Source organism: Mesocricetus auratus, unplaced genomic scaffold, assembly GCF_017639785.1.
Source record: "Mesocricetus auratus isolate SY011 unplaced genomic scaffold, BCM_Maur_2.0 Super-Scaffold_6730, whole genome shotgun sequence".
NCBI classification, from domain to species: domain Eukaryota; kingdom Metazoa; phylum Chordata; class Mammalia; order Rodentia; family Cricetidae; genus Mesocricetus; species Mesocricetus auratus.
Window position 1 is genome coordinate 16,629,408 of NW_024429184.1, and position 71,861 is coordinate 16,701,268.

General features: G+C 45.5%; 1 protein-coding gene across 7 annotated transcripts; it reads right to left on the reverse strand.

The window, feature by feature from the left end:
* Positions 1-1,961: 1,961 nt before the first annotated feature.
* Positions 1,962-29,295, reverse strand: Phf24 (PHD finger protein 24). Of its 7 annotated transcripts, none has more exons than XR_001196991.3 (9): positions 28,514-28,653; positions 12,633-13,014; positions 11,738-11,923; positions 8,375-8,453; positions 7,873-8,078; positions 7,386-7,546; positions 7,000-7,095; positions 6,070-6,699; positions 1,962-5,973 (listed from the first exon to the last, which is right to left on the reverse strand). XR_001196991.3 is itself a non-coding variant. In XM_040739724.1 (9 exons), the coding sequence occupies exons 2-9, from the start codon at positions 13,008-13,010 to the stop codon at positions 6,603-6,605; spliced, it is 1,092 nt and encodes a 363-aa protein (XP_040595658.1). In that variant the 5' UTR covers positions 13,011-13,014; positions 29,108-29,294; the 3' UTR covers positions 1,962-6,602. The 7 variants fall into 7 exon arrangements, 6 of the variants coding, with proteins under 6 accessions (XP_040595658.1, XP_012975120.1, XP_012975121.1 ...); XM_040739724.1 differs by lacking the exon at positions 28,514-28,653 and adding an exon at positions 29,108-29,294 and having other exon boundaries at positions 1,962-6,699; positions 12,633-12,851; positions 12,963-13,014; XM_013119666.3 differs by having other exon boundaries at positions 1,962-6,699; positions 12,633-12,851; positions 12,963-13,014.
* Between the last annotated feature and the right edge of the window lie 42,566 nt (positions 29,296-71,861).

The window sequence follows — 71,861 nt, forward strand, 5'->3', positions numbered from 1 at the left end:
CTTTGTGGGGTTCACTCCTACACACCCTTAATGTGGACTGTCCCCCTTAATGTGAAATACTCACCCTTAATGTGGACTGTCCCCCGTTAATGTAAAATACTCACCTTTAATGTAGACTGTCCCCTAATGTGGACTGGGACTGTCAAGAGGTCTCAGGACCTTGCTGGGCATCACATTCTCAGACTCAGCACCCTTGTCCTATGTTTTCACCTTTCCTCTATGCCCTGTCTTTGAGCCCCCTCCAGCTGTATATGCCCCATTGCCAAATCAGCCACATGTACCACTCACATCTGCCCCTCCATCTGCACCACTCACATCTGTCCCAAAGAGAAGCATGCTGGGATTAAAGGTGTGTGCTACCATTGTCCCCTTTATGTTTTTTTATTTTTTATCTGCCTTGTTTGATTCCAGCCATTCAAGACTTTCAGTCTGTGCTTGTTCCAGGAGTGCTGAACATACCAAGGCTTGAACAAGATGGCCTGCCTCCCTTTACTGATAGACTTATTTCCACATAGCCCTAGGTTACATTAAGTTTTAAAACATTTTCTTTTTTGGTAGCTAACTCATATAGATCACTCACACCAAGTTAAAACCACAAACTCTTTTTTTTTGCCCCTGAGATGCTGATTCATCTCTGGTCTATTATGGTTTTGAAAAAAATTGAAATAAGTTAAATAAAAGCATTTTGATGATACTTTCTGAATTTGACGGCAATCTTTGATTCTGGAAATCTCTACATTCAGTCTCTAGCTGGCTGACTTCAGCACTGTGGACAGAGACCACTGGCGGGACCTCAGCTATGCCTGGGATTGCCGGAGGGTGGACAATGGATGACTCACAGCTTCAAAGGGAACCAAAATCTAGCTGCTCACTCAGCGCCTTCCCTCTCTGGCCTCGTTCTGCTTTTTCTATCAGCTTAGAAGACAGACATGACAGGGACTGTTCTCTAGATTTTTACAGATAGGGAAATAGGTTCACGAAATCAGGTCCACAGAACTCGGGGGAAAAAGTGGAGTTGGGGTGAACACTGGGTTTAACTTGATGTTTAGAGAATTGAATAGCATGTTTCTCTTTGGGGAATGACTTTCTTGGGAAACAGAGGGAATATACAGAGCAGGACAGGCAAAAGTTTGTGTGGGGTGGAGTTCCAGCAAGCCCTGGGAGCAAGTGGCAGCTGGTGCGAGTCCAGGGTTCTATCAGGGATTAAACCTCAAGCTAGGAATGGAGGGAAGGGAAACTTCACAGAGATACAGGGTTTTAATTTTTTTAAATCGCATATTTATTTATTTTGTGTGTGCATGCATTCCATGACACGCGGAGGTCAGAAGACAATCTGGGAGTTAGTTCTCTCCATTTGCCATGGGGATCAAACTCAGGTCATTAGGCTAGGCAGCAAGTGCCTTTGCTCTCGGAAGCAATCTTATCAGCCAAAAGTCTAGTTTTTATGCCTTTTGCTATCCTGATGCTCGATTTCCCTGAGTCTGGAGATAAGAACTCCTGTGATGTCAGCAAACCTCCCAAGTCGGGCGGACATTCCTTGCCCTATGGGAAAAGCCTAGAGCGGAGAGGTGTGGAAGAGTTGCACTGGTGGTGAAACTTCTGCAGTGTGGTTACAAGCCAGCTCCCGTCTGTGCATCCTGAGGAGTGGGGAGGGGAGGTGCTAGACCACACTGCAATAGGTCTCTCTTTCTCTCTCTCTCTCTCTCTCTCTCTCTCTCTCTCTCTCTCTCTCTCTCTCTCTCTCTCTCTCTCTCTCTCTCTCTCTCTCTCTCTCTCTCTCTGTCTCTCTCTGTCTCTCTCATGCACACACGCACGCACGCACGCACGTTGCTAAGAATATGGCCACTGAAGACAGACTGAAGGCTACAGTGTCCTGTTTTATACTCAGACCAGGAATTGGTCAGTGACGGGAAATGACAGAGAAACGGGAGGACCCTAAACAACAGGAAACACGCAGCAAAAGCATGACAATCTCTTTATTATGGTTTCTGCAGTGCCCAGCCTCTGGGAGCTCCTGCTTGGAGTACTGTGAAGACTGAGTCACAGGGAGGAGCATGCAGCGGTAGATAGGAAGACAGGGCTTGGGGTTGGTCCCCTCTAATTACTGTCAAGTTACCTTCAGCAGAAAAGTGCATGGAAGGGCATGAGGAACCAGAGGGCCTTGGGTCCTCAGTCACTGAAGGGTCTCGGGGCCTCCCTCCCAACCTGTTTGGCTGGAAACAGATCACAATATTCCTTAATGGTTGGAGGCTAAACTTGATGGCCTTTGCTGATTATGGATATGGAGAGGCCAACCCTTTTCACTCCAAACTGGACTGGAACTGGGCTTCTTACTCAATGGTCCAGATAAGACCTGACCCTCTTCCCTGTGCTCTGGGTTATTAGTGCATGCAGCCCAGAGGGAACAGCTTTTCTTTAGTGTTGGTCTAGTGGGAATTCTGTAACCTATTGTTTTTTTTCAAGGTTGCCAAAAACAGTGGCAAAAAGCAACACCAGGAGGAATGCTCGGCTCCACCGGATTCCAGGGCTGATCCGTGGGAACAGCCTTACACTAATCATGTTCACCTAAGATCTCCATTGTCTGGGATATAGCCAGGGCCAGGGGAGACACAGTGAGCAAATTAAACCCAAAATGGCAAGGGGGATGTGGTGATTTGACACCACTGTAAATGGCAGGTTAATAGGGGGCCATGGTTACAGGTGCTGCCAGGGTGTTCTGAAATTCTGGCATCAAGGTTGTTTCGCCTTTTAGTGCCAAGTACAGAATAGTCATGTGCCACATAGTGACATTTCGACCAACAACAGATGGCATGGACAATGGTGGTCCCTTAGATTATATTGCCTGGTGATAGCTGTCGTGGTTTGTGTAAGAGCACTATTGGATGCTTGCACTAAGGAGCTGCCTAATGACAGTTCTCAGGATGGATTTCCAGAATGGAATTGGGCTTCTTTATCACTGTTCCAGACAAGACCTGGCCTTGTTCTCCATGCTCTGAGCCATGAACAACCCTATATGCTATGCTTGTGTCTCTCTATATATGTAGTGCATGATTGCATATGTGCCTTTACTCTGCTGGTTGGAAGGAGTCTTGGAATACCAATACCAGAGCCTGTTTCCAGTTCAAGCTTTGTTTCTCTTGGGTAGTCATGGCTGGAGGGGCAGAGCCTTTTCGTAACTGAGAGCTCTCTGCACTGTAGGAAGCTGTGATGCCTACAGTAATTGTGCTTTTGGTTAAGGCATGGGGCAGCCTTGGTATTCATTTCCCTGTGAAGTGCCCGCTTTTCAGGCAGTTGAATCCTGTGTTTTCTGTTTTGGTGATAGGAATGGGGAACTCCAAGACTTGGCCACTTAAATAAGGTCCAGGTGATCTCCCATAGGGAGCACTAGGGCCAGAAAGGCAAGTGTCTACCCTCCCAGCCCATTGCTTGGGCTGGGGGTAGAAAGAGGCAATGTATTCATGGCTTCTGCTGCAGCTATCCTTGGAGGAAGAGCACTTGAGTTGGATCAGTACCTAAGAATAAGGACACTGCTCCATCCCTGGGATACCATAGGGGCCACTGCCTCAGGGGAGGAGGCCAAGGAACAGACCTGGAGAGGTTGTGCAGAGCTAAGCCACTCTCTGGAACTCTGGCCCTGCAGTTCTGCTGGGTCATCCCTATGGCCCTTCATTTAATTCTGAATACATGGATGAGACCTACTGGAGGAAAACCAGGCTTGGGGCAAGCAATCTTTGGAGAGGCATATGTGTAACTCAAGCCTCTCTTGGTTGGAGCTCAGGATGGATGGTGTTTGGGAAAAGCATCGATCTTAATTGTTGGCAGCCAAGACAGAAAAGACTGAAACATTTTCTCATACCCTCATCAGAGCCAGACATTACTTTTTGCACTTGGCAGAATTTCAGACAGTCACAGTGATAGGAAGGCTTGAAAAGGGCTGAGTCCTACTAGGTATGGAAGTGCACTCTGTATACACTGCACGGGGCTCTGGGAGGCCACCCCATAGGGAGATTGTGGACACTGGAGTGGATGCTGGGGTGGCTTCTGTAGCAACGGACTAGGGAGCAGTAACCCTCCCTTTGGTGCAACACTAGATGCTTGTGGGAAAGGCCAGTAGCCGTGTGGGCTCCTCTGCTTCTCAGGGTTGTCATGGATTGGGACCTCCATTCTTTGCTGGGGCCTTCTGCACCAGGCCCCCACCCAGGGAAACTACTCTCCTGAATAGGGAGGTGATCCCAAGTAGGTCTGGTCCTACTGTGGATGAGCTGTGGGTCTGGCTTTGCAAGTTTTGGGAGTCAGGCATCTTGATGTGGCCTGTGGTCTTCTGCCGTTCAACTGTAGGGGCAAGAAACTCAAAACAAACAAACAAACACCCCCCAGCTCCAAAGTGGCAAGCATCATCTTTATCTGTAGAGGACCATGGAGCAAGATGGATTCCCAGTATCCATGGCTGGGGAGTGGTAGCCAAGCGCTGTTCAGTTCCCAAAGCCCAGGGATGAGCTCTGCTCAAAATGTCTTGTGAGGTGCAGCAGCCACAGGGACAGATGGTGACTCACCAGGAGAGTGAGCAAGAGATCTTGTGTTTAACATGCTTTAATCTTCTCAACGGAAAACAGGCCTGGCTGCTACAGACATAGTCCTCAAGCCTAGTAGCTTTGTGCTTTGTTTTTTGTTGTTGGCTTTCTTTTTTGACTAGATTGAATAATGGGCCCTCTTACTGGTCAGTCCTGCGAACGCGGCTGAGTAGTTTTCATTGCAGTTACCAAGTAACTACAATTTAGTGTAACTTACTATTTAGAACAAGCTGGCCTTCAAGTCATAGAGACCCACCTGCCTCTGTGCCCTGAGTGCTGGGATTAAGGGTATGTACCACCATGTCCAGCTTTAGGTAGTAGCTTTTTAAAGCTGTGGGTTTCAGAATGAACCCACATGTATCCCCTATCTGTGTCCCTCAGTTCTAAATAATCTGTCTCCAGCAGTTTCCCACCCTGCTTCCTGGACAGGCAGTTCCTCCAGAAGAGACCACCCAGGGCTCCGGGAAGGCCCTGGCTGCAGACCCCACTCTGCCTGAGCATCTCCACACTGAGGGACATGCTTGCTCATTCTTCTGTAACCTTCCACTCCAGTAAAAGTGCTTTCAGCAGTGGAGACAATGCAAGTCTCTGCATGGCTCGAAGAAGCCCTCATCAGAACTGGCCATACCTAAGTCATCAGGATGAAAGCAGATGTCCAGAACCTGGACCCTAGGTCTAAGGGTTGACCCACACCATGTACTGACTTGAGAGCTTCAGAGCTGGTTATGGGGCTGGGCAAAGCTTGCAGGCCAAGCTTGGTGCACCTATGACACTCTCTGCTTGCCCACAAAGCCTCTCAGGCTAGCTCCAGTTCCTAGCATGGATGGTAAGACAGGAAATGAGCAGCAGGGAGAAGCAGCAGCGGAGGCTACATCTCCATGACAGGGAGAAGGACAGACTTCCCCTTAGGACGCTGACTAGGACTTCTTGATGGTTGAGATACAAATCTTCTCAAGTCTTGGTGGTGTCTTCTTTTCTGTTTCAGCATGACTGCTTAGGGATTCTGTAGTGCTCCTTCAGTCTGTGTACGAGGCTGGCTTGCCCTCCGTATAACACCACATTTCTGTGCTTGTGGTGCAGCTGGGTTGGGAAGCAGGAGAAGCCTACTTTGCTCTTCTCTCCCATGAGACTGTAGCCCCATTGACCGTGGCAGCCAGGTTGAAGCCTCTCCCACAGAGGGGTGTGATTCCTGCCAGTGTATCTGTTCCATTCAGGCCCCTAGAGCTTTGGATCACACCGTACCTTTCAACAAATAGGGGCCAGGAGTCTCACCTTGGTTTTCCTGGTCTGCTAAGGGCTTGTGAAGTTGGATGACCTGGTTGAAAAGTTCCTAGAATTCTGGGTCTCTGGGAGAGGCTGTCTCCACCTTTTCCAGTCAGAAATCCACAAGCTAGTTTCCTTTCTGTCATGAGGAATTAAGAGTTTAAACACAAACTTGAGGGATGTTTTTTAACTGTTCTCCCACCACAACATACCTGAGAGACACACAGACACTTACGAGCAACAGTAGCTCATCACGGAAGGGGTTCAGTGTGGGCAGGGGCCTCTTGGCATCTCCTGGAGGGGAAGTGAGGCTGACCTGCCCCTTTCTTTCTACTGGAGGTCAGAGCTGGCCAATAGAAAGAGCGAGAGGGACCATCTCATCTACATCAGGGTTTCACAAAGCGATTGTGGTCCTTTTTCATAAAAAAAAAAAAGAACCCGGAGTTTGAAGGCATGGGTATCTAGGCATGTATGTGGCTGTATGTGCATGTGCACATATGTATGCATGTGGTGGCAGGTAGCTTTACAATGTGAGGGTAGGAGGTGGTCCAGTAGCAAGTGACGCCACAGCTCTCAGGGCTTGTTGGTGTGGCAACGCACACTGCCTCTGTTTTGAGGAGAACGGTGGCTTCAGTGCCATAAAACTTAATGACAAATTAAGATGCTGGCAGAGCCCCCAATGCCGCGAGTCTCAGTGCCAGAGATGGGTTGAGGGAAGAGGAAGGGGAGGAGGGGGGGCGTCCCAGCACTGAGCTTCTGTGCCCCACACTATCCTGGGGGTTTCAGGTGAATCGCTCCACTGTTAGGACGAGCAGCCACGATGTAGATGACATTCTCTCTTAGGAAGGTGGGCCAGTCCACACATCTGCAGAGGGAGGGGACAGGGTTGCCAGGCTGGGAACAGAGCCTGAAGGCCCACAAGACGCAACCCCAGTGTCAGGCTGCCCTGGGCTAGGTGAAACCCGGGGAAGCTCGCCTCATGACTGACATGCTTAGGGTGGGCTATGCTGCAAAGCTAGGTCAGCTTCTGGAGACCTGGAGTCAAATGTATCCTGTTGGGGCCTGGTTTCTAGGGTGGGGCACTTGCTATTTTGGGGGTGGAAGTGGCAACGCCTTCTTTTATTTATAGGGGATGCTGTGGCAGCCAGGAGGAGGGTCAGCTTACCTGGACTCCTGCTCTGTGGACAGTGGGACCTTATCTTCACTCTTGCTGCTGCTGCCGGCTGGGCTGCTGTCTGCTATGGGACCCACATGGCTGATGCTGCCAGTCACCAGAACATACAACCACATGTTAGGAGCAGAACAACAAAAGGCCCTGACCCACCCCTCCCAGACCCTGGGGAACCCATGGACCCAGACATGGGGCAGCACAGTCTAGGACAGAGGCCGCCCTACACGCTGCCAGCAGAATCGCTGTCCTCCCCCGAGTTCACAGGGGGCATCTGCTGCCCATAGCAGGAGAAAGAAGTACATGCTATATACACCAAGACCTCCGGATGGGAAAAGGAAGAGGAGGAGGGCTGAGCGGGGCGGGACTGATGAGCAGCAGACCTGACGCTGCAGGAAGGAGCCTCTGCAAGGCGTTTACAGAACCAAGAGTGCCGGGCCTGGTGGCACTCTGCCTCGCTGATGGCGTTCCCACTGCCCCGTGCCAGGAAGGTGGCTCGGGCTCGTTCCCTCTCCTTGACAGTGAGGAGCCTCAGTAGAGAGTTCTGGGAAAGAAGAGGTAAGTTAAGGTCTTGAAGGTGAAATTATCTTGAGAGCTGCAGAGAATTGTACTCCCAAGGCCTAACCTCGGCTGCCCTCCTTAGATGTTCCCAGAGCCTTTTTTGATCACCTGACATTTTTAGGGGAGTCCAGTGAAAACCAATCTTCTCCAGTAGTCTCATCAGCTCTGGCCACTGGTCATCTGTCACTGGATGGACTGGAACCCTTTCCTGATGCCTTTGTTTAGACCATTCCCAATGCTCCTCTAACGTATCCAGCACGCATCTGAGGCCTGTGTCACCCAAGGACATTCATTACCACTGCTCCTCACCTGGGGACGCAGCTGCTGCAGCAGTAGAACAGATTCATGGGACAAGAAGTCTGACCACTCTATGTGGCCTCGATGTTCAGGGTCCAAGGCTGCAAACTGGCGGGCCGCCTGTTCCTCTTGCTCATCACTCAGAGCCCTGTTGCTATCCCCTCGCTTTGCTGCTTGGTGGCGGTAGCGTATGAAGTCCTCCAGTGTCAGGGAGCAATCTGTGGGAGGCATCCTTGCTGACTACGCCCACCTTTCCCCAGCTTGGACAACTTCACTCACCTCCAAGACACCCTCAGCGTCCCCACAGTCCCCGTTCTTGTCAGTTATGCCTCCCTTAGGCAGGAGAGCTCGGGAGCTGTGGTGGGAGTGGGTGCCACTGAAGACCACAACTCAGGGACAAGGGCTCACTCACGCCTTCTCCCCAATCCCAGTGCTCTCTCCACCCGTCTATCCCAGAAAGGATGAAAGGGAATGTGGCTGGTCCCTCCTTCTCGGCAGCACCTGCCGGCCTTACCAGGGATGACTTTACACCGCTGGAAGGTCTCTGTGAGGCTGTACATCTCCTCCTCCGTAAGCAGCAGGTTAAGGTTGTCCTGAGAGAAGGTAGAAGTGAAGTTAGAGGCCACACAGGTCAGTGACAAGTGAGGAGCCTGGGGTGAAGAGGCATGTAACTGTTTCCACCGGCAGAATCACCTGGTCCCAGCCCTTCTCACAGTCAAGGAGACTAAGGCCCCAGAGTGGGGAAGGCTTGCTCTGAGTTGTCTGAATTTGGGAAGAAGCCTCCCGGAACCCAGATACTGATTCTGGCTGAGTCCCTTTAGTAAAATCCTTCCTTCCTTCCTTCCTTCCTTCCTTCCTTCCTTCCTTCCTTCCTTCTTCCCTCCCTCCCCTCTCTCTTCCTCTTCCTCCTTGTCCTCCTCCTCCTCCTCCTCCTCCTGAATTTTCGAGTTAGGGTTTCTCTGTGTAGCTTTGTAAACCAGGATGGCCTCAGACTCACAGATATCTGCCTGCCTCTGCCTGCTGAGTGCTGGGATTAAAGGTGTGCGCCACCAAAATACCAGCTTTCTAGTTACCCGGTGAGGAGGGATGTCACAGAAGTATCTCACAAAGCTGCTGCAGGGCATAAAGAGACCCTGAGTACTTGGCACTGTTGATCCTGGCCTCATCCATCAGGCACTTGGCATATATTTATTTTATAAACATTGGCTGTGCTTAGAGCACATTTTAGTCATAAAAACAAACGGTCCTGCTTCTAGTGGTCTGTGAGGCTTTAAGTGGTTTTAGAATGGTCTCGAAATGTTCCCAAACAAAATGAATTTTTATGATGTCACAGAAGTTTTAATTACCAGGAAGCACTGAGCCCTATTTTTTTTAGCATTACTATGCAGTCTTTAAACTACTGAGTTTAAGTTCTTTGTAGGGTGGTGGTGGTGCAGTCTTTAATCCCAGCACTTGACAGGCAGAAGCAGGTCGATCTCTGTGATTGCAAGGCAAGCCTGGTCTACAGAGTGAGTTTCAGGATAGCCAGGCCTATAAAGAGGAACCCTGTGTCAAAAAACCAAATAAATAAATAGTAAATTAAAAATTAAAAAATTAGAGAATGAAAGTTCTTTGTATTAGTTGGTTAACTTTTCTCCAGAAATATCAGCCAAGAGCAGATGCAGACATCATGAGCACCTGTCTGTGAGTCCCACAAAGAATCCCATGACTTTTTCAATAAACACCTACTGAGCATCTGGTGTGTGCTGGGCACAACGGTATGTGCATAGCACCGTGATATTTGATATTTGGTGTGGCTGTGCATGTGTGTGTGAAGGGAGTACAAGGAGAAATGAGAAGGCAAGGAACTGTCACGCTCCTCAGATGGCCTTGACTGAGTCCCTCATCTTAGGCCTTTGTTCTAAGGACAACGGGGAGGCACAGAAGGGTGATTGTCATGGTCAGATCTCTGACTGCTGTAGGAAAATGGATTAGAGGGGAGAAATCTGGTGGTCGGAGAGCAGTTATGTGACTGTTGCAATGGTAAGAAAAAATGAGTATCTAAACCCAGACATGAGAGCAGCGAGGGGCTGTGAGGGTCAGGGTCAGGGAAGAGCAGGGATGGGGAACTGGAAATGATTTGCTATTCAGGGATAAGGAACGGAGAAAGAGCAGGTTTAGGCAGAAAGATGAGTTCATTTGGGGCATTCTGAACATTCTGGTGAGACATCAAGATGGAGAAGCCCCCCCCCCCCCCGACAGGAAATTTAAGTCTGGACACAGATATGGGAACCATTAGTGTTTAGATAGTGGGTTATAGGATGAGGTCACCCAAAGACAGCAAACCCAGTGAGAAAGACAACGGAACCCCGAGGGATACAGCACCTAGAACTGAAACAAACCAAGGGAGCTGAGAAAGAATTGTCAAAGAAGGCCGGAAGAGACGGAGAGGGCTGGATGCCAAGCAAACACGGTGGCGTGATGTGTGGCGTGATGTAGGAGTGATATTAACAGTGGTAATACATGTGTGGTGGGATTTTATTATTTGTGAGCACTTTCTCTAGTTTCCATATATTCTATAAATTCTAGAAAATAAATGCCGAGAGAAAGAGAAGGAAATAAGAAAGTGTTAAATACTTTATTCAGAAAAGCTGACTAAGAAGACACCTGAGGAAGAGGTCATTGTACTTGACAATTAGGAGATTACTGATGACCTCAGTACAAACCACTTTGGCAGGGTGCTGACTGCAGAGGTCAGGCTGGAGGCGCGGGAAGTCAGGAGACAGTGAAACGGTTTAAGAAGTATTGTGAAAGGAGGGAAAAGAAAGGGATGAACTTGGAGGAAGTCTGTGTAAAATGTCAGTAGAGGTGATGATGACGGCAGGATCCTCTCGGAGCTGGGAAGAAAGATCGTCCCCAAAAGACAGCAAAGAGACTGACCCAGGCCCACACTGGCAGTGTCACCAGGCGGCGGATGTGTATGTGGGGGGAGGGGAGAAGGGAAGGGAGGCAAGGATGGAGAAGACAGGAGAGCAGGGTTTTCTGTGGTGTATTCTAGAGGGGAGGAGTTCAGTAGCTGGAAATCACTTCCAGACTTGGTTTTATGGCTCAGCCATGGGCGGAGAGTCAGAAAGGAGCACACGTCTGCTTTCTGCAGGAGGCGGAAGAAGACAGTCGCCAGCTGCTCCTTACACTGGGTCTGAGGGTCGTGCAGACATCTGTAGGACAGCACAGCACAGCCCGAGGCCAAGGCCGGGAGTCTACTCATGCCTGGAGACACGCGGATATGAACCTGCCTTTCAATGGAAACCTTAGATTCTTTCTGCCATTAAGAGCTGGGAGACGTTTATATATATATAGTTGCAGAGATCTGAATCAATACAGCTTTGCTATTTAATTCACATAAGGATCACTTCAGAGATGAGAACAAAAGCTCCTAACAGGCAGTTGGTCAGGTGAGGACATCAAGACGGAGCATTTTCCTGCAACACAATCTACCTCTGCTGGGAGCACTGTTCAGGACACCAGCTTGGCTCTTCAGGTGAGTATAAGGAGTGACAACTAGGGACTTTCAGGAATCCAGCGCTGCCCTATGCAGAGTTACTTTTCATCCGTTAGGCCTGTTCTTTCCACGACTCTTAGCTAAGGGTGGCTTTGCTCCCTCTGGAACACACCTGGCGAGGTCTGGTGGGTTACAGCTGGGCCTGTGTGCTACTGGCACATCATTTTTTTAAGTGCCATATAATACATCTCATAATAAAGAACTGATTATCTAGTTCTAGGACCCTTGCTTGCACTATTAGGAAACCCCTCGTCACTGCTTAGAAACAGTCATTTTTAAGACTGGGCCTCTGGAAAGAATGCCAAGTTTTCCTGCCGTCCCACAGTCCAGACTCACACAGTAGTAGCAGCTCCAGCCTGTTTCTGTATGGGCCATCTCTGTCACCTCTGCTGCACTGTCTCCTCGGAGGTAGCCCATGCGGCGCAGGCAACCGTCGTGGAAAACCCTGGTGCAGACTCTGCATGGGAAGAGGCTCTCAGCGGTCCAGACCTCGCAGATATCACACATCTCATCGTTGACAATCTGGCAGGAATGAATAGATTTGAAAGTACAGACAAGTGAGATCCTGATCCTATGTGTGCTGCATGGGACTGGGTCTCTCAGGAGCTACAGCTAAGGTGTAAGAGTGTTCTTGGTGGACAAGAACCAGAAAGCTCTTCTATTTGCTTAGGACTTTGTTATTATGTTTCTGAACAGGGATATGATTAGCATTTCATAGGGAATAATATGTGCAATTGTCCCAAGCATTATATGACATTTAACATCCCCAGCTGTCTTGATACTATATGCCAGAAGAAACTCCCAGCTATTGAATCTTACCCCAGTTCCCCCTTCTCAATTTCCCAAGTGTCCCCTACAAGGGTTAGTACCCTCTGTGGTTGAGGATCCATAGATGATAGGTTAGTGCAAGATCTATCATGTTGTCATTGCTTCCCAATCAAAAGTCCAAGTCTTTCACTTTGACGGATTCAAGCTATACCTAGTATCTTATTCATATGACATACTGTTTCCTTTGTGATACAGGGGACAGAACACAGGAACTTGAGAATGCAAGGTAAGCACTCTACACTGAGACACATTTAAGCCTGCCTTGTGAGGAAAGGACTGTTCTGAACTCAACTTCATCTTCTGGTTCTGAGTCTCATCTCAACCACACCTAGCTTTCCCTGTCCTGTTCTTTGGTCCTTATAAAGTCTACAGTAGGGGAACCCTGCCTTAATGGAACACTCACAGGCTCCCGGGGATCCAAGCAGATATCTGGAGGTTTGTCATCATCCAGCTTCCGGGTGGGTCGGATGAAGGCGGGGGGTGTGAATCGACTGGTCCTGTCAAACTCCTCGGGTTCAACTCCACGCCCATCTCGGAGCCGCTCCCAGGCTGCACGGTTGATACTGCTCTCTTCCTGGACTATGGGGGCACTGGTCTCCGCTTCTTTTTCTTCCTGTACTTCCTGAACAGAGCCCTCCACAGTGCCGCGGCGGGACCCCGGTAGCTCACCCCCACGTCTAAGGGAAGGCCTGTCCCGTAGCCCATCCTTGAAGGCTGACACAGCCAAGCTCACCTTCTGCACCTGCTCTACTGTCTGCCGCTTGGACATCAACACCCCCATGGCTCTGTGGAGAAAACCAGTTTTATGTGTTTACAGAAAAGGCAGGCACTGTTAAATAGTGTAGCAAGGTATATGGGAAAGGACACATGCTAAGAAGTCAGGAGACCCTGCTTGGTTCTGCTCCTGACTGGCTGTGTTATTTTGATTTTCCGATCCGAGGAATGAGGTCTATCTGTTCAGCACACTTCACAGGGCTGTCATGGGGATAACACAAGAAAATGAACACACACACACACACACACACCACACAAGACAGAAGAAAAGCAGTGCTTAATTAAGTAGAGAGTACTATATACTTGTGGTAACTGTCAGCCTTGTTATTGGAGAGCTGGTCTAGCCCAGGGCATCAGGTCTCTGCTACTTTGAGGTGGTTGGGACTCCAGTTTTTTCTCTTCCCTAAAAGGAGACTTAACACATTTCAGGATTTCTGATTGAAAGGAAGCACCTCCAGTAAGGACTGTGCACTTCCCACCCAGGGTCTATCCTTCTCAAGTGCTGGCTAATTTTCAAGCCAGAGTGAATGAATTTCTATTTTTAGAAGACTCTTGAATCAGGCAGTCAGCAAACTCTGTCAGCTCCATGTGTGTGGTCAAGGTCACTTACACCCTTCGGTCCCCTCTTATGGGTCTCTCATTCACAAGCAATGGTTCTATTCAAGCTCTATGGTGGATGCCTTTTGCTCTTCTAAGACTTTATTAGTGATATGCTCACATTTTCACCTTTGCTTTTGCACTCTCAATAAGGTCCATAGCATTTCACAAGTTAAAAGGAATATTATCACTGTCCTCTGCAGGAACACAGTACAGCACTGGAAAGTATCACAGCACACTGCAAAGCTGGTCTACTCCTTCCTACTCTGCAGAGCCTCATTGGAAGACTGCTGATCAATGCTGGCTCTAAGCAGAGCAACAGTCCACTTTAACCTTGCCCCTGACACACTCTAATCAAGGATTAATGAACAGTGCCATGTTCAAGGCACTAAGCACTCATAGGAAACGGAGATGGGTAGCATCACACCACTCAAGCTATTAAGCATCAGATTCCCAAGAAGCAACCAGAGCTCCAGGGCTACTTAAAGATGACTGAGATTGGATAAACAGGTGTCACTTATCCACAGAATGGAATATCTGGCTCTCACAAAAACGTGTTGACATACACTAAATACAGATGAGTCTTGAAAGGAGATATTCATGCGAGAGCAGAGGCTCTGTGATTCCATTTATGTGAGATGTCCATTAAATGTAGGGAAATAAAATCGATTGGTTTTTCCCTAAATCTGTGGAGAGCTTGTGGGTGGGTGTGGCTGCTAATGGGTGTGGCCCTATGGGGGGCAACAAAGACATTCTAATGTTGGAGTGTGGTGATGATTGCATAACTGTGCGTGTGCTAAAATAATTTAGTGCTCCACTTTAAATGAGTAAATCTTATTGTACAAACTGTATAGCAATCTGGCTATTTTTAAGGATTAAAAAATGTGTGACACCACACTATCAGGTCACAGTGGGCCTTAGGGGATGTGTGGGATGTTATCTTATTTGGGGAGAAAGGTGGCAGAGGGTAAAAGGCAAGGTAGAGACAACTAGAAGACTACTCTACTAGCCTGGGCCAGAGGTTGAGGGCTTGAACTGAAATAAGAGCAGGTATGAGTGTATTTGTCACCATGGAAATAGATTTAGGGAATTTCAGGAATAAACCGGTAACTTGGCTGAAGGACAAAATGATAGATAGCAGTTTTAGATAGACTAGAGGAGCAGAGGTACCAGCCAGAGAGTTGGAAGTGAGTGAGGAGTCACTGGAGTCGTGCCTGAACATCTGCAGCAGCACCAGTGTTTGCCAGGGCTTTCTATGGCTTTTAGAATCAGATTCCTCAAATCTGTGCTTTTACCGTGGCTTATGAGGCACCATACATTCAAACATCCCTTCTCTTGTCTGTGCTTCAAGCTCTAATAGCCCTGCCACAGTCTTTATTTGACATGCTCTCTTTATTCCTGGGAAATATGAGCACCTCTTTCCAGCTTGCTCAAGAGTCATTTCTTTGGGGGAGTCTCTGTAGACTCCAGCACTCCCAGAACCATGCCCTTTGCTCTGCAGAACTTACATTCCTCACCACGTATTTCATGGGATGCTTACCTGATAAATGTCAGTTTCCTCTAATTATCTCACCCTGCACAATATCTACCTCCACAGTAGTAAGGCACGTGGAACATAACAGATGTTAACAAACATTTTCAAAGCCTGGCATGTTGCTAGTGCCTGTAATTCTAGTACTCTGGGAGCTGAAGCAAGATGACTGCTGTTGAGTTCAGGGCCAGCCTGGGCTACAGAGGAAGGCACTGTCTCAAAAAACAAGGTAGGTAACTTCTAAGGATGACACCCAAAGGTGGTCTTTGGCACACACACACACACACACACACACTCACACTCACACACCCTCTGTACATGCACACATAAAACCCAAGTCAAATCTTTTCAGTTAATTGTCTAGAAGTCTTGCTGCTCCAAATAAAATCTTACTATGTACCATGCCTGGTGACAGCCACAAATTCTTTTCAGAAATATTTATCGCTTGTGTGCACCACAGTGATGCAATTTCTACTCTGCAACTCTCTGTTACCAAGCAAATTCACATATTCTCATACTCTCTCTTTTTCTTTTGAGATGAGGTCTCACTGTGTAGCCTTGGCTGTTCTGGAACTCACTCTGTAGAGCAGGCTGTCCTCAGACTCACAGAGATCTTCCTTCCTCTGCCTCCTGAGTGCTGGGATTCAAGGTGCATGCCACCATACCTGACAGAAACTCGTATTCTTGAATTGATTAAACTGAGAAGACCTGCCTCTTTCATGTTAGTTAATTTATAAAATTTAATATAAAACTAAAAAAGATAAAAAACCCTGACATGTAAAACTAAAGAATGTCTCCTGTGACTGTCTTACAGGTTGGTGGCAAAGGTTTATTGAAAAGATCCAGGACAGTGGTTTTCAAGCTGTGAGTCATGAGCCCTTGTGGTCAAACGACCCTTTCACAGGGATCACATGTCAGGTATTTACATTATGACTCATAACTGGTATGAAGTAGCAATGAAGTATTTTATGATCAGAGATCACCACAACTAGGAAGGATGAGAAGCACTGGTCTAGGAAATCATGCTCCAGTGGACAATCAAAGTATATCCTCTTTAAAAATCAATGTATTTTTATGAGTGTTTTGATCACATGTATGGCTGGTACCAGAAGTCAGAAAAGGGCATCAGATTCTCTAAAATACAATACAAATGGTTGTGAATCATTATGTGGGTGCTGGGAATTCAGCCCATGTCCTCTGGAAGAGCAGCACGTGTTCTTAACTTCTGTGTGTCACTGGGGTGGCTTTGAGGTTTCAGAAGACTTGCCATTCCCAGTTGGCTCTCTCTGCCTTCTGCTTGTGGATCAAGATGTGAGCTCTCAGCCGACTCTCCAGCTGCCTGCTGCCATGACTTCACTCTGCTATCACAGAGCTTAACCCTCTGGGATCATAAGCCCAATTAAATTCTATCTTTTTTTTTTTTGGTTTTACGAGACAGGGTTTCTCTGTATTGTTTTGGAGGCAGTCGGTCCAGCCCAGCCTTGAACTCACAGAGATCTGCCTGCCTCTGCCTCCTGAGTGCTGGGAAATTCTATCTTTTATAAGTGTCCTTGGTCATATTATCTTACTACATCAATAGTAAAGAAACTGAGGCAGGATCTGAGTTTAAGAAATGAGCGTATGTAGTTTTCACATTTTCTATTCTATATTTTCCAGTTTCCCTTCCTCCCCGCTTTCCCTGAGTAGGCAGATAGCTTTACTTTGAGATACTTTATTGCTTTGGACTATCGGTTAAAGCCTGTGTTTGGAGCATATATTCTCAGGCACTGAGAATATTCATGTTCTTTTATAAACCAATGACCTAATGATGGCTGTCAGAGTTAAGGAGTGTAGAGAAAAGTGTATGTTAAAGTTAGACTATGGGGTTCTAGATGGGCCTGTGACCCCAACACTGCCTAGATGCCTCATGGGCAATAGCTGTGCTCTGTGTTAGGTAGCAAGGCAAGTCCCCGAGATACAACAAGAGGAGGAATGCTAAACTGACACACACTTCCCTGCTGTTTTTCTTTTTGAAAAAGATTTATTTCTTTTTATTTTGAGTTTTTAAGTGTTATGTCTGCATGTATGTCTGTGTACTATATATGCATTGCCCAAAGAGGCCAGGAGAGAGCGTCAGATCCTCTGGAACTGGAGTTACAATCAGTTGTCAGCCACCATGTGGGTGCTAGAAATCAAACCCTGTCCTCTGGAAGAGTAGTCAGTGTTCTTCACCACTGAGCCATCTCTCCAGTCCCCGTCACTGCTATTTTCAATACAAGAAATTGTGTATTTCAGGTCCACTCATTTCCTGCAATTCGTAAGTAGGGGTGGTTTTTAATTAAAAATTCTATCAGCCTTTCCTTCCTTCCTTCCTCCCTTCCTCCAGCCCTCCCTCCCTCCTTCCTTTCCTCCCTTCCTTCCTTCCTTTTTATTTTGCAGTGCTGGAGAATGTACTTTGAACATATTCACCCTTAATTGCCCTTTCTCATCCCTTCTCCCATTGGTCACCTCCTCTTTATTAATAATCCCCCTTTTGCTTCCACATATTTTATAAAAGTCTATATTCTGCATACGAGAGAAAACATGAAGCATCATCTAAGTCTGTCTTGTTTGTTTAGCTCGATGGCCTCCAATTCTACTTATCTTCCTGTAAACATTTCACTGCCTGATGGCTGAGTAAAATTCCATTGTGTATAAGTGTCACATGTCATTCTCCATTCATCTGTGGATGGGCACTCAGTAACTTGACTACTGTGAAGAGTGTCACAATAAACATGAGTGTGGCTGGGTATAGGGTGCACACTTTTAATCCTGGGGCTCAGGAGGCAGAGGCTGCTGAGCTCTGTGAGCTTGAGGCCTGCCTGGCCTACACAGTAGCTCCAGACCAGTCAAGTATAATAATGAGACTGTCTGATGCAGGATAATGCTCTTGTTCACTGTAGAGATTTGTTACTCAGATTGGCTTAATAGAACGCTGATTGTCCACTAGCCAGGCAGGAAGTATAGGCAGGGCTACCAGACTAGGAGAATTCTGGGAAGAGGAAAGGCAGAGTCAGAGCCGCCAGCCAGACTCAGAGGAAGCAAGATGAGAATGCTTCACTGAGAAAAGGTACCAAGCCACGTGGCTAAACATAGATAAGAATTATGGGTTAATTTAAGTTGTAAGAGCTAGACAGTAATAAGCCTGAGCAATAGGCCAAACAGTTTACAATTAATATAAGCCTCTGTGTGTTTATTTGGGGTTGAATGGCTGCAGGATGGGGTGGGACAGAAACTTCTGTCTACACCCTGGCAACAAATAAAATAACAAAAAATATGGTGCACAGATATCTCTACTTTTTTGTTTGTTTATTTTGAGATAGAGTTTCTGTGTAGCCCAGGCTGGTATGAAACTTACTCTTTCTTCTAAGGCTAGCCTGGATGTTGGGGTCCTCCTACGATAGCTTCCTGAATTCTGGTATTAACTTGTACATTTCACTATGCTTGGCTTAGTTATCTTTGGTGTATTCTGATTTTAGGTCCCTTCAGGTACGTAACCCAGGAGTGACCCATATGGCAATCTTATTTAGTTTTCTTTCTTTTGAAACCTGTATGCTTATTTCCATAGGGACTGGACTAATAACCCAATATCCATGCCAGCATTTGTGGTTTTGTTTTCATTCTGACTGTGGTGAGGTGAATTTTTGTTTTCATTCTGACTGTGGTGAGGTGAATTTCAATGCAGTTTAGATTTGTATTTTCCTGGTGACAAAGCATGGCAAACAGTTCTTTCATGTGTTTATTTTCTATATAAATGTCTTTTGAGACATTTCATTCATTTTTTATGTATTTGATGCAGGATTTCTCTGTGTAACAGCTCTGGCCGTCTGGAACTCACTATGTAGACTAGACTGGCCTTTAACTCACAGATATCCACCTGCCTCTGCCTCCCGAGTGCTGGAATTAAAGGCGTGCACCACCACTGCTAGGCATGAATATTTTTTTTCATTGAAGAATTCTACTTACTTTGCTTTGGCAGTTCTGGGATTGAACCCAGGGCTTTGTTCATGTTTCTTAGGTAATCTATCCCACTCTTCCTTTAGATTTAAAGATTGTCATCTATAAATACAAGGATATAAGGAGAATTCTGCTTTTGACAGCTATGACTTCTAACAGTGTGTGGATGGGAGGTCTACCAGAGACAAACTGGCCAAAGGACGCCTACTCTGTAATGGGACAAGGGAAAGATGTGAAAGACTACAGTTGGCCTTGGAAAAAAGAGAGGTCCATGAGCCAAGTAACGTAGGTAGATTTGAGAAGCTGGGAAGGGTAAGAGAGCCAATGTACCCTTGGAGCCTCCAGAGAGCTATGCTTCCCTGTGGATGGATACCTTAATGTTAGTCTAGTGAGACTGTGTTCAAATGCTGGCTTCAAAATTGTAAAGAGAATGCATCTGTATTTCATTTTTAAAAGATTTATTTATTATGTACACAGTGTTCTGCCTGCATGTATGCCTGCATGGCAGAAGAGGGCACCAGATCTCACTATAGAAGGTTGTGAGCCACCATATGGCTGCTGTGATTGAACTCAGGACCTGTGGAAGAAGTCAGTGTTCTTAAACTCTGAGCTGTCCTTCCAACCCCTGGATTTGTATTTTTAAGGGGGAAATGATGATGGGAGAAATGGAGAAAAGGAAGAAGAAAAGGATGACGTAAGAGAGAACGGAAGGAGAAAAAATGTATTCTACACAACAGACTGATTATTTTAAAACCACAGTTTTAAACAGCACTTACTACTGACCCCCCTTTTTTGTTGAGACAAAGTCTTTCTGTGTATCCCTGGGACTCCAGGCTGACCTTGACTTAGAAGATACCCACTTGATTCTGCCTCCTGAGTCAGATTAAAGGTGTGCACTACCATGCCCTTCCAGCATACTAGAACATTAAAAAAAACAATGGTAAGAGGGGAGAAATAATTTCAATAAGAAACTCCAAAATAACTTAAAAGACAAACTATAAAAATTTGATTTAATTTTTTTAAACACAAAGATAAGAGCAACGGTTCCCAAATAGTGAATTAGGTGGATTCTAGAGGCAGGGAAAAATCTATGTCAAAAACTCCAGGAGATAATAAGTAGGTTGAAATGCATAGTAAACATAATATACACTTGTATTTGTAACACATAGTAAAAGCCGTCCTTTTTTTCCACTACAACAGATTGCAAAACACCAGAGCTTGGTTGTATCCACGTGACCCCTGGGCTATAGGGAGAGCACCAGCTCTCCAACAAATAGGAGGAGCCTGTTTCTTGGAAGTCATGTCTGAAGATTCGAGAGCAGCGATGAGACTTTTATGTTTATTAGAAGGCATGTGGGGACACTTATTTGGGGATCTAGAACATGCTAAACCACTTTCCAGGATGGCTTCCCCAGGAGAGAAGCATCTGTGCATCTGGCTTTTCGGCTGTTTCTGATGACACAGTACGGGTTAGCGAACAAGCTCTGCCGTTGGGAGCATCACTGCACATGAGAGTGACTCATCAGCAGTGTGTTAGTGTATGGACTGCCCGGACCTCCCAACACTGCAGCTCTGCTCTCCCCACGGCTCCACGTTAGGAAACCACTCTCCCTCTGGGGAGCTATCAAGATAGCTCAGGTGGTAACGAAGTCACTGCAATAGTTTTGGGAGTTTATTTGTGGGGGGATCTTTTATGAAGACAGAAGCTTACACACACTATGAAAATAATCAAATATAAAAGTAAATAACAATACTATTTGGCATAGTTTCTTTAAACACGGCTCTTCCTTTTGCTTCATTTAACAGGAAGCCATTAAGATCCAAACAAGACCTTAAGCCATTTTTTTGTCATCATTTTGAGATGACATGGCTATGATTTGATTACCAACTGTGAGGACACAACAGAATTAAGCCTTAAGAATACGGCTAAATCTCTTAATGTTTAATGAAGAGGACTCCAAAAGACACCTTGATTAAAAGTGATGAAATAGCTGAGGCACGCACCTGTGGTGTTTGAGACATTAACACAATGGGCTCTAATTCCTGGAGAAACAAGTGGCACTGATTAGTAACGGGTAAAACGAACGCCCGGTGAGAACGCCTGGTCTCTCCTGTGCTGGAAGAAAGTTCTAGGAAGAAGAGCCACCTAAAAGGAAGTGAGAGCTTTCATAAACGTTCTGAATGACTACTTCTTTGGCTGGTGGGTGGAATCTTCTTTTTTCCTTCTCTAATAGGAATGAAAAGGGGATAAGAAGATGTCTCAGGAATGATGTGACTATCAGGGTTTTGTGGAGCAGCTGGTTGGAGATAACATGCGGGCAAGCACGGCTATCTGACTGTATGAACGGGGAAGGAAAACGGCAAAGATCAGAGTCTTTTTTTTTTCAGCAACAGAAGGCTGTTTAGATGTATTTGTCAGGCAAAACGAATATGTGGGCAGCTTAGAATGTGTGTGCAAAACACACCCATTTTTGCAGAGCACCTACTTAGAGTGCAATGGGTTCTTTATAAGGGCAAAGCAGTGGGAGTGGAGAGGTTTTGCACCACAGCAGGAGCTGGGAAAGAAACAGGGAAAGCAAAGGCAGCAAGGGAACCTCTCTTCCCAGGCACTCTCTATAAAGATTTGTGGCTGTGGAGAGGCTGAGGGGCAACCCTCCCAATTGGCAGGAGTTTCCTTATTCAGCAGGCTGCCGTAAAGCACATTTACTCACTTGAGTCCAATCCTTTGTATAGGAATGAACGCCGTTTGGGAGACCCAAGAGCAATCAAAAGGGATTTTCTGGAGGTTATGAGGGCTTTCCTAGGCAGGAACACGCAATGAAAACCCCTAAGTGCAAAGAAGCTGGCCAATGGATGTTTGAAAGACAAGGTAGTGGCAAACATCTGCAATCCCAGGCTGAGGCAGGAGGGCCATTGTGAGCTTGAGGACAGCCTGGTCTACAGAGGGAGAGAAGGAAGGAGATGATGGATGGATGACAGGTGGATGGATGGATGAAAGCTAGTTAGATAGACAGATGACAGATAGATGAGGGAGGGGGTTGAGCTTGTGGAAAAAGAAATGAAAATAAGGGGTAGAAATATTTAGATGGCTCCCATTGCCTTTCACAGAGATGGCTGGGCAAAATAAGTTTATTTCAGACATGGTATTAGCATTCTTTCTTTCTTTTTTTGGTTTTTCAGGACAGGGTTTGTGTAACAGCTCTGGCTATCTGGGGACTCCTTTTGCAGACCAGGTTGGCCTTGAACTTACACCTCTGCCTCCCAGTACTTGGATCACAAATGTGCACCACTCCTTTCTTTTCACCAGTGTTGGCCAGAATCTTGGCTTGCTTATGCAGGCCTATAACCCCATCCACTCAGAATCCTGAGGCAGATGAATCACAAGCTCAAAGTCAGCCTGGACTGTGAAGAGAATTCAAGGCTAGCCTGGGCAACTTAGCAAAACTCAGTCTCAAAGACCGAAGAGGGCTGGGGATGTGGCTCAGCAGCAGAGAACTTGTCTAACACCCGAGCTCCTAGGTTTAATTCCCAGAACTAAGAACTGATGGAAATAAGGCAAATCTGACAGAAACTGTGATCAGAACAAGTCTCTGTAACTCAGTCCTAGGAATTACAGTTGGATGCGTCACTTGCCAGTGCTGCCCCCACAGGTGAGTCAGCGCTCTGTGGTAAGAACACCACCATACAGCAACTGTGAGTGATTTTCTGGCCACAAAGGGCAGTATCTGCTACTATCTGTCTGCAAATGAGAGGGATGAAATTTTGGAATTCAGCCAGTTTTCACAAACACAATGATAAGACAGGAGAAACCACCATTTCCAAGTCTATGGTACTTATTCTGTGTCCTGTTGACTATAGCTTGGCCCATAGGAGGCTTGAAAATGCATCTCCTTGGTCCTGGGTTTGAGCCGGAGAACCTGAGCAGGAGGAGCACTGTGCAAGCAAGCGTAGAATTTTAAGCAGCTGATTTGTTCCCAGAAGCAGGTATCTGAAGGACTGGCCAAGAATCTCAGGAAGCTACATACTTAAAACAGAAGGGTAAAGTTACAAAAGAACAGAAAGACAGCAGAACTGGGATCTGTAGAGATCAGTTTAGGGCAGTGGTTCTCAACTAATGCTGCCACCTTTAATACAGTTCCTCACGCTGTGGTGATCCCCCAACCACACAGTGGTTTTGTTGCTACTTCATAACTATAATTTTGTGACTATTGGGATCATGGTGAAAATATCTGATATACAGGCTATCTGATATGTGACCCTTGTGAAAGTGTGATGCAAACCCCAGTGAGGTCTTAGCCCACAGACTGAGAACTGCTGACGTTATTGAGAATAGCAAAGACCCTGAGCTCACCACACATATCAGCATCAACCTGAAGAACTTAAGCAAAAGCTATCACAAAGAATTCCCTTACCCTCTGTAGGTCTTTGAGGCAGCCCAAGCCCCAAGCGGTCCAGCTGTTCTCTGCCTGTTGCTTTAGGACTCCAGTCTCTCAATTCAGCATCCTCGGAGTCTGTTTCTAGGTGTCTGTCGCCTCGCAGTAACCTGCAGACTGGTTTCAGATCTTACGTCCGTGGCCCTGGAAGGCCTCCCTCCCCATCGCCTTCCATCCACTCCTGCCCATCCGGGAAGACACAGTCATCCAAACTGCGGGTTTGCAGGACTTTCTAAGAAGCAGACAGGCTAAAGACGAATAAAATTGTCTTCCTGGCCTCAGCTCAAGGCAATGAGGCAGGAGGGACACCCTGCTACTGCTTAATATTCACTGAAAGCTCACAAAGCCTTAATATACAGGAGAACAAACCGATGGCATGATCTTTAGCCTCTGGGGAATTGGGCTGTCTTCATTAAAAGCTACAGCTCTGACTTCCCACAGAAGCAGAGCAACAGTTAAGGAACATCACATCGGCCGTGATTGGCTGCTGTGATTGCACTCAGCAAGTGAATTTTTCCAGCAAGATGGAGAGGCACTCCCTGTTTTCTGCTCTTAGATCCCCAAGCACAGATTCAGCTCTACTTATGCAGTTATTACACTTGAATTATTACCATTCACTTGCTTATTAAGTCTATAAACTGTGTGTGTGTGTGTGTGTGTGTGTGTGTGTGTGCAGCCTACTATGTGTTAGGCACAAATCGAGTGCTAATAGCTGCTGGTAGGATGAACAAATAGGATCTCAGCCTGTGAGGATGTAGAGAGTATGTGCATGTGTAGGGGGCATACGTGTAGGATTAAAAAAAAAAGGTGTTGCTGGAGCTAAATTTTGAAGATGAGTGGGAGTTAACCCAGTGGATGAGAAAAAAAAAGCATTCCAGGAAGAGGTAAAAACACATGCCAAGCATGGAGCTATATGGGGACTCCATCATGACTTAGAGCTATGAAGCCAGCTTGGGCGCTGGATAGAAATGGGCAAAGAAATCTGCATTCACATATGAATTAGCATCAGCTCAAAGAACTGCTTTGATGTAGTATGCTTAAAATATTTGTTTAAAAGAGAATATTCATTTGAATTCAGGGAAGGGGGGCAGTGAGGGAGGGAGCTGGGCCAGGATAGTGAGAGACAGTCCTGATAAACCCCAGGGCTGAGTACCCTGTGACCTTCCTTTCGAAGCTTTGCAACACGAAACTCTCTCCCTCAACCTAAGATCTGGCAGGTAGTAATTGTAGTAATCACTGGGGCCTTGTCTATGGGAGACATAAGCTTAAAAACAAACATAAACAAGAAAAAGAGGGTGAGTCATTCATCCATTTAATGTTCCGGTGAGATGACCATAGTAACAGGAAATGTTTTAGAAATCAAACAGAGATCATAATATGTAAAGGGCCTTGAACTTGTAATGTGCTATCCAAATATATGACTAGCATAGGAAGGCAAGAGAGACTGCGACCAGTTCACTCAAAACACAAGGCCAAAAGGAACTTTGGCAAGGGAGGTTGGAATGTGGCTGCTTGTAGAAATGCGTCCAGTTGTCAGTGACGCCTGGGAAAATGACACACACTATACTGACTGCTATGCATAGCCTGTATTTTCCCTAATGCTTTTCCTGCACTTTGTATTATTAGTAATCGAGTGAAGGAATGAGACTGATCATATGCAAACTCAAGGACAAGAACTTTCCTATTTATACAGCATAGCACTGGCAAGTCAGCAGCACTTAGGATGCGCGCAGACCTCTGAGGGGATTGCTGGAAGGCGGCTGGAGAGTTGAGAGACGCTATAATGGAACCAATAATCGTGTCCAGATGGACACTGACAGCCCAAGCTTCTTGGTCCAAAGCTGGTAAATCAATTCCAGTGAGAACTTAGTCATTAAGATTGAAGGCTCGAGTAGATAATGATGTTCCCATCAGATATGAATAAGTAAATCTGGGAAATGAAGAAGCATTGCAGGAGAGGCGCGTGGGACTGATAGGCAACGGATACTCTAGCTGAAGAGATGGGAGACGATTAGCATACATATGAACCACTTAGGAACAGGTGTACTGGGAGAAAACAAGGAGTGTGGGAAATGGACTTGGGGAGGTTTTATTATCCATGTTCCAAGAAAAGGAAGCACTTAGAAAATACATGGGTAATGCTGGAAGGAGCAAGCAGTTAGAATGTGGCCAGAAGAGGAGCCAAGGCTGAGACACCCATTACTCAGGCAGGGAAGGGGCGTTCTCCCTTTTTTTCCTTTGAAGCATTTTTGAGAGGATTAAGGCTGCCTGGTAACACCCATCACACACATTCTGACTCAGGCTGTGCTTAGGCACTATTCTGACAAGTTTTGAAATGTAATGTTTACTCAATACTAGACATCAGGAGATGGTACTGAGAATCCAAGATTTGGGGAGCACAAGGTTACCAGGGAGTGTGATACTCAAAGTCCTTGATGAAAAGATGAGTTTAGTAGCAACAACAATAATAGTATACAATCCAGCAAGAATTATCTGAGAGCCTTTTGTCCCAGCACGCAGGAGGCAGAGGCAGGCGGGTCTCTGAGTTCGAGGCCAGCCTGGTCTACAGAGCAAGTTCCAGGACAGCCAGGGCTACACAGAGAAACTTTGTCTTGAAAAAGCAAAACAACAACAATAAAAAAGAAAGAAACAAAGAAAGAACTATCTGAATTAGGACAAATTTGTCATATTTTCAGGCTTGATCTGTTTTCCCTTAAAACAAAATATGTGTTTATTTTGGTCAGTTGAACTAACGAGAGGGGTTTAAGCTGAAAGGGGATTATAAATAACTTTATAACAGAGAGATGCCAACCCACATGAACTTCTGTCTAAGTTTGTTTGCTGAGCTATGCATGAGGTACCACAACCATCATATCCTTAAAGGGGCCAAGTCATTAAGGAAAAGAAAGCCCAGCTAACAACTGGTGAATCAGGTTATGCAGTTTCTTCAATAGCTTTATCTCCTCACAATAAACCCCTGGAGCCCAGAGAAGCATTCTTTTTTTTTTTCTTTTTATCATCGTTTGTTTTTAAGATGGGACCCAGAACTTGCTATGTAGCCCAGGCTGGCCTTGAACTTGAGATTCACCTGCCTCCGGCTCCCAAGTGCCAGGATAATAGGCATATGTTACCATGGCCAGTGCAGAAAAACCGTGTTTTCTTGTTTATTTGGTTTTGGTTTTCTGAGACAGTTTTCCTTACAGCCCGGCTGGCATTCAACTTGTGGCAATCCCCCTGCCTCAGTCTCACAGTAGGTATGTATGTTTTCAAGGGAACCCAGGACCAAGGCTGATGGGCTTTTGCCCTGATCTTGCATTTCTGGCTGGAGCCCAGCTCTAGGAGGCTAGTTTCACTAAAGGAGGGTGCTGCTGCTGGTTTGGCTGTGCAGGAGGACAAAGAGGAACTGGAACACTCCAGAATGGCTCTGTGGTAAACTCCACTGCTTGGCCCTTCCAACACTCCGCTTTTGGATAAGAAGCCAGAATCCATCTTTGGGCCCAAAGTCAAACCCTTAGGATTCAGCTGCAATGAAAGCGTTGAGGGGGCGAGATAAGGGGCATTACTACATCAGGTTCCGGCCTTCTCTCGAGGCAGCTGATTACCAAGACGCCTTTCTTGGCTCTTATCCTTCCCACTCTCCTGCTTCTCTCACACAGAACTGTTCGGTAAAGTGTCCCGAGTGGTATTTACGGATTAGTGTCACAAGGGAAGTGTGGGTGACGCTCAGAAGTGGCGTGTCTCCCCTTCTTTGTCCCCAGGATCCTGCAGCAGGGAGGTGGGCCCCAGGAGACTCCATTGTAGGTCCTTCTAGTTCCCCCAAGCAAGTCCTGACAATCTGGGGGTGCAGTGGGTAGCTGCTCCCTTGGTCCCGAGTTCAGTTACACCGTCCCCATCTGTTTAAGCATCCCATTTGCTGAGCGGATGCTACTGCAAAGCTCCACGCTTGGCGCTTCAGCACAACGTAGTAACCACACATCCACTCTTTCACTGCCCCTCTTCGACACTTTTCTCTGAGTTAAATCTGAAGAGCAGACTTCATCATTCTACCATTTGTGATCTCGGGCAAAGTGCTAAGCCTGCGTCACAAATACCTAATGTTTAAATGGGGTAATCTTATGAAGCTGTTGTTAAGTATTACATAAGACGTTTAAACATCGAGCACGGTTCCTGGCACAGGGGTGCTCAAAAATCCTCTCCTCTCCCTTTGTCCTTCCTCCAGAAGCTTGGTCTTACTGCTCTGGATAGTCAAGCTCAAAGGCTTGGATCTTCTCTAATTTGGAGGCCTCACTGGTCCTGGTACCTCTTGGGCTCTGGGCTCTTAGAAGCAGTTTCCGTCTCCCTTAAAGTCCAGCTCGAAGCCAATTGGACTATCATACAGAAGACCAATTCTAAAGGGGCAGGGAGGGAACTGGAATGAACAAAGGCCACAGCCCCAGAGTTTCCCCCTCCTTTCCACGGTGTTGAGGGGTGCAAGCGAGGGCATGCTGAGCCTCAGAGGAGGAGGTCAGTACCAGAGTCCTGGGAGCTATGATGCCACAAATGAATCCAAATTTTTTTCCAGGCAAGGGTTCCTTCTGGGCATCTCTGGGGCACAGGCTGAGATCACCTGGGGTTCACCAACACCACCAGGAAGGTCCCTGGGGTTCCCAGATGGTGTCTCATGGAGCCAAGTCCAGAGACTAGCTTGATGCCACTCTACTCACACAGAAGGCCTCCCTGGGGGCCTGGGGAGGATGCCCTCCACACCAGGGCTGTGCAAGGCGGAAAGTGCAGGGTGCCCTGGGCGTCTCCCTTCTCGCAGCCCCACGGACTCCCTCAGGGGTAGAGGCGGCGGTCACTGGAGTGCATCCATTTGCACAGGGGCCCCCTGGGGGCGGCTCCCACACCAGCATCCAAGTCCAGGAGGACCGTCCTGGACCGCAGACCCGCCCCTCAGGGTGACGGCCGGGTCCCACCGCCCCCGCCCTCGCTTACCGGGACAGTCCGCGTGCGGGACGCGGGTCCGAGGCTGGCGGACTCTAATGCCGCGGGCCCGCGCTGCCCACGGCCGCTCCGGAGCCGACGTGCTGGGCCGAGCACCGGGAGCGGGCGGCGCGGGCGGCGCGACAGGCTGAGGCGGCGGCGCGCGCGCCCGGAGCACGCCCACCCGCTGCGCGTGCACCCGCGCCAGGCGCCCTGGGCCGGCCCGTGGGCGCGCACCGCCCCACCCTCCCGAGCCTCAGGCGCGGGCCGCGCCGCTCCGCTGGCCGCGGGCGTGGCGCGCGGTGGGAGCACGGGCGCGCGGCGGCGGCCGAGGAGCCGGCGGTCGCGGTGCCAGGGGGCGCCCGCACGAGCAGCCGGCAATGCGGCGCGGGGACTGCGCCAGCCGGGCCGCCCCGCGGCAAGGTCAGTGCGCCCCGGAGCTGGCCCGGGTCTGCGCTGCAGGGGCTGCGGCGACGCTCCCAGCCGCCGGCACCCAGGCAGGGCAGAGCGGCGTACGTGTGGCTGCGGCTCGGGCTGGGAAGAACTCACCCATCCGACCGTGTCTGCGCACCGCCCAGGTCTCCCGGCTCACCGTGGGGTGCTTACCTTCAGGTACCCACGGGGCTGGGCAGCGGCCAGAGGAACCTTCACAGAGACCTTGGCTGCTCCGTCTCGCCACGAGTGCTTGGTCGGAGGCTATTGGTCCTCCATCTCCAGCAGCAGAGCTGTGCTGTCATGTAACCCACTTTTTGTTGCAGCAACCTCAACCCTCAGACGAGCCAAACAGCCAGCTTGTCAGGCCGCCAGTGTTTCTGAGAACTATAACGCGCACTGCCGCAAACTCCACGCTTTCAAGAGGACAAGAAAAAGACTAAGTCACAAAGCACCTAGCAACTATAGGAAAATAACAGACGATGTGTACATATCCCCAGATCTCTATTATTTAAATTACATTTTAAGGTCACTTTCTTTTCTTGTACTACACCTTGTGTCTTACCAAACACAATTCACGTTATTTTTGAGTATCTAGTATCCCCCGCCCCCACTTTTCAGGTGTTGTGGGGATACTTTGTCCTTAACATAACTGTGGTAGTATATATTATTATTACCCAACTGATAATAAAAATGCCAAGTGCAAAGGTGCTATTTTAAATACCTTAAATGTCACTCACTGTGTAGCTACAGCTGCTCTGTAACTGACTGTATGGCTTCAGTTGGCCTTAAGCTCCAGGCAGCCAGACAGCCCTCCTGCTTTAGCCTCCCAGGGTGCTGGGGTTACAGGCATGAGCTACAGGCAAATGGTTAAGACACTATGATGTGGAGAAATTGTAGTGAGGCACAGTAAACAACTTGCCTAAAATAGCAGAGTTACTATGTGATGGAGGTGAGATTGAAATCCAGGTGTTCTGATAGCAGAACCCAAACTGCTGTTGAGAACTGAGAACACCTAGGCATCACTACCCAGAGCTACAAAATTAGTGTTAACAAGAGACACTATGCTTTTCTTGTGAAACTTAACATTGAGGAGCAGACTTCGCACTTTCCATGTGGTCAGGGATACTAATCTTTAGAATCACATCAGACCAACAATTTCAGACAAGGGCCACAGAGCTGTCTTTAGTGTGCTGTTCGTAGGCTGTTTGATGGGCCTCTATGAAAGAGGAGGCTGTTATGATGTCCCTATAGAAGTGTTTGTTGGTTAATTCCTTCCTTCATTCAAAAATATGTATTGTGCATCTGCAATATGACATTCATTGGACAAACAAGAAGCAAAAGGCAAATACTCCTGTCAAGGAGCTGTAATATCAACCATGAGGGTTTCACCCTAACACCCAATGCATCATAATCACTTCCCTAAGCCTCTGTGGTAGTTTGAATATTACTGGCCCCCATACACTCATAGGGAGTGGCATTATTAGGAAGTGTGGCTTTGTGGGATCAGGTATGGCCTTGTTGCTCAAGATACTGCCCATGTCACAGATACTTCCTGTTGCCTTCTGATCAGGATGTAGCCAGCACCACGTCTGCCTTCATACGGCCATACTCCCGCCATGATGATAATGGGTTGAGCCTCTGAACTGTAAGCCAGCCCCAATGAAATGTTTTCCTTGTAAGAGTCGCCATGGCCACAGTGTCTCTTCACAGCAGTAGAAGCCCTAAGACAACTAGCATTTGAAAACCCTCATCTGAGACTGCTGTGGTAAAAATAAAGGACTCAGAGTTTTTACGACCGAGCTCACGGTTTTCAGTTTGGAGATCTTTAGCCTAAGCATTAACGGTGACATCTACTCATCCTCCTTTCCTTTCCCTTTGCTCCTTCTTTTGCTGGATCCATCGTCTTTCTGAACCCCAACTTACTCTCTTATTGACTGCCCCACCTTCAGCCCATAAGCAGGATCAGGTTTAAGAAGCTTTTCTATTGGCATATTGTCTTATCCCGGTTGGGATTTTAAGTAATGAAAGTTTAATCCCCAATGCTGAACAGTGTTGGCAAGTGAGGCCTGAGTGATTACTCAGGAGGGTGTTGCCTTTAGAATGGGCTAATGTCTACAGTGGACTGATCACAGAAGCAAGTGCAGCCCCCTCCCCCGCTCTTGCCCTTCTGCCTTCCGTCATGAGATGATACACTACAAAGACCACGCTCTTGGGCAACCCAGACTCCAGAACCATGAGCCAAATAAAGTTTTGTTTGTAAACCATCCAGTCTGTGGTATTGTTACAGTAGCACGAAATGGACAAGATATTATCTAGTCTGTTTCCAAGCTCAAGTTCCACAAATTAAATGCATCTAGTTCTTTTTAAAAATATATCAACTATACTTCAGTAAAGCTATTAAACATCATTTGCCCATTTTTGGATGGGCCTTTTTATGGACTATGTTTGTGTGTGCATTCACTAAGCATTGAACATAACAGACAAAGTACTCTATCATTGAGCTGCCATTCCAGCCCTTTATTTCTAGTTTTGGCCATGGTTACTGGCTTATAATTCCTGCTCCAGATGCGGGCTATAGAAACTCTAACCTCCCGTTGCCCTTAGGTGGCTATATAGAAATGGCTACATAGTAAATCATAAGATCTCCCTCATTCTAGAAGGATCCTGCCCCATACACTGGAGGAGGAATGCTGCATAGACAGCCTAAGAAGAATCTGAACAGACAGATTGGGGTTCCCTGCCCAGTTTATTAGAACTCATGCCTATTCAATAAAGCCTACACAAACACCCCAAAGGACGGAATTTGGAAGCTTTTTGAAGTTGAACATGCAGGGACTTGCAGGAAGGTGACTATAGACTGCTTTGCATGCTGACAGAGTAGAGACTCCCATGTTTGAGATCCTTTCAACTGAAGACCCCTGTATCTTTTTATCTGGGTGCTTATCTATATTCTTTAAGATCTCTTTGACTACATGTAAGGATTGCGTTTCTCTGAGTTCTGTGTGACCCTGGTAAACTAATGAAAAGTCCAGTTTGTAGTGAGTTGGTCGGAAGTTCTGGAGTCCTAGACCTACAACTAGGTCTGAATGGGACAGTCTTGGGGTCTAAGCTACCAGTCTGTGTGACCCGATACTACTTCAAAGCTATGTCAGCAAAGTTGACAAATTTTCCTCCCTCCTTTCCCTTTTCCTTCCCCCTGTCTCTCCACTCCTTCCTTCATCTTTCTTCCTTTCCTTCTTCATTGTGAACCCAGGGCCTTGCAAGTGCACTGAGCTACATATGGGTGATAGTATCAGAGGATTGGTGGGTGTCGGCTGATGCAGAGTCACTTGCTTGCTAGCGGGAAGAGTTCCCACACATCCAAGGTCACGGAAGAGGTTTTGTTTAGATGGCGGTGTGAGAACAGAGAAAAGAGAGACATTTTTTCAGCACATGGACCCGATTGCATTTTACCACTTAGTGCTGTGCTCACTCAGTGTCGCTGCCATCTTTATAGGGATGCTTTTACTGTCTTAAAGCTTGGGTAGTATCCTCTTTGTTCTTTTAAAAATGTTTTTGAGGATTCTAATTCCTTTATCTTTCCATGCCAATTCTAGAAGAAGCTTATTTATTGTGTAAAAAATTCTGTTGGTATTTTAATTGGAATTATGTTAAATCTTTAGATTAACCTGGGGAAATTTTTCATTCCAAGATTGACCCTTTCGACCCTTAAAATGGACATCTTTATTTATTTAGGCCTCCTCTGATTTCTGCCATTATTTTAAAATCTTCACTATATAGGTCTTTCATTTGTGTTGTTGGATTGCCAGCTAAGTACTTCATATCTTTTGTTTGTTTTTTTTGTTTGTCTTTGTTTTTTTGAGACAGGGTCTCTCTGTGTAGCCCTGGCTATCCCAGAACTCACTCTGTAGACCAGGTTGGCCTCAAACTAAGAAGATCCACCTACTTCTGTCTCCCAAGTGCTGGGATTAAAGGTGTGTGCCACCACACCTGGAAGTATTTCCTATCTCATGTAGTTTTTTTTAATTTCAATTCCCAGTTGCTCATTGTTAGAGTACAAATATGACTGACCTTTTTGCTCTAGAGATTGAACCCAAGACCTTGTACGTGCTAAGCATATGCTTTACTATTGAGTTACATCTGTAGTCCACAAAATTGATTTTGCATCACCTTTGTATTGTGTGACTTTGTAACTCCCATGCTGGTTATAAGAGAGCTTATTATAGATTCTTTGGGGAAGAAAGCTAGCCAGCAGGGAGAAGCTTTCAATCAGTTCTAGCTTGATTTCTCTATATCCTGACATCCCATGAGTGCTATGGCATGTATACATCTACACACACACACACACACACACACCCATACAGATGTTCACAACCTATTTTGGGAAGGAATGATCCCAACCATAACATAAGATTTAAAGTTAAGAAATCAGGGCAACATTAGCAAATAATGAAAAGCAAGTAGAAGAAAATAGCAAAGAACCGAGTAGGAACTGCTGATAAATGTGTAACATATAAAACACTGAAAGTATAAAATTTAAGATGAAGTTTCATAATTTCTATTTAGAATGCTAATTCTAACTGTATAGAAGTCCACTAAATTGTATTGACTTTGGGTCTGATTAATTTTGTTGTGTGATATTTTTAGTGATCTGCAAGTTTTTAATAATAAAATTTGTAAAATTAGAAAAGAAATAATTGAAATGCAATACAGGAAATAAGTCAATAAGACCCAATATTATATTTTTAAAGATAACAAAATTGACAAACCAATGGCTAGACTCACCAAGAAACAAAGCAAAAAGACAAAAATTACTGAACTAGGATCTGGGAAGACAGCTTAGTGGATAAGCTGCTGCCAATCAAGCATGGGGACCAAAGTTTACCTCCCAGAACTCAAATAAGTGCTGGGTGGGTGTGGGGCGCACCTCTAATTCCGGCTCCCAGATACAAAGACTGGGGGATCCTATCATATATGGATGTGCTCTGGATTCACTTGAGAGGCTCTGCCTCAAAAAAGAAAGTGGAGAGTGATGAAGGAAGGCTCCTGATGTCAATCTTGGATATCTACACACTCACACGGACATGTGCGCGCGCGCGCGCGCACACACACACACGCACACGCACGCATGCACGCACGCACGCGCGCGCGCACGCACACTTTAGAAGTTACTGAACTAGAAATAGAAGGGAAGAATTGACTGCCGACCATAGAGAAATGAAAAGGGTTATGAGAGGTTCCAGGTACTTCTGAGGCTGAGGCTGAAGGACAGCTTTGAGCCCAGGCGTTCTAAAGCATCCTGGGCAGCATAGCCAGACCCTGTCTAGCGCAGTTCGGTTTTTAACAACAGGTTCTCTCTGAAACGTGGCTCCCAGCTGCCGTGCATCAGTTGTACCGTGTGACTAAATGGGATTTTTCTCTGCTGCTTGCTGTTCACTGGAGGAATCACTGTCTCACTTAAACCCACAAGGTTATTTGAGGCTTGAGAGGGCTGTGGGCGTCTTGAGGGAAGAACTGCCCAGCTTTCATGGAGCTTGCTTCTGTCACCCTTCCCTGCCCAGGGATCTGTGAATGGGGCACGTTCTCACCTTCCTTCTCAGTGTCAGGAACCTTTGGCTTCACTCTTCTCCAGCATCTTTCGTTTCTTTCATGGGTTTCCAAAGCGTTCCCTCTCTATTTCTCAATTTAGGGTAAAGTCTTAATTTGTCTTATTCGGACTCTCTTTTATCATTTTTTAAGAGAAGGGAGCAGAAAGAATGGGGGGAAGGAGGGAAGGATTTGAAGAATGCACAGACAGAACAATTAATTTTTAAAAAAATAATCTATTTTTATTTTACGTGCTTTGGTGTTTTATCTACATGTGTGTCTATGTGAGGTGCCAGATTCCCCTGGAACTAGAGTTACAGACTGCTGTGAGCTGCCATGTGGGTGCTGGGAATTGAGCCTGGGTCCTCTGAAATAGCGACCAGTGTCCTAATCACTGAGCCATCTCTCCAGCTGCCTTGTTCTTTGTTTTTTTATTATTGTTGTTTGTTTATTTTTAAGACAGGGCCTTTCTGTGTTGCCCAGGATGCTCTAGAGCTCCTGGGCTCAAGCTGTCCTCAGACCCAAAGTGCCTGGGAGCTCTTAGAATCCTTTAATTGCTCCAGAGTTGGCTGTTAAATTTCTGTTTTATTTCTATTCAGTGACCTTTTAAAAAGTGTATCTATCTATGTGTGTTGTGTGCTGTATGGGTGTGCATCTCTGTATGTGGGTGGGTGTATGTGTATGTGTGGGCACACTTGTATGTGTGCATTCATGTAGGTGGAGGTCCAAGGTTAACGGCCAGAGTTTTCCTGGTCTCTTCCCTTTATTCTCTGAGGCAGAATCTCTCAGCAGAACCTAGGCATCTCTGATGATTAGGCTAGCTAGCCAGTTGCCCTGGGGGACCCTCTGTCTCTGCCTTTTGAGAGCTGGAATTACAGATGGGCTTCACACCCACACAGCTTTTGTGTGGGTTCTGGGGATCCAAACCCTGTTTCTTATGATTTTGTGGCATCAGCTTATCCACTGATCCATTTTTCCAGCCCTTAGTTCAGTAATTTTTTTGTCTTTTTTCTTTGTTTCTTGACAAGTCTAGCCAAAGGTTTGTCAATTTTGTTGTCTTTTAAAAATAACTTTGGTTTTTATTGCTCTGACTATTTTTTGTGTCCTATTCCAATGATCTTACTCAGTTCTTTATTTTCTTTTGTTGTATTCCAATGATCTTACTTAGTTCTTTATTTTCTTCTACTTGTTTTGAGTTTGCCCATGTTTTCCTAATTTCTTAAATTAGGAAGCTTGGTTTGTTGCCTTGGGGCCCTTCTTTTCCAACAGGACATTTGCCTGTATGGGTTTTGGGGAATTTGTTTTCTTGGGTGTGTTTATCTTAAACAATTTTATTTATTTATTTTATCTGTACATGCGTTTGTCTGCCTGTATACATGTGCACTTGTTACGTGCCTGTTACCTACAGAGTCCATAAGAGGAAACCAGATCCCTTGGAACTAGAGTTACAAATGGATATAAATTGTCACATGGGTGCTGGGAACCCAACCTGGTCCTCTGTAAGAGCAGCAAGTACTTTTAACTGCTGAGCCATTTCTCCAGCCTCCAGCCTGTTTGTTTACTCTCTCTCTCTCTCTCTCTCTCTCTCTCTCTCTCTCTCTCTCTCTCTCTCTCTCTCTGTAAGTGTACACAGAGCATGGCACGAGTGTGAATGAAGGCCTGAGGACAGCTTTTTCTCTACCATGGGTTCCAGAAATCAAATTCAGTTCACCAAACTTGAGCAGAAAGTATTTCTATCCATTTAGTATTTTGTCAGCCTGTTTGGGTTTTCTTTCTTTCATTTTTTTTCAAGACAGGGTTTCTTTATGGCTTTGGAGGCTGTCCTGGAACCAGCTCTTGTAGACCAGGCTGGTCGAACTCACAGAGATCCACCTGCCTCTGCCTCCCGAGTGCTGGGATTAAAGGCGGGCACCACCACCACCCGGCCTGTTTGGGCTTTCTATGCAAGACATTGCTATGTAGCTTAGAATGGCAATGAGTATGCAAGTCCCCTTGCCTCATTCTCTTACATGCTGGGAGTGTAGGCATGCCTAACTTTTACCCGTTTATTTTATGGGTGCCTCCTCTTTAATCTGATATCACTGAAACCTCTTCCTATGTGATTGAGGACTTGTCCATTCTGTGATTTTTACAAGTTGCCAGTGGGATGATGGGTGTTTTGTTCTAGGGATCTACCTTTAGATACCAGCACCCAGGATCTAGTGCCAGCACTACTGCCAGTATCACCAAAGGTCTGAGGACTTTATGTGTAAGCATAGAGACCCGAGTTCAAATCCCAGCATTCATATAAAACCTGGGTGTGGGGCTGGAGAGATGGCTCAGTGGTTGAAAGCACTGGTTGCTCTTCCAGAGGTCCTGGATTTGATTGTCCCACACGGTGGGTCACAACTGTCTGTAATTCTGTCTAGTTCTAGGACCCCCAGCTTCCTCTCTGGCCTCCAAAGGCACCAGGCACACATTTGGTACACAGACACATATGCTGGTAAAACACTCATGCACATAAAATAAAACTTAAAAAATGAAAATAGAAATCTGGGCGTGGCTGTACCAGTAACCCTCTAGCATTGTGGCAGTTGGAGACAGGAGGATCCCTGTGACTTGCAGATCACCAGCCAGACTTCAGGTTTGGAGAAAGACCCTGGCTCACAGGAGAGTGTTAGAATGGGGTACCTGATGTCCTCTCTTCTTGCCTCGTGTGCAAACCACTGTCCCCAAATACTCATATACCCACAGCCCCCAAAATAAAAATGAGTAAGTAAAACAGAAAGCAAAACCAAACAAAACCCCTCCTTTTGGAATGCAGTCAGCCAAAGTTGCTGGTTGGTGTCTGACTGCATTCTCCACCTAGCTCTGCTCTGCTCTCCAGTTTGACTGGCTAAGACTTCTGTGTAAGTTAGGTCAGCTGTCACTTCCCACACTAGCTTGCTTATCACCTCACCCCGACTTGCACAGGGTCTCACACTCACTTCTGTCATCGTTTCTACTAGTTTGCAACATGATGTGTTGTTGCTTCGCTCTGGTGGACTAGACTCTACGAGCAGGAGCCTGAGACGAGGTGGGAGCTCAAAGATACAAACACAGATGTTTTGTGATGTTACCATTTATGTCCTTACATTCTTTATTGGCTTCAAAACAATGATTTTCAGTGTGGAGCTTAACAATTATGCAGGTGTTCCCAGGGCCTCAGTCCTTGGTTCTTCCTTTGAGCTCAGTTGCTTGTTTTTCTAGTTAGTGAAATTTAGCTGATTCCAGAATACGTTGCCTCACTTTAAAAGGCAAGACAGAGATTAGAAAGGCAGTTTTCTCTGAGTCTGTTACCACATTTAGAGAAGAGTTAATAATGATGCTACTTTGTCTGGAATCATTTTTCTGACAGAGCATGTGACTTGTTAATGGGATTGACTTAAACTCAGAGGCTCACAGCTGAGAGGTGAAGGAATGATCATAATATAGGTAGAAAATGTGCTCATGGCAAGACCTAGACCTTCCCAATGTCTCTGAGAATTAGATTGTGCACTACCCTTCTTTGAAACCTCACAACACTCCACTCAAAATAGACACATCAAGGGCCGGGATAGCTCTCCTTACTCTAAAATGATTTTGATCCTTTGATTTTGGACAGCTTAGGAAATAGATGAACATAACATGTACTTCCAGAGAAGCCAGACAAAATGATCTTAGACAAAGAAAGCTACAGATTTAGTTAGCATGAGAGGCTTATGTAGGCTTAGGGAGGAAGCCAGAGAGAATTTTTATGTCTAGATTCTATGTAGGCTCTTTGTACATGCAGCAGTCCAAATTGTACTTAGCTTTGAACTCCCTTGGTAAGTAGGGAACACTCTTAAATATGTTCCTAATCAGATTTAATGGGTCCTGTACCTTATGGGATAGATTGAGAACAACCAAAGTACCATGGAATCAGTGAGTAGTTCTCTGAAGGTTATTATTATTATTTGTGTGTGTGTGTGTATGTGTATGTGTGTGTGTGTACATGTTTGTAGAAGTCAGAAGAGGGTGTCAGATCCCCTGGAGCTGGAGTTACAGGCCCTGTGAGTCACCTGATGTGGGCGCTGGGAGCAAAACTTAGGTCCTCTGCAAGAGCAGCAAGTGCTGTTACTTGCCAAGTCATTTGCCATCCCAGATTCCTAATTCTAATAAAAGCTGCAAGAATTGGAAGGAAGTGTTAGGATGAGTGATCCTCTGGGTCACAAACAAGCTACAGGGCATTGTTACCCTAGAAAAGAATGCAGATGAACTCTGGGCAATGTTCTGGTCATGAAGTGATCTTTGTGGTCAAGTATAAACAGACATCGCAGACCTGGGAAGAAGGACTCTGATCTGGCAAGCAATACAACATGAGTGGGAGCTTGTAGTTTAGTGGCAGATACAGGTACAGGGACACACGGGTGACTTACCATAAAGTGACTTGTACAGGCTGTTTTCAAGGCCTGGAGACAGGTTTAGAAATATACTATTTTTCCTCAAGGAAGCCACACTTCTCCCAAGCATAACCAAATTTCATGAACCTCAGTGCTCATAAAACCTAGACCAATATGACTAACAGGCACAAGTGACGACTATAGCATATTCTATGGAAGAAACACTGAACGAAGGACTCTTGCTCGGGGCGGTTTGTGAGGATGCTGAAAACGTGCTCCAGGAGGGTAGGAGGGCTTAAGCATCGTGCATATCCTCATCTTTGTGTCCTGGGGTGTTTTCCCTGGCGTACTTCGAGTAGCCATTAGACATTTTGTTGGACAGATAAGAGTGTGTGTAGAATGGACTAGTGACACGAGGGGGCCACTAGAGGTGGAAGGTGCAGCTAGAGAAGAGATATGCAGGGAGCAAGGCCCACCATGTGTGTACTGCACTCAGGCTTTGAACTGCCCCGGAGGCTCTAACTGACCCATCGGAACCTTTCAGTAAGAGGCCTTGTAACCTAATTTGGCTTTACACAGATCATCCTAGAAACTGGATGACATTTGAGTTAGGGAAGTGGCACAGTAGCCAAGAAATGATCTGGAGTCATCTGGAGCAGAGCAGATGAGGCGCAGCAAGCATTCCTGGCAGCGAGCCCAGCCTAAGGCTTAGGAATTCATTTGTTCACTCCTTGGGTACCTATCGTGTTTTAGGATTTGTGTTAGCTGCTAAGGTTAGAACCACGAGTAGAGCACTCACTGCTCCTGCAGAGGACCTAGATTCAGTTCTCAGCTCCCATACCTATTAGGCAGCTTGGAACAGCCTGTAACTCTAGGTCCAGGGAATGCTATGCTCTGTGGCCTCCACGGGCACCTCACATTGGTGTATACACATATACATAAACAGAAATAGTAAATACTAGTGTAAACAAATAAAGTCACCGCCTGAAGTCTATCAAAGTTATACACAAGTAGGCTGGAGTGGCCACCCTGCGTTGTGATGAGGAGAAATCTAAGGTCTTACAGGGACGCATAGGAGAGGGTGCGTAAAGTTGAAATGAGATGAATAAAAGCTAGACCAGTGAGGTAGCGGTGTGGCGGGAAGGGCACGGTAGAGTTCTGACTGTTCAAGGCCAAGAACCACAGACTCTGAACCATACAGGCATTTTTGGAGCCATGGCCTGAGAGAGAAGGTTCAGGAGCTCATAGGAGATAATGTTTGGTCTGAGACCCCAACTGGACACCTGGATGGAGAGGAAAGGTATATGGGCAGGGAGTTCACAAGAGAGACTAGGGCTGAAGACACAAATTTGGGAGCATCCGTGTAATTCTTGTGATCACTCAGGCAGTGTAGATAGAGCGAACATGGAAAGAGATCAAGGGCACGTTCTCCTAAGGAGCTAGGAGAAGCTGAAAAGTCTTGGCAAGAGCCCGAAGAGTGACTAAGGAAGAGGCAAGAACTAGGAGAACATGGAGCCAGAAAACAACTAGAAGCAGGAAGAAGGAGCCAGGCAGAGGGAGGCAGAAACAGCAAGAGACAACCAAGTTGAGCTCTTGCTGAGTGTCAGCAATAGTCTTATTTTGGGGTTGGATGAGTTGGGGGTGTACTAGAGATGGAAGGCAGTTCACGCTAAGCAAGGGCTCTACCATAGAACTCCACAGTGGGCCACACCCACCCCTTTCTGTGGTTTTCTGCGGCCGTCTTGCTAAGCAGCCTAGGCTGGCTTAAACTTACCCTGTGGCCTTTTGATCCTCCAGTCTCTGCCTCCCGAGCACCACAGTTGCAGGCATTTGCCACCAGGCTCCGTCAGCTTAAAAAGTTTTAACGACAGATTTCAGTGGTGTGTATTAAACACCCTCATTACTTTGAACAATGTGGGTGCTGCTGTGGATGTCTCAAAAGCAATTTCAGTGAAGAGCTTGATGGCAGGAACCAGCAGGGACAGGTTATGGAAGATAATGGGGAATTCTAAAATGTATTTTGCCAATGTCTCCACCATGATAAATGTCCCCATTAGAGGGGTTTGGTGAGCACATCACACTTACCAAGGCTTTCCATGTGCATAATGGACTTTTGTGTGGGAAACGTCCCTCACTGAGGTTGTAAATGATAGTGAAGATTTATCTAAGAGTGTCGGACGGAGGAAGGAGAGTGGTATGGTCTGTGTACTGAGGATTTATGTTATCATGTCCCTGGGTCTTCCTTTATATCTTGGACAAAGGACCATGAAGAGCAGAAAAGGGGGCACTTTGAACTTTCCAGGCCTCTCTGTGGGAATTCTATGAGAGAGAGGGGACAGTTCAAGACCTTGGTGTTTCTTGTTGCTCTCTACAAGATTTACTGTTTACATCAAACCAGCTTGTTGGGCCTTTGTAAAGTGTTAGCCTGAAGTTAAAGCTCCCTGTTGTAGCTCTCAAAGGCGTAGATAGAAGAAACCAGCATTTTTTAGTGTCTGAAAAACAAATGCTTGTTCAATAGTTTTAAAGAACTCTAGTGAACAGAGGAATTATGAATGTTAGAAAGTGACACCTGTGGGCTTTGAACACATTTTAACGTCACATAATAGATACAAATTGACCACAAGAGAGGCTGTGTGGTGCGGTGGTGAAGAGCCAGAGTTCTGAAGTGAGAGGTGTGTACTCAGATGGCAAAACCACACTTAGTAGACAGGTGTCTTTGGGATGGGTTCTTAATAGTCCTGATTCTGTCTCTAAGTGAGAAATGATTAGAGTAATGCATGTAAAGCTCTTTGCATCACAATTGACATAAAGTGTGTGCTGGTAAATACCAGTTATTACGTTGCACAAGATGACAAAGTTGTTCAGGGCTGGCATTCAAATTTTATAAACAGTACTATGTACTTTACATAGTGCTCTATAGTCACACAAACATCAAGATAGTGTATAGATTTCTGTATTATTTAAGATCACCCGCCGGATTATAAATATATCCTCCTTTTTAACATTCCCCAGTACTTCATATTTATCCATCAAATTATTTCACTCGAAATGTCTGAGCTCCATTTTCAAATGAAAGAAATCCAATTCAAGCAAAAGAAAATACGTTGAAGAAAAGGTTTATGTCTAAAAGACTGAAGAGACGACTCAACAGTTAAGGGTTTTATTGGTACTCATGGGAGACCTGTCCTTTCCTAAACAGAAAAGGAGGAGTGGATTGGGGGTGGGAACAGAGCAGGTGAGGTAGGGGAGGGACTTGGAGGAGAGGATGGAGGGGAAGACTGTAGCTGAGATGTAAAATAAGGAAATAAAAAGTTTTAAAAAGAATGTGCACTGCCCCTACAGAGTACCTAAATTCAGTCCTCAGTATCTAAGTGGGGCAGCTCACAACTCTCTAAAACTCCAGCTCAGGGAACCCAATGGCTCTGACCTCTGTGAGCACACATACACACACCCACACACAGACACACAACTAAAATACATACACACACCCACAAACAGACACACAACTAAAATACATACACACACACCCACAGACACACAGACACACAACTAAAATACATACATATACACACACACCCTCAGACACACAGACACACAACTAATACATACACACACCCACACACACAACTAAATATATACACACACCCACCACAGACACACAACTAAAATACATACACACATCCACCCACAGACACACAGACACACAACTAAAATACATATATATACACACACACCCTCAGACACACAGACACACAACTAAATACATACACACACCCACCACAGACACACAACTAAAATACATATACACACACCCACCACAGACACACAGACACACAACTAAATACATACACACACACACCACAGACACACAACTAAAACATGTTTTTAAAGGTGGAGTTGAGTGTTGATTCTCAAGGAATGCTATTGCTTTGATCTGTTTTTCTCTCTAAATTTATTTTAATTCTTTTTTTTTTTTTGGTTTTTCGAGACAGGGTTTCTCTGTATCGTTTTCGAGGCTGTCGGTCCAGCCTGGCCTCGAACTCACAGAGATCCACCTGCCTCTGCCTCCCGAGTGCTGGGATTAAAGGCGTGCGCCACCACCGCCCGGCTTATTTTAATTCTTAAACAATTTGATTTGTGTGGGTCTTTGAGGGGGTTGCTGTTAGAAGAAGAGAAAGTGATTGATTGGTGGGCATATTAAAACCAAACCAAACACAACACCTGGCATTTTGTACTCTTAGATGGTCCATTTTCTTTCTTAGGACCCGGGAGTTTCTATTTTTTGTCTTTTTACATTTCTTTTCCTTACCAACTAGAGAAAATTAATGACTAAATTTTGATGATGTTTTTCCTTCTGGAAGTTTCCTACTCTCTTCGTTTGCATTACAAATACTGTCTTAGCTCTAGTGTAGCTCCTCATGGCCTCACGCCTGCTTGTGGCAATAAATTTCTACTCCTCAAACTCACAGAGCTCCACCTGCTTTGCCTCCTGAGTGCCGGGGTTAGAGGTCTTAGAGGAGCCCAGGCTGTCCTTGCAGCAACACTTCTACATCAGCCCCTCAAGGGCTGAGGATACAATGTAAATCACCATGCCTGCCTCTCTAAAAGCAACTTCTTAAACCACCCGTATGTGCCCATTATTGTAAAGTGATACCGTCATTGTTTATTCAACTCTGATATGCTTTTTGAGGTGATTTCACACATTGTCAGAAGTACTCCACTTAGTATAACTTTTGGTATATCATATACCGAGTTTTCTTAGATTAATGTAAAATTATGCTCAAAGCCTGTAAAACGGCCAATGCATATCTTTGAAAGAGTATGAAATTAGGTTCTAGAATCTTACTAGTTGGGAAAAGATATTCACTAACCCCACATCTGACAGAGGGCTGATCTCCAAATGTACAGAGAACTCAAGAAGCAAGTCTCCAAAACACCAAAGGATCCAATCAAAAAATGGGGTACAGATCTAAATAGAGAATTCTCAATAGAGGAGTCTAAAATGGCTGAGAGACACTTGAGAAAGTGCTCAACATTCCTATCCATCCGGGAAATGCAAATCAAAACAACTCTGAGATACCATCTCGCTCCTGTCAGAATGGCTAAAATAAAAAACTCCAACAACAATTTATGCTGGAGAGGATGTGGAGAAAGGGGAACACTCCTCCACTGCTGGTGGGAGTGCCGACTTGTACAGTCACTTTGGAAATCAGTATGGAGATTCCTCAGGAAAATGGGAATCAATCTACCACAAGACCCAGCAATTCCACTCTTAGGCATATACCCAAAAGATGCCCATTCACACAACAAGGATGTCTGCTGCACTATGTTCATAGCAGCATTGTTTGTAATAGCTAGATCCTGGAAGCAACCTAGATGCCCCACAACTGAAGAGTGGATAGAGACAATGTGGTACATTTACACAATGGAGTACTATTCAGCGGAAAAAAACAATGGAATCTTGAAATTTGTAGGCAAATGGATGGCACTAGAAGAAACCATCCTGAGTGAGGTAACCCAGTCACAAAAAGAGAAACATGGTATGTACTCACTCATTTATGGATTTTAGGCATGAATCAGGGGAGTGCCAGCCTGTAATCCCACAGTCAGAGAGTCTGGGAAACAGAACCTTCATCCAGCGACTGATGAAAGCAGAGGCAGATACCCACAGACAAACACTGAACTGAACTAGAATCCAGTGTCAGAAAAAGAGAACTTACAAGCAAAGTAGTTAAGAGTGGGCTGATTTAACCCACAGAAACAGCTGACCTGAACAAGAGGGAGCTCTTGGACTCCATATTGATGGTTGTGTGGAAAGTCTGGGACTGATGCAGACCCCCGGAATGTGGGTGTCAGTGAGGAGGCCTAAGTAATCTATGGGGCCTTGGGTAGTATTTATCCCTGGCGTACAAACAGACTTTGAGTGCTCATGCCACAATGAAGGAGGTTCTCTCAGCGGGGACTCTTGTGGGAGGGCCTAGGCCCTGCCCTGGATGAAATGACAGTCACTGGAGATCCACCATGGAGGGCCTCACCCTTCTTGGGGATCAGAGTGGAGATTGGGTGGGGGGCTGGGGGACCTGGTGGGGAGGGCAGGGGAGGAGGGGAGGGAGAGGGAGCTGGGATTGACATGTGAAACAAGATTGTTTCTAACCTAAATAAAAAAATAATTAAAGAAAGAATCTTACTAGATGAATAGTTTCCTTTAGAAAGTAAGGCAGTAGGGCATGATGGCACACACCTTTAATCCCTGCACCAAGGAGGCAGAGGCAAGCAGATCTCTGTGAGTTTGAAGCCAACCTGGTCTACAGAGTGAGTTCCAGGTCAGCCAGGGATACAAAATGAGTCCCTGTCTCAAAACTACAACAACAAACCAAACACAGACAGAGACAGACAGACAGACAGACACACAGACAGACACACAGACAGACAGACACACACACACACACAGAGAGAGAGAGAGAGAGAGAGAGAGAGAGAGAGAGAGAGAGAGAGAGAGAGAGAGGTTAAAATTCTTGGTGGGCAACAGAAATAAAGATGTCACAATGTAACAGTATAACATCTAAATGGTTGGGACCATGAAATAATGCCTTTGCAATGGATAGGCACTGATTATTAGTAAAAATTATAATTTCATCAGCCAACAAAGTGGTTGCTACTGCTAGATAAAATGAAGCATTCTGAGTATATTATTTAATATTAAAATAATTCTGAGGTATAGTGGTAGCCATGAAAAGGAACATATCATATTGCATAGTAGGACTGATTGACAAGTTGAGCTTGATACACTGAATTCACTGAGTTTACACTAAGGCCATATTCTTGAAAGACCTCAGCATCAAAGCGCCTGGCACTGAACCGAACCCTCTGCCCAAGAACCGGGGCCAGACCACTGGCTGCAAATGCAAGAGGTGATTTATTGAGTACACAGGCGCCTGCGGATGCTACTGCAACTCAGGTGCAGAGCATACCGGGCTTTCAGGGAGTACAATATTTATAGGTTTCAATGATTACATAAGTAACAGGCATTTCATTGGCTCATCTTGGGGGCAGGGGTAGTTCCCACGGACTAAGTTTCCTGGTATTACTTTATGAAAGACCCAGGCATACTTTAGCAATTATTACCCTGGTCCCATGACTACTATGGTGATCATAGACACAACTGGGGGCAAGGGTAGTTGCCAAGGACTAGGTATCCTGATATTGTCATATGAAAGTTCCCAGCACGCTTCAGTAATTATTATCCGGGTCCCATGATTGCTATAGTAATCAGACACAATTGGGGGCCAGGGTAGTTGCCAAGGACTAGGTTTTCTAGTATTGTCATATGAAAGTTCCCAGCACGCTTCAGCAATTATTATTCGGGTCCCATGACTGCTATAGTGATCACAGACATCCTGTTTTGAGGGTGAGACACCTGGTCTGGGTTTCTTTCCTTAGGCAACGGCCTGGTCTTGCTTTTCTTTTCCTAGGGGGTCCTGGGTAGGGGTCTTTCATTCTCTGTGGGCCATCTCAGAAAGAGAGGGCTTCCAGCAGGGAGTGTAGGGTAGGACTATTCCTTAGATACGTATTTGACAGCTGTTTTGGCATGAGGATTTCCCAAGGCCTCGTTGGAATTAGAACTGCATGCAGTCTAATATTTATTTGTTCTTTCTCTGTTTTTCTCTCTCTGTCTCTGTCTCTATCTCCATCTCTGTCTTTTCTCTCTATCTCCATCTCTGTCTGTCTGTCTGTCTGTCTCTCTCTCTCTATATATATATATGTATATGCGTGTATGTGTGTCTTCTTTCATTTTGATATCTACTTGGCCCACATGGTCCAAGAAAATATATTCTATGAGCACATTCTGGGACTGTTTCACCTACTGCCCAATGGGCAAAGATTGCTCCCTCTTGGTGGCCAGTCCCTGGCACACAGTGGTGGTGCTGTTTCTGAAGGTGATGCAGAAGCCTCATGGTTAAAAGGATTGCCTTTTCTGGTGCAGTGAGTCATTAGTTTGCAGCACATGGTGTGATGGGGCATGCAAAGGCAGCGGAGCTTGCTCGTTACGGCCAAACTGACTGATGCTGTGGGACAGTGAGACTCAGAAGCCGCTAACGAAGAACTAGAGCCCCAGGGGGAGAGCCCTTATGTATGGAGTAAAAAGAGGACAGACAAGCAGCCCAGAGACGATCTGGGAGCTAGCGTGGCAGTGCTCCAGAGACCTAAATAGCAGTCAAAGCAAATCTGCTGTGCTAAGTTCAGGTCCTGCTTGGAGACATCTTGGACCCTGACATATGGGAAGAGACATGTGGATGAATTCTCTTGGGGATGCTGCCTCTGAAGTCTGCCTGAATGCCAAGACCGCAGGCATGGCCTGCTCTTCTTTTAGTAAGCCCCGGCACTTGGCATTTTAATAGATGTTTCAGGTTCTGCCCTTCCCTCCACGGGACAGTAGGTGTTTCCCTCGGGAGCCCTACCTCCCCTCCTGCTAGGCCAATAATGCAGAGCTAAACATCAGCACAACCTAGACGGGAGGGTCTATACCTGGCAATGGAGATAAGATATTGTAAATGCGGCCGGGCGGTGGTGGCACACGCCTTTAATCCCAGCACTTGGGAGGCAGAGGCAGGCAGATCTCTCTGAGTTCGAGGCTGGGCTGGTCCGACAGCCTCCAAAACAATACAGAGAAACTCTGTCTAAAATCTTTTTTGTTGTTGTTGTTGGTTTTTTTTTTTGTTTTTTTGTTTTTTTGTTTTTTTTTTTTTGCTTTTCAAGACAGGGTTTCTCTGTATTGTTTTGGAGGCTGTCTTGGAACTCTCCTTGTAGACCAGGCTGGTATCGAACTCACAGAGATTCACCTGCCTCTGCCTCCCAACTGGTGGGATTAAGGGCGTGTGCCACCAGCGCCAGACTTAGAATCTAGAATCTTAACGGTCACACATGGATAGAAGCAAGATGGTGTATCCAAGACTGTATTTTGGGGATGCTTGCATTTTAGATGTATTTTATTTTGTCTTATGTGTATGAGTGTGTTTGCCAGCATGTATCTGTGTAACACACGCATGCCTGGTGTCAGAAGAGAAGAAGGCATCCGATCTCTGTGTAACACATGCATGCCTGGTGTCAGAGGAAAGAGAAATGCTTGAGCTATCCTGGAAGATGGTAGGAAGAATAAAGAAGCTGAGGAAAACGGGCAATCAGAATGGCTACATTATGTGAAATCATGATAACACAGTTGATTACATTCTGTGGGAGACCCAGAGACACCATCCACCAGGCCACTGCCTAAACACTGGTGAGAGGGATCCTGGCATAGCAGTGGTGGTGCTCTTTTCCAGTTCAGACTGGTTGTGGAGAAGGTCACACATCTGGACTCTTTAGTACCCCCAGGATGAGGAACTCCAATGTAAGAAGCCATAATCATGTAATGACCTGTAAGGACATAGCAAGGGAAGCAAGGGGCTTGACCTAGAAGAAAAATGAGGACTAACATCATGGCAAATACAAACTGTCATGATTGCTTGGTTCTTTCTCCAAAGGCATCTGTGAAGAGGAAAGCATTATCAATGTTATAATACATTAAGGAACTATGGGGGCCGGGTAATACGTCCTAGATCAGAATGGGCTGCTGGCTTTGCAGATGTTCCCCATGGTCATTCCCTCTGTTCCCAATTGCACTGATGTGCTTGAATGGTAGCATTACTCTCAGACTGGCTTCATGGCCACGGGAGAAAAAGATGCTATAGTAAGGAAGGACAAGTAGGAAGCTTTCAAACTGACCTTTCCTCTAGTTACAAACAAGACAGCAAACAGAAGTAATACTGTATTCCAGATGGATGCTGGAGAGGACTGAAGACTACCCTAGGTGTTGGAAATGTTAATGATGGGAAAATCCAGTTCGGAGATTATCTTGATGGGAATCTTGGTGAAGGCCCCTGACGTCCTGGTTACTGCTGTCTCTGAATAAATGACCACATGCTTCCCATGGTCTGCTTCCAGACGGTGATGAAGCATAGCTGGGTGGTGCAATGGCCGCTCTTCATCATACCAGCAATAGAATCCAATACTGAGCCTTTAACGTGGCATGGTCCCTCCTTCACTGTTCTGGGTTCCACTTCTCCTTTTGAGGGAGCTTCTGTGTGTTTGACATGGGAATTGGGAAATACTTCACTCGCACAGCTGTAACTCTGTGCTTTACCAGTGTAGCTCAGAGTATACATGTATTCTTAATTGCTTCCCTCCTTTTCCTCATCTGTCTTTAATTCCATTATTCTTATCTCTACTGATCATTTCCGTGTTATCAGCATAGAAGATGTCATGAGACACCACCACCTTACAAAAACCCACACAAAACAAATTACTTCTTTTATGCTACAAATCCCTTTGGAGTTAGGCTCTTCTCTGCTCCCATGTCTGGCAAAGCTCCCCTCTTGGGAGGGTCCTTGAAAGCCTCCAGGACCATGATTGTGTATTTCTCCATCTACCACGTCCCTTACTGTAGTTGATCTCTTGCTCTTGTGACCATCCTGACAGGAACAAAGATGCTCTTTTCTGTAGCTGTCAGACTATTGAAATAATAGACCCTAAGAAATTAGAATTTCCTGTGGAATCTCCAGCAGGAGGAAGGAAAAGGCCAAAGCCTGGTGACTCGGTATTCCCCCAGTGACCTAACTTCCTTGCACTAGCCCCATCTCTGAAAGATTCCACCACTGTCCAGTAGTGCAACAGATCAAAAACCAAGTCATTGGCACATGTACCTTTGGGACATTCATGATCCATACTGTAAGCACAGATGGTGGCACACATTTTTGATTTATAAAATCCCAGCATTTGGGAGGCAGAGACAGGCAGATGTCTATGTGTTCAAGCCAGCCTGGTCTACACGGTGAGCTCCAGGCCAGCCAGGGTATATAGGGAGACTCTTGACAAAACAACAACAAGATCGAAACTAAATCTTCTGTGATCTTGATTAGAGCTCTGTAAGAAGTTTTCCTTTTCTGCATAAGAGGCCAGCGGGGTGGGGGTGGGGGGGTGGGTGGGTGGGGTGGGGGTGTGTGCAGTTTGAAAGGTCTGCATGCTTCTCCAGACCCTGACACTCACTTCTGCTCGAAAGTGAGGAACTTGAAAGGCTCAGGGGCAGGCCCTCCACATTAATGCCAGTATTTAGCCTTTGTTGACCATCTGGGGTTAGGAAAAGGAAACACAGAGGAGGATAGACAGTGGGGGGGTAGCCAAGGACAGCTTGTCAGTCAGGTCTGGGGAAAGGGAGGTGACTTTATTGATCGGGATGATTAAACTCTCCAAGTGGGCTATGAGAGACAGCTGCACATAGAATAGAGGTAGTAATTAGAACTAATTACTGTTGTTGTCGATGTTTTGCATTTCTATGGTACCCTGTATTTACAAAGAATTTTGTAATCACTTATTAATGCTCCCTCTCCTTAGCCTTGTGACATGGGCAACGTGACTGCGTGCTTGTATTTGTCATCTGGGAAGAATCTGAGCTGCTATGGTGCATACCAGGACTGAGGAATCCAAAACCTCACAGCAGCCCTTCTATGTACTGAGTCTTTTGAGAATCCAAATAATGAGAACTCCAGCATTGTCTTTTGTGATTTAGAGCATGAAGAACAACTCATGAAGTTGACTCGGGCTTCACGCAACTTCACTAAACTAACAGCAGTGCTTACCTCTCTGAGCTTCTGTTTCTCCCAGGATTTTAGAGATAAAGCTAACCACAGGGCCCACATCATAAAGTTTTTATAAGTCAAATGCTTAGTATAGGACCTAATATCTACTTAATGAGTGTTTTGTCATAAATTCTACAAGAGGGCTGGAGAGATGGCTCAGCAGTTGAGAGTACTGACTGACCTTCCAGAGGACCCAAGTTCGAGTCCCAGCACTAACATGACAGTTTACAACCACCCATTACCCAGGTCCCAGAGGATTCAACACCATCTTTTGGCCTCCGCAGGCACCAGTCATTAATGTGATGCACAGAAATACATAGAGACAGAACACCCATACACATAAAATAAACAGTTATTTAAAAATTCCTCAAGAATGTATGTGTAGTAAGTTTATTTTGCTTGCCTCCCCTTAACTGCATTAGTATACCTGACTTTGGATAAAGAGTAGGGCTGGAGACATGGCTCAGTGGTTAAGAGCTGTTCTTGCAGAGGACCTGGGCTCTATTCTCAGCACCAATTTGTAGTGGCTTATACAGCTGTCTGTAAACACTTCTGGCTGTAACTCCAGCTCTAGGGGATCCAACTTGGCCGTCATGGGTCCTGGCACTCACATGCACATACCTACACACAGACTCATACAAGATACATAATTACAAATACTAAAAAGGAGTTATGCAGATTTCTGTTCATTAATTCTGCAACATTTAGTGAGTGACTCACATTTACCAAACATTGCTCGTGGAGCTAGGATACAACAATGAAGACCCCAGGAATTCCTGCTCTCATGAAGCTGCTCTTCTGGGGTGGGAATAGCGGCTCCTGTTATCATGGCAGAGGGGCTCCCATTTTGGAGTGAGTTAGGCTGGGGTAGAGGTCAGGGAAGCAGTGATGAGTGCATATTTAGAAAATGTGCAGAGAAAAATTCCGGGAATAGCATTTTGTTTTAGAGATAGTCTAGTGTAGACAAGTTGTTTATACTTAAAATGAAACTTTTAATTTAATATATTTACATATTTGACTTTGAAATATTTTGGTGGTTTGAATTATAATGGTCCCTGTGCATAGAATCATTTATTTACATACTTGGTACCCAGTTGCTGGAACTGTTTGGGAAGGATGAGGAGGTGTGGCCTTGTTGGAGGAGGTGTGTCACTTTGAAACCTCAAAGCCCATGCCGTTTCCAGTCAGGTCTGTCTGCCTCCTAGTTGCAATGAGGATGTGAGGGCTACTGCTCCAGCACCATGCTAGCCTACCTGCCTCTTTGTTCCCCGCTGTGATGCCTTTTAACAAGGAAAGTCTTGTACCTGCCCTGCGAACAAGAGCCATTAAACATTCTGAGTGACAATTCCCAAATGGTGTGTCAGACATCAGGTTCATTCTGTGTTAGCAGAGGACAAGTTGACCGGGTCAGCCTCTGACAAGAAGCTCAAGGTATACACCTGCACTGAGAAACACGTGCAAGCAGGTGGCCCCTTCCCGACACAGGAGACTGCAGGCTTGGCTAAGTCCCCAACATTTTTTTCTCATTCATTTTACTTGAAGATGGCAATTTCTTATATGAAAGTGATGTTCTATAATAATAGTACTCTTTATTCTTACAAAGTAGGAATACTGGGTTTTTAGTGTTACAGACAAGCTATGCAGGGGATTAAGTTATCCAGACCAGAACTGAGGTTCCCAGAGAAGGTTACAAAATGCTAGGTCACTGGATTGACTAAAGCCAGGGATGGGGCAAGATGGCATGACTGAGAGCCTGGAGGGGAGAGGCAGGCTGTGTCTCAGGTTGGTGATGTCTGTTCAGCTCTTCTCAGGAGGCTCGTTTATGGACTTGAATACTTACAGTAGTGAATTCTCCTACTGCACGACATGCAGATGAGATCCAATTTAATAGCTCTTACTTTGGATGGGCTAATGCAGGCGGCTGCTTCCGATGATTACAATAGCTTGAAGACACTTAACCACCTGCAAATCCCATCACTTCAAGCCTTGTTTAGAGTCCCAGTGCCAATAAGATAAACATCATTGTGATTTCAGTTTTCTCTTTCATTCTTTGTGGAAGTAGGCCTCATGCTATCTATTCTATCTATCTATCTATCTATCTATCTATCTATCTATCTATCTATCTATCTATCTATCTATCTATCTGATTCAGCAGTGAAGAGACCGGATAAGGGAGTACACCTCCCTGAGACTCGTATCTTGTGGTGTAGACACAATAAAGAAGGGACTTAAATGGGACTAACATTTGGACAATGAAACAATGGGGATCAGAATCATATATTGATGTTCTAATCCTATCTACCTGTAGCCTTTCCACAAACCCAGTCCCTGCTTTTAACAGGGGCACCTACAAAAGAGAAACCCCTCTCAAAGGAGACTGGACAGAAGCAGGTGCCACTGAGGGTAGGAGTATGAAGATGGGGAGGACAAAGAAACATTACCATAGGGAACCTCTTTCCCACGCTGGGTTACCTTGCCCAGCCTTCATACATGGGGAGGAGCTTCATCCTGGCCCGACTTGATGTCCCATGCTGTGTTCAAGTCCATGGGACACCTGTCCCTTTCTGAGTGGCGACTGAGGAGGAGTGAGTGACTGGGAGGGTCTGGATAGGAGTGGGAGTAGGGAACAAGAGAAGAGGAAGGAGGGGGAAACTGGTCAGTATGTAAAATAAAGAAAAAATTGTTAATTAGAAAAAGAAAACAAACAAACAAACAAAAATTTAGGGGAGCCTGGTGGCAGAGTACCAGCCTGGCAGGAGCTTCTGACGTACCATGGCGTGTAGTTAGGACTCCCGGGTAGTCCTGGGTTCCCAGTATGCACAGCTGGGTTGGAGAGGCTCAAAGGCTCCTGGGTAGCCCCAGAGTACTGAGAGGATGTCAAGGTCAGCAGGCATCTGGGCCACTGGACGGTGGCAGAAGACAGGTTGTGACGGATTTTACATCTCTGAGGAGGATGAAGGACAGGCACTGTTGACAGGGATGAAGCAGGAATGAGGACAGGACTGTGTCTCTGCAGTCAGCAGGACAGCACAGGACCTCTCCTATTTGCCTATCTTTTTGTTTGGTTGCTTTCTTTTCATAAAAATATACTTTATCCTAGTGAGGTAGCCCAGACTCAGAAAGACAAATATAGTGTGTACTCACTCATAAGTGGGTCTTAGACATAAAGCAAAGGACAACCAGCCCACAGGCCAAAACTCCAGAGAACCTAGGTAACACAGAGGACCCTAAGAGAGACATACATGGATCCACCTAGGAAGGGGAAAAAGACAAGATCTCCTGAGTAAATTGGGAGTGTGGGGGGGGGTAGGGAGAGGGTGGAATTCGAGAGGGGAGGAGGAAAGGGGAGAGGGGAAAATGTATAGCTTGATAAAATAAAAAAAGAAAATAAAAGCCGGGCGGTGGTGGTGCACGCCTTTAATCCCAGCACTCGGGAGGCAGAGGCAGGCGGATCTCTGTGAGTTCGAGGCTGGGCTGGACCGATAGCCTCCAAAACAATACAGAGAAACCCTGTCTAATAAAAAACCAAAAAAAGAAAGAAAATGAAGAAAAGACAACCAAAAAATTGGAAAAAAATTAAAAATCCCTGTAAGAAAGCTAAGAACAAACAAACAGATGAAGGAAACTGTTCAAAACCTGAAAATGGAAGCAGAAGCAATAAAGAAAATACAAATGGAAGGAACTCTGGAAATGGAAAATCTGAACAGGAACTACAGATATAAGCATCACCAATAGAATACAAGAAATAGAAGAATCTCAGGCATTGAAGACCTAACACAAGACATCCAGGAAATCTGGGACACTATGAAAAGACCAAACATAAGGATAACAGGAATAGAAAGAGTATCTGTATATTTTTAACTTTGTGTGACTCTTAAGTTAATCTCAATAAAAAATTCAGTATGTAATACACACACACACACACACACACACACACACTTTAGTTAGCTGGTGGTGATGCACGCCTTTAATCCCAGCACTCGAGAGGCAGAGGCAGGCAGATCTCTGTGAGTTTGAGGCCAGCCTGGTCTACAAAGCGAGTTCCAGGACAACCAAGGCTGTTACACAGTGAAACCCTGCCTTGAAAAACCACTATATTTATGTTGTTGTGTGTTATGCGTGGTGGGCATGTGTCACGAGTGGAGGTAAGACAACTTCTACAGAACTGGTTCTTCCCATTTTACGAGGTCGTTTTGGTTTTGCCTGTTCTTTGTTTAGGTTGTTGATCAGAATAGAACATTTTTATTTTCATTCAATGATGGAAAAAGTGCCATCATGGACCTCTGGCAATCCACAATACGGGGAAGGCACAACACTCAAAGCTGACACACGTTGCTGAAGTGCTTCTGCTAGAGCTCTCAATAAAATGCAAGTGGTCACAAATAAATGGATGATTAGAAAAGGCCAGAAACTCAAGTGTCATGCGAACACGGCTGAAAAAAGTGTTAGGTGAGAGAATATACTGCAATAAAACAGATATTACATAATAAGCTCAGCTAAAATTGCAAAAACAAGATTCCTGGGTCTGGAGAAATGGCTCAGTGAGTAAGAGCACTGTGAGCTTCAGCTGCTGCAGAGGACCAAGGTTCCGTCCACATGGGGCTCACAACTGTCTGTAACTCCAGTCCCAGAGGACCCAACACTCTTCTGATTTCCATAGGCACCAGGCATGCACACGGTGTACAGAAATATTTGAAGGCAAACACTTATGCACATAAAATGATAAATTTGAGAGAGATTCCTAACATGTGGACTGAACTTTTGAACTGAACTGCCTTTAGACCATAGAAACAAAAACTACAGCAGATGTGACGGGCAAGGCATAGAGCCAAAGGTAGAAATCAGAAGCTTATTCTAGGAATGGGGACAGAAGTAACAATTCAAGGTGCAAGAGAAGAAACTGTCCTGGGTGGGAAGAATTGTGTGCTGAAAGGCCTCACTAGCTCCTGCTAACAAAGTGTGGTACTTGTCTATGTCCTTGTGGGACTTGGGTTTTTAGTCAAATTTTAATTGTATTCGTTTGTCTCTAATCCTCCATCACTATCAATACACACACAGACATAAAAATATACATAGACACACCCACAGATACACACAGAGACATAGACACACCCAGAGACGCATACACAAATAGACACACACACAGACACACAGAAACACACACAGGCACACCTGAGACACACATAAACCCATCCACTCATCCCCCACACAGACTCAAACATACAGACACACAGACATACATATAGAGACACACATAGAGACACATAGATACACATACAGGCACACATACATAGAGACACATAGACACCCCACCCCATTCTTTCCCACACAGAGACACACATATACAGAGACACACACACATAGGGACCCACAGAGACACACACATAGAGACACAGACACATACAGACACATACATAGAGACACAGACACACACAGAGACACACAGAGACACAGACACACACAGAGACACACACACATAGAGACACAGACACACACAGACACACACACAGAGACACACAGAGACACACACACATAGAGACACAGACACACACAGAGACACACACACATAGAGACACAGACACACACAGACACACACACAGAGACACAGACACACACAGAGACACACACACATAGAGACACAGACACACACAGACACACACACAGAGACACACAGAGACACACACACATAGAGACACAGACACACACAGACACACACAGACACATACACAGACACACACACACGGGGGAGGGGACTAAAATGAATAAACTCATAATCTAAGAAAATAAAGAAAATGAAGCAGATGGAGGAAGGTTGAGATGAAAGTCGATGAAAACTTTGAAAACATGAGAGTTGAAAACCAGATGGACTGGTGGTGACTGGCTTGGGAGCCCAGAGAAAGGGACGGCTGAATGCCATGGAGTGGGGTACAAAAAAAGACAAACTCTGGAAGGGCCCAGATTCATGCGGCACCTCTCAAGCGTGTGTGTGTGTGTGTGTGTGTGTGTGTGTGTGCGTGCGTGTGTGTGTATGTGCGCGTGTATGTGTGTGTGTATGTGTGTGTGTGTGTGTGTGTGTGTGGTGGCATGTTGAATGTGTGACAACAGACCCCCCAAATCATTCCCACACCCACACACTTGCAATACACCCTCTTCCAAAGCATTTAAAGGTTTGCTCCGGAGAAACTGATGAAGAAAATCTGGGCCCCCAGCACACTGCAGGCAAGGGAGGCTGTCTGAGAGCCCTAGGACAGCTCCCTGCTCTCCTTGCCTGCACTGCCTTCTGGGAAGGAGACTGGAGGAGGGATTTCCTAGCACAGGATTTGCAAAGCCCAAATAATTTACTGTCTGCCCCTTTCTTAGAGCACTATTGACAAAGCCTACATTATTTATTATCTGGTTCTTCACAGAAAAATCGGCTGACTGCTTCATTAGGCCGTGAAAATGCAAGTGTGTTTCTGAAACCTAAACTATGCAAAGTTAGTGTGTGTGTGTGTGTGTGTGTGTGTGTGTGCGTGTGTGTAGCCCTGACTGAAATGGAACTCACTCTGTAGATCAGGCTGGCCTCAAACTCACAGAGATCCTCCTGCCTCTGCCTCCTAAGTGCTGGGATTAAAGGTGTGCGCCACTACAGCCTGGCTAACTATGCAAAGTTTAATTTTAGGATTCCATTAATATTCCCGACATTTCCTAGGTAGTGAAGATGGTAGAATCATGGGGAGAAAGAATTTTACAGAATTCTTTTTTTTAAATTTTTGTTTTATGTGTTTGAGTGTTTTCCTTGCTTGTTTGTCTGTGTACTATGTACCGTAGTTCCTGAAGAGGCCTTTGGATCACCTGTAACTGGAGTTACAGATGGCTGTGAGCTGTCCCGTGGGTGCTGGAAACCACATCAGGGTCCTCTGGAAGAGCATCCATGACTCTAGCCCCTTTTACAGTGTTGTTTACGAGTGAATTATATGACGTATTGCAGGAATTGAGTTGTTTTCCAGGCTAGAGAAATAAATCAATCACCACTCCCCCATGATTAAGACATGGTTTTCCTGCATTTCCCTCCCTCGGGCATCCCTTTGCAGTCCTGGGATTGAACCTAGGGCTGTCTCATATATGGTAAGCCATTGAGATATATCCCTTGTGTTCCTTCCCTTAAAAACTTATTTTGAGACAGGGCCTCATCAGGATGCCCAAGCTGGTCTTTCCTGTTTGCAGCCCAGGCAGGCCTTGGAACTGTGGTCCTATTGCCTCAGCCTCTCCTGGGATGCTGGGAGATAGGATGACAGTCTCATGTCAACAGGCACAGATTTCTTACGTTGGTTGAGAGTCACCAAGCTTTTTGAATCTGTAAGTTTGTAACTTTCACTAAATTGGTGCAGTTTTCTGCCATCATTTCTTCAAATACAGTTAGTCAGTCTGTTTTTGTCCCTTTAATCCTTCTGGCATTAATTCAACTCTGATATTATTCTAAAGGTCTCTATGGTAGTGTTCATAACTTTAGTTTTTTCTTTTTCTCATAAATATATATTGTTTACCACTCTAGTTGGTAGCATGAGCCTGGGAGAGCAGGGCCTAAAAATGAGGGCCTAAAGTCTGATGCAATAACCAACTTTATTCAGAGCATCAGACAGTTAATACTCTGAGGGTCACTTAAGTTCTCATGAGTTCAAGCTGTTTATGATCACAAGGACAAGCTGCATGTGGCAAAAGCACGTGTTTCCATAGAGGCGTAAAACAAGTAACAACAGCGGGTTGTAACGAATAATCAAAGTGAACCCACTCCTGTCTGCTACTCCTGGAAGGGGCATGAAACCACATTCCAAGAACAACTCATAGTATGGAGAAACAGATTACAAGATTCTTCTCTGGTTTACTTGGAACTCTTTCCCAAGCACCTAGAATTCCCCTCACACAACTCCATTTTTGGATGTATCATTATATTTAATTATTTGTCACCTCATTGCCCCTACCTCTTTTTAAAATCCTTCTTGTTGGTCTCCCCAGTACCCCCAAAGAGTCCCACCCCCATTTTTATATTACATGTATTCCAACAGTTGGTGCATATATATATTTATAATCGTTAAATCTTCTTGTAAATTGTTCTCTTTATTATGATGTGGTGACCTTTTCAATACTTAATTTTTAAAGATTTATTTATTTATTTTATGTGCATGAGTGCTCTATCTGCATGTATGTCTTTATGTCAGAAGAGGGCGTCAGAAACCACTATAGATGGTTCTGAGCTACTGTGTGGTTTCTGGGAATTTAACTCGGGACCTCCTGAAGAGCAGCCAGCCAGTGCTCTTAACTGCTGAGCCATCTCTCCAGTCTCTCCTTAAAAATCACACACTTAAGTTTTATATGTGTTGGTGTTTTGCCTGCGCGTGCGCATTTATGTCTGTGCATCACTTGCACGACTGGTGCCTGAAGAAGCCAGATGAGGCCACTGGATCGATCCCCTATAAGTCGAGTTGCAGGTGGTTATTGGCTTTCTTATGGGTTCCGGGGACCAAACATGGGTCCTCTGGAAGGGCGGCCCACCAAGCCGTCTCTCCATCCGCACATGCTGACCTTCTTTACCCTTTCTGACTAGCTTTGGGGATTCTTTCAGACATCATAGAAGCTACAGCAGCTCGTCTTCCGTCTCTGTCCACTTGTTAGAGCATGCTCTCCTCTCGATCTCACTCCGCTGGCATCTTTGCCAGTAACACGTGTTTCTTGAGCTCATTAATCTGTTTTTTTTCCCCTTTCAATCCAGCCAGCCAGTCTATATCTCTTAATTTGTGATTTGAGGACATTTACAGTTAAGGTTATTATTGGGGAATATTTACTAATTGCTATCCATTTTTATTTGTTTTTCTGGCTGGATCATTGTTTATTCTCTTCTTTCTCCCTTATTAGTACCCAGGTTCTGACTGATTACTCTGTTGGACACGATGAGGCCCCTGTTAGTCCTCCTTTGTTCATCTATTCCCCTCATAAAATTAATATTTTCCCTGTGCTCTCATGATTGAGACTATCTTTCTTCCTTCAACTATCCTCTGTGGTGCTGGCTTAGGTTTTGGGTTGGGTTATCCATGTGGGGACCAAACAGCCTTCTCCCCACAACTGCCCCCTGGGCCCTCTCTCACCAGAGGCTATGGCAGGGCTTACTGAGGCTCCTCCGTATTTGTGGATGCTCCTTGGTCCCAGGCTCCCAGTGTAGCTTGGTTTTTAACAATAGATTTTGGTTTTGGTTTTATGAGACAGGCTGTCTTTATTATATAGCTCTAGCTGTCCCAGAACTCACTATGTAGACAAACTGGTCTCAAACTCACAGAGATCCACATGACACTACTTCCCAAACACTGGGATTAAAGGCGTGCACCACCATGCCCAGCTCAACAACAGATTTTTTAAGATGGTGCCTAGTCGCTTCCTTCTAAGTCATACAATGTGCCGCACTGGAATTTGTCTACTGCTCTCCGAACTGTGGAGGAAAAGCTGTGACATCAAACCGTAAGTGCAGTTTTGGCTTGGAAGGCTGTGGGCTTGTCCTGGGGGTAGGACTGCCTAACTTTCCTGCTACCTTGGGAAGTGGCCTCTGTTCCACCACCCTGCCAAGGGACTGAACTGTTTGAGGCAGCATCAAGTCTGATTTCTGCGTTGCATGTTCTCTCCTCCCTCCCCTGATCTTCTCCAGTATCTTTTCACTTTGTGGATTTCCACGGTTTTCTATTTCACTCTTTGGAACAATTTCTTTTTCTTATTCTGAGTCTCTCCTGTCAGTGCTCTAAGTCGAAGAGAGACAACTGCGGAATGGGTTTAGGCTTAGCAGAAGCAGCAGGAGGAATCCGTCTCCATGGACTGACCGGCCAGGAGCTTTCTTTATTGATATACAGAAAGTCATTTAGCAAATCATTTCCCGAATACCAAAATCTCTTATCCGAACTAGGAGTTGTCTTGGGGGACCATTACCTAAGCAAACGCAGTCATTATAAGAACTCCAAGTCTTATAACTGAGGTTGTGATAAGGTTCTCAAATTCCGAAGAAAGAGCAACCCATAAATCTCAGATAAAAATCTCTGATGTTTACAAGAGATAATTCTAAGGCCTAAGTGACCATCACTCCAGAGTAAATGCCAGGTGCAATGTCCCTGTTGCCATTCCACTACACTTAATTGCATAGAGACAGCATTAGAGACACACCTCAAGTCCATCGTTTTACCCAGGAGCTCCGGTTTTTCACATTGAAATCTTCTATGATTGTTAACTTCAAGTCCATTGATTCTTTGCTCACAATGTGGATTAAATTCCAACATGGAAGAACATTTTTACATGGCAGAAGGTGGTAAATCATAGCAACTATTATTTTAATTCCATTTTCTGAATGATATATTATATATATCATCTTATATATTCAATCAATTATGTTATCATCTTTAGCTAAACTAGGAAACTTGCTTTCTTTCTTTCCTTTTCTCTTTGTTCTAGAGAGGACAGAGAGAAATGAAGACACAGAAAATCAGAAGCGATTTAGCTAGTTTGTTTTATGAGCATCCACTACATACCATATCAACAAATTTGAGATAGCAGACAATCCTCTGATACATTTGCACATGTATTGCTATTCTAAGAAAAAAAGGTGTAAATCAAAATTATATTTAGTGAGCAGTGTTTTGTGTGTTTCTTGGAAAGATTCCATGCATCCAAAACCTATCTATAATTGATTTAAACTCTTAAGGATCTGAAAACGGCAGGTTTCAATTTAGCTTTCTTGCACTGCTGTGGAGCAAACCCAGAGTCTTGTACATGCTAGGCAACCGTTCTACCAGTGACCTGTAGCCCAGTATGAAAGTCCCAATTATTTTAACCCACATGCTTATGATTTCTACAGTTACAGCAAGTTCTTAAGATTATACCCCTTCAAAAAGACACCCATAACTGTCAATGCATTTAGACATACATATGCGCATTTTTAAATTTAGAGGAAGTTTTGGTAGAATGGATAATTTTTTTTTATAATTTACTTAACTCAGAAAACTAAATGAAAAAAAATTAGGGACTTTGGGTTATGGGAAATTATTCACTTATCTTATGAAAATCCAAATCTTGTGTGTTGGTGTTTCTGTGAGGTAAGCTAAATTTTAGAGACCCAGAATTGTACCCAAAATTCTTAGATTGGCTTTGAACTAAATCTGTTTCTTGTTAGCACATAACTGTAGGATAGAGACCACTATGCAACTGTACACTTAGTGTTTGCAAGAAGAAACAGAATTGTCTGATAACTATTTCTTTTCCTTTAGACTTTCAATATATTTGTTTATTTGGATTGACAATAAATTTACCATGAAAACATGTTTTAAAACAAATAAAAGCTAAAGACTGGCTAATGAAAGTGAGTTATGCTTTTATATGGTGAGAACACTGTGGGATCGTGTTCATGGTGTGGGTACATGTATGTTCATATGTGTGACTGTAGGAGGGAATGGGTTCCTCACTCAGGTGTTCTTCGCCTTTTAAACATTTTTTATTTTATTTTTTCCTTGAGACCACATCTCTCACTGGCCTGAAACTTGCCAACTGGGTTAGGCTGGCTGGCCACAAATCCCAGGAGTCTGCCGATCCCCACCTCCCCAGCTCCGGGGTTTCAAGCTCCTGTCACAGGGAAGACTCCTTTCCAGTTGTTGACAACGTGGAGCATAGCGTGCTCTTTTTGAACCTATAGTGGCTCCCTCTATTAAGGTATCTCTTTTCTTGCTCTCCTGTATTCTTCCCCCAACTCAATCTTCCTGGTCCTTCATGTCCTCCTCCCCCCTCATCTTCTCCCCTTCTCTTTCTCCTAACTCCCTCTCCCCTCCTCTCATGCTTCCAATTAGCTCAGGAGATCTTGTCCCTTTCCCTTTCTCCAGGGGACCATGTATGTCTCCCTTAGGGTCCTCCTTGTTTTCTAGCTTCTCTGGAGATATGGCTTGAAGGCTGTTAATACTTTGCTCTATGTCTAATAACCATACATGAGTGAGCACATACCATGTTTGTCTTTTTGTGACTGGGTTATCTCACTCAGTATGGTTTCTTCTAGTTCCATCCATTTGCCTTCAAATTTCAAGATTCCTTTTTTTTCCGCTGAGTAATACTCCATTGTGTAAATGTACCACATTTTCTTTACCCATTCTTAGGTTGAGGGGCATCTAGGTTGCTACCATGTTCTGGCTATTACAAATAATGCTACTATGAACATACTTGAATAGATGTACTTGTTATATGAATGTGTATCCTTTGGGCATATACCTAAGAGTGGAATTGCTGGATCTTGATGTAGATTGATTCGCATTTTCCTGAGGAACCGCCATACTGATTGATATTTATATTTTTAAGACAGAGTCTCACTGTGTAGCCTTGGTTGGACTGGAACTTGCTTTGTAGATCAGGCTGACCTTGAACACCCAAGTGCTAGGATTAAAGGTGTGTGACACCATGGCTCACATGTAATATTTAAATTAACAAGATAGATTTAATTTATAGACTCCACAATACAATAGTCAAAAAGCTTTAGTGGGTAATGCTTTCATCTCAGAGGGAAAAATAAACTAAGAAGAGATCAGCATAGAAGAGATATGGTAGCACTAGCATTCTTTTGTTAGAGGTTGGGAGTTGTGGTCATCACAGCCTGATGCTCAGAAATGTCTCCCTGCCTCTGCATCTGGACAGCAGGGTGAGATTGAGACACAGTTAGTGGGGAGAACCAGGTGTTCAGAACCAGGTGTCTGCAGCCACGAGGCTCTGACTTTGTTGTTTGAGTTTTGAGCCAAGTGGTTTCTCTGGGATGGAGCTATTGAGATTAAACTGAAATGAGATGGCAGGATACATTGGAATGCTGATACCCTAGTTTACAGTGGGAAATGTCCTCCAGCTCCAGGGACCTGGCAGGCTGCCACCCTGGCGGCCAGGGCACTTTCTTCTTGTAGGTCTAGTTACAGAAAGTAATTGATGAACTTGCAATCAAGTCAGGAGCATGAATGTGTCAGTGCTAATGTCATTGGGCTGGACAACCTGATGTCTCTGTTAATAGCTGAGGTGTACACTTAGTCTGAAGATCCAGGTGTGCACCCGTAGCAAACTGTAGGTTTTTGGGTCCAGCTCTTCTCTTTGGTTTCCAATTTTCAGATTCTATTAAGATGGTTCTCTCAATCTCTCTCTCTCTCTCTCTCTCTCTCTCTCTCTCTCTCTCTCTCTCAGAAAATCTAATTTTGGAGGTTTCTATACCACCAGGTCCCTTTGCCCTTCATCCCCAAATAAATACACAGAAGCTTCTATTAATTATACACCTGTTGGTCGATAGCTTGGGCTTCTTACTGGCCAGCTGTCTTAATTATTAACCCATAACTACTAATCTATGTATTCACACATGCCCTTATCTTACCAGAGAATGCCTGGTGTGTCCTATCTTCCCAGTTTCTACATGGTGCCTCTCGGTGCCACTCTCTACCCTTTTCTCCCTAGCCTTTGCCTGGTCTGGTAGGCCCACCTATCTTCCTGTCTGGCTATTGGTCAAACAGTGTTTTATTTATCAACCAATAAGAGGAACATATATACAGAAGGACGTCTCCCATCAATCTAATATCCCTGAGGGTGTAGTAGTGGCTTGCATATCTGGGCAGCAGCCAACAGCTCTCTAATTGGGCTTAAAATCTTCTCTAGTTGAGCTTACAGCCATCTCAACAAGAGAGAATCATGTCTGGTACTGGAAACCTAGCCAACCACCTGGGGCTAGTGACCTAGAGAAGACCCTACAACAACCACTATCCTAACCCAGTGTGATGGCTAAAAAGAAACCCTCCATCTTAGGCTTGGCATTCACTAGCCATTTGTCTCTGGCTCTAATCTCTGGAAGATAAGTTCCCAGTGACCTGACTTAGTGCTCCCCACCCAGAAACGTACAGTGACCATCTACTAATGCTACTTTTGGATTCTGTAACCCACTTATGCAGACACTCATGTCCTCTTGACTACCTAATCTTGGCAGAGCAAACCAATTCTTGGCTTGCCTGTGCAGATATTCAAGGTCTTCTTCTGAATTTTGCCTTTAGAAATCCTTTCTTTAGATGGGTGGTGGTAGTGCACACCTTTAATCCCAGAACTTGGGAGACAGAGACAGGCAGATATCTAAGTTCAAGGCCAGCCTGGTCTACTAAGCAAGTTCCAGGACAACCTCCAAAGCTACAGAGAAACCCTGTCTTAAATCCACCCACCTCTCCTACCTTCTCCCCGCCTCCCACCCCCATCCAAATCCTTCTCTTTCTGGGTGTGGTGACACAGACCTTTATGCTCAGCACTTGGGAGGCAGAGGCAGGCAAATCTCTGAGTTCAGTGCCAGCCTGGTCTACAGAGTGAGTTCCAGGACAGCCAGGGCTACACAGAGAAACCCTGTCTTGAAAAACCCTCACCCCATGAAGTTTGTCTCAGAGACTGTTGCCCTGCTAGTAGTAATCAGTAACATTTAATTATAATTCAATTGAGTCTAAGGATCAGGAACTCCATAACACCAGTATAATTTGTAACTTACATTATAAATATTTATCCTTATACTTACAGATAAGTGTAGGTCTCACCCCTCAGTAAAGTAATGCCTTCTTGCAACAGACAGAGCCCATTACAGAAAACCCCAACTGATCAAAATTCAGAGAACAAGTGACCATGTGGTGCCCAGCCTCAACTGGTCCATCCACAACACAGCTCCTGAACCTCAGTAGGGATCAAAGAAGAGGGTGTGGCCATATCTTGTTTGTACAAATAAAGCATGCCTGAACATCAGAGGCAAGCTCCACCCTCTGATCTTCAGGCATGCTTTATTTGTACAAACAAGATATGGCCACAAGAGGGGGCAGAAAGAGTGTAAGAAGTTTGATGTGAGGTTGTATTTCCTAGAAATGTTAGGAAAACTACACCATGAAGACTCCTCATCAAAGCTACCTGAGCAAAGATAATACAGATAGGCATGCTAAAATGGAAGGGGAATTTCACAGAGCCTCAACTCTAGACAAAGAACTACAGGCGGCTAAGGAATGAAGAGAGAGGGAGAAACATCCCAGGAAGAGTACTAAACTGGTTATCCAATACCAAGTGGTCAGCCCTGAAATCTTACACATCCAAACAAGCAACACTATACAGACTGAGCAGGTTGTATTTGTATATGTAAGAACACACACACACACCCACACAAACACACACACTTAGACTTCGTTTTTGTAATCTTAGTAATGTTTGGAGGGTAAGAAGGCCTTGTGCACACAGAGAAGCCAGGGAAGTTAAGCACACAGCTTCCTCTTCGATGGAAGGAGGTGCTTAGCTGCACTTCCTGGAACGACGGGGCTTGTGTAGTTTTACAACCTGGTGATCCTTCCATGTCTGATGAGACAGGCTCTGCTCCTGTCTCCCAGAACTTGCTAACCTCAGATGCTTTCCTCCTAAATCTTGACCATTGCTTTCTTGGCCATAAAACCTATCCTTCTGAGTGATGGCACTTGAGCGTTGTCTCTAAGTCACCAAGAACCCATCTTACCATGACGTCATGTGTACTCTGTAAAGAGTTTCAATGTAAACATTTCTTAAGCTTTGTTGTACTTACAGAACTGATTTAATTGTTATCCAAATACTTTTTCCAAAAAAATTGTTCTTTGCGAACTCAAGAAACAAGTCTCCAAAACACCAAAGGATCCACTTGAAAGGTGGGGTACAGAGCTAAATAGAGAATTCTCAGTAGAGGAGGCTAAAATGGCCAAGAGACACTTAAGAAAGTGCTCAACATCCTTAGCCATCAGGGAAATGCAAATCAAAACAACTCTGAGATACCATCTTACTCCTGTCAGAATGGCTAAAATCAAAAACACTGAAGACAATTTATGCTGGAGAGGATGTGGAGAGAGAGGAACACTCATACAGCCTCTTTGGAAATCAGTATGGAGATTCCTCAGGAAAATGGGAATTAATCTACCACTAGACCCAGCAATTCCACTCTTAGGCATTTATCCAAATGAGGCAGGTTCATACAACAAGGGCATCTGCTCCACTATGTTCATAGCAGCATTATTTGTAATAGCCAGAACCTGGAAGCAACCTAGGTGCCCCTCAACTGAAGAGTGGATAGAGAAAATGTGGTACATTTACACAATGGAGTATTACTCAGCAGAAAAAAACAATGGAATCTTGAAATTCGCAGGGAAATGGAAACCATCCTGAGTGAGGTAACCCAGTCGCAAAAAGACAAACATGGTATGTACTCACTCATATATGGATTTTAGACATGGATCAGGATAGTGCCAGTCTGCACTTCCACAGATAGAGAGTCTGGGAAACAGGAAACAACCTAAAAGACATGCATATATGCATAGTACCCAAGAGAAGAGGATGGAGACAAGATCCTCTGAATGGATGGGGAACACGGCGAGGAGTGGGGGGGAGTTGGACCTGGGAAGAAGAGAGGGGGTGAAGAGGAAGGGAGTTGGTCATGGGGGAACAGGGGGTTGAGGGGGTGGGGATAGAATAGGGGGAAGAGGGAATCATAGGTTCGAAGACAGATCAGGCACCAGAGTGACCTCGAGTGATCTAAAGGGATAACACCAATTGGCAAGCTAAGCAATAGTGGAGGGACCACCTCGAATGCCCATCCCTGATAATGAACTTGATGTCTATAACCATCCGGGAGCCTTCATCCTGTGACTGATGGAAGCAGAGGCAAACACACAATTAATCACTGAACTGAACCCAAGGAACCCAGTGACAGAGAGAGAGGAGTGATGAGCAAATTGGCAAAGAATGGGCTGGCAAAACCAGCAGAGACAGCTGAACTGAACAGGGGAGAGCTCTTGGTCCCCAGACCGACAGTGGGGAGGCCAGCATGGGACTGATCTGGACCCCCCCCAAATGTGAGTGTCAGTGAGAAGGCCTGGGCAACCTATGGGGCCCTGAGCAGTGGATCAGTGTCTATCCCTGGAATACAAACAGTCTTCGTGTGCCTATAGCACAAAGAGGGATGCTCTCTCAGCCTGGACTCTTAGGGGAGTGCCTGGACCCTACCAAGAGTAAAATGACAGACTCTAGATATCCCCTATGGGGAAGGATTTGGCAATAGGGTGGGAGGAAGGGGGGGAAGGGGAGTGCGGGAGGAGGGGAGGGAGAGGGAACTGGGATTGACATGTAAAACAAGCTATTTAAAATTAAAATAAAAATGATTAAAAAAATTGTTCTTTGCTTAAATATGGCCAAAGTAAAACGATCTGGGCCAGACTCTAGAAGCCCTGGTCCGGCACCAGTTACAATGAAATCGGGCTAAATCAAGCTTCATTCTTAGCTCACCCTGGTCATTTTTCCTGCCTTCTGGGAAGTGTAACAGGAAAAATAAAAACCCAGAGACAGATATTGGGGTTCAAGCTTCAAGCTGAAGATCAGAGAAGCAAAGCATTCAAGCCACTAGCTCTTACCTCTACCCAGCTGAAATGGCAAACCTGTCTCCACCAATCCTCAGGGACAAAAGCTCTGAGGTCCTGTCTCCTCCTGCCTTATACTCCTTTCCCCGCCCAGCCATAACATGCCTGTCTCCACCTCCCTAGTGCTGGGATCAAAGGCGTGAGCTCTGCTACTCTCCACTCTTGTGTAGGCCAGGGTGGACTGGAATTCTGAGTCTTGGGAAGATCTTGTGTAAGCGACCACTGCTGCTGTGAGTTCATGGCACATCCAGCCGCAACTGTCCACAGGACGCTGTTTCCCATCCCCTGGCCTTTACTTCCTTTTTGTTTCTTCTTCTGAGGTGTCCCCTGAGCCTTGGTCCCATCTGGGGCTGAGCACGTAACAGCCTCGATTTTCAGCATTTTGGCCAGTTGGAATCTTCTGCATCAACGGTTGCCCGCTGCAAACAGAAGCTTCTCTGCTGAAGGCTGGGAGCAGCACTAATATTTGAACATAAACGTTAAGTATTTAGAAGGTAGCTTGACATCCTTGTCCATTTAGCAAAACAATAGTAGCTTCCTCTATAGGGCCTATGGCCTCCCCAGTCAAGGGCTTTTGACTAAGTGTATAGTATGAATTCCTCCTTGGGAGTTGGCCAAAATCCAGTCAGAAAGTGTTTGTTTACCTCCCTAGCAGTTATGACACTATTGCAATAGTGGACATACCTTGCGAGGCCATCTGAGGTTTCAGCTCACGTGGCTCACAGCTAACTACTGATGACTTCTCTCTCTCAGTATCCTGCATAACACTTTCCAGCAACGTGAAAGCTGGTTACCAAGAAGGAAGCTTCCAGCTGACTTTCAGCTTGATTCTCTGTCTGTCTTCATTAGCTGGGTTCTATCATCTAGTTCTGGGGGGCAACCAGGGGCAAGGTCAATACCCTGTACTGTTTTGTGGGGGCTTCTGAGTCTTCAAAAGGAGGTGCCCACACCTGACACTGGGACTTTTGTTTACTAACCTAAGGCTTCTGGGGGCTGTATCCACCCATGCAAGGTACTTCCCTTCAACCTCTTTTTCTGAAAAGGCATGTCTTAAAATTAGCTTACAAAATAGGCTTCCATATGGCTCTTTCATGCATTCTTCATTTTGGTTAATCCTCCACCCGCCCCTGCAAATACCTATTAATATATAGGTGTTGCTCAATTGATCTGATTTCCCTCTTAATCTTATTGTTAAGTTAACTAGGTCATTTGACTACAGTCTTGGTTTTACTAATTTCATCCCTGTGGTTTGGGCATGTCTGTTTTCCTTCTACTTTTTCCTCCTCCAAGTGGTAGATAGATCTAAGGACTTAAAGAGATTTAAGTTAAATTCTTTTTAACAATAACACTTTATAAATGGCACTAAATACTTTCTTCAGAATATGCATAATACATGGATGTATATGTGTAAAACATTAGTGATGTTTGATTATTAATGGCTATGTCCATTAATATTATAATGTTCAAAGTATTTTCTTTTCCTCTTTAGCTCAGTATTTAGATTTATGTCAACTTGACACAAGCTAGAGTCATCTGAAAGGGGGAACCTCAACTGAGAAAATAGTCTCTATAAGATCCAAATGTAGCACATTTTCTTAAACAGTGATTGATGAGGGAGGGCCAGCCCACTGTGGGTGGTGTCATCCCTGGGCTGGTGGTCCTGGGCTCTATAAGAAAGCAGGCCGAGCAGGTCATGAGGAGCAGGCCAGTAAGTAGCACCCTCCATGGTCTCCGCATCAACTCCTGCCTCCAGAATCCTTCCCTGTTGGAGTTCCTTTCCTGACTTCCTTCAATGATGAACTATAATGTAGGAGTATAAGCCAAATAAACTGTTTACTCCCTAACTTGTTCTTGGTCTTGGTGGTTTATCACAGCAATAGGTACCCTACTAGGACTTTCAAGTTGGCTTAGAAGACACTGTGTATCCCAAGCTGTCCTTGAGCTCATGATGTACTTACCTCAACCTGGTAGTACAGATGCCCATCACCACACCTGACCAGATTTTAGTTCTGAAGAAATAAAACTTGTTAATTTGTCATTTAAAATTTTTTTCCATATATTTTTTATTTAACTTTTTATGCATGTCACTTTCAGTTCCCTCTCCCTCCCCTCCTCCCCCACCCTCCAACCCTCCCAACCTATTACCCCCACTCCACCCCCCTCTACTCCCCAGGGAGGGCAAGGGCCTCCATGAGGGATTTTCAGGGTCTGTCACATCATCCTGGGAAGGACCCAGGTTCTTCCTCATGTGTCCAGGCTGAGAGAGCATCCCTCCACGTGGCATGGGTTCCCAGAGTCCTTCTGCATGCCAGGGATAAATACTGCTCCACTCTCTCAGTTCCCACAGATTGCCAAGGCCTCCTCTCTGTCACCCAGGTTCGGTGGGAGGGTGTCTGGATCAGTCCCATGCTGGCCCCTCAGTCATCAGTCTGGGGTCCATGTGTTCCCCCTTGTTTAGGTTGGCTGCCTCTGTGGGTTTGCCAGCCCGATCTTGATTCCTTTGGTCATCACTCTTCTTTGCAACTGGGTTCCAGGAGTTCAATTTGGTTCACAGCTGTGGGTGTCCGCCTCTGCCTCCATCAGCCATTGGATGAGAGTTCTAGGATGGCATATAAGGTAGTCATCATTCTCATTATCATTGGAGGGCATTTAAGGTAGCCTTAACGCCAGTTGGTGTCATTCTTGTAAATCTGTGAAGATCTCACACTTAGTGCCAGATCTCTCCTCCAACTTATACTGGCTCCCTCTTTTCTGGTATTTCCCATCCTTTTCTCCTCTATTCTTACCCTGGCTCAACCTTCCTGCTCTCTCGTGCCCTCCTCTCCACTCCTCTTTTCTGTCTCTCTTTTTATTAAAATAAATTATGTCTTAGAAACATGCATGCATGCTTCACATGTCAATCCCAGCTCCCTCTCCCACTCCTCCTCCCTCGTCCCTCCCCCAGCCCTCCCCCAGCCCCCCCCCAATCACCATATCATTCCCCAGGGAAGGTGAGGCCCTCCTTGCGGGGGATCTCCAGAGTCTGTCATTTCATCCAGGGCAGGACCTAGGCCCCTCCCTATGTGTCCAGAGCATCCCTCCATGTGGAATGGGCTCCCAAAGTTCATTCGCATGCCATGGTAAACACTGATCTACTACCCAAGGTCCCAGAGATCTTCGAGGCCTCCTTACTAACACTACATTCATGGAGTCTGGATCAGTCCCCTGTTGGCCTCTCAGCCATCAGTATGGGGTTCAAGAGCTCCCCCTTGTCCAGTTAGCTACCTTTGTGGGTTTCACCAGCATGGACCTGACCCCTTTGCTCATCACTCCTCCATCTCTGTCACTGAGTTCCAGGAGTTCAGTTCAGTGTTTAGCTGTGGATATCTGTCTCTGCTTCCATCAGTCACTGGATGAAGGTTCTAGGGTGGCATATAAGGTAGTCATCAACCGTATCATCAGGGAGGGGCTATTGATGTAGTCTCTTCACTATTTCTTAGTTTGCCAGTTGGTGTTATCCTTGTAGATCTCTGGAGATCTCACTAGTGGCAGCTCTCCCCTCAAACTGATAATGACTCCATCTATTATGGTATGTCTCATCCTGCTGTCCTCCATTCTTAACCTCGGCTCAACCTTCCAGCTCCCCCATGCCTTCTTCTCCCCTCCTCTTATCCCCCTCTCTTTTTCCCCGGTTCCCTCTCCCCTCCCCCGATGTTCCCAATCTGCTCAGGAGATCTTGCCTCATTCCACTTCTCTGGGGTATAATGTATATCTATTGGGAACCTCCCTGTTTCCCCGACTCACTGGCACTGGGATTGTATGCTGGCACTCCCCTGATCCATGTCTAAAATCC

Excerpts from the sequence above, each read along its gene's own strand:
- Phf24 (XM_013119665.3), bottom strand. The coding sequence starts at position 13,010 with ATGGGGGTGTTGATGTCCAAGCGGCAGACAGTAGAGCAGGTGCAGAAG. Across the intron at positions 11,924-12,632 it reads GCTTGGATCCCCGGGAGCCT|ATTGTCAACGATGAGATGTG; the intron begins GTGAGTGTTCCA and ends CATTCCTGCCAG. Across the intron at positions 6,700-6,999 it reads TCCACAGAGCAGGAGTCCAG|ATGTGTGGACTGGCCCACCT; the intron begins GTAAGCTGACCC and ends CTCCCTCTGCAG.